Source organism: Lontra canadensis, unplaced genomic scaffold (assembly GCF_010015895.1).
Source record: "Lontra canadensis isolate GAN:19392208 unplaced genomic scaffold, GSC_riverotter_1.0 scaffold41, whole genome shotgun sequence".
NCBI classification, from domain to species: domain Eukaryota; kingdom Metazoa; phylum Chordata; class Mammalia; order Carnivora; family Mustelidae; genus Lontra; species Lontra canadensis.
In genome coordinates this window covers 4,728,335-4,783,701 of record NW_022631035.1, presented here as the reverse complement: position 1 = coordinate 4,783,701, position 55,367 = coordinate 4,728,335, and the positions used below count along the sequence as shown (strand labels likewise).

Here is a 55,367-nt window from a genome sequence, read left to right as displayed (position 1 = left end):
CAAAAGGTCTGTGGAGGAGATTTGCTCCCTCAGGCTCCACGACCCAAGGGGATGTAGAAGTGAGTGCAGAGTCTGGATCCCCCGCCCCTCCCAAGCTCCGAACACCTGGGCCCCCACCATCGGCCCAGATGTCTGGTCAGGAATGAAAAACCAAATATTAGGTGAGAGGACACGCTCTCTCTCTGAAGCTCTGGGGGGCCTTCCCGCTTCCCCCCACAGTCTCAGATCCCAGGTCCCGCCTCGACATCCTTAACCTCCCCCATTATCAGCTGCTCCTTGTATAGAGCCTTCTGGACCCCAGAGGGCCATCTGGATAATTCTTAGATCAGGGCCTGGCCAGACCAGCAGGGCCCCACAAGTGTCTGGCTTATAGGAGGAGGAGCAGGGGCGTCCCTGCTTGTTCCCTTGCTCTTTCCTCCTCTTATGGATGTAGCCAGCTAAGTGGAGGCCCCCAAATTCTCATCCGCCTGCCTTATTGAAGAAAGGGCCTTTGCTAAAGATCTCGAGATGAGATTGTCTTGGGTTTAGGCTGACACAGAGAAGGCCGTGTGGCCACAAATTGAGGGACATCCAGAGCCACCAGAAATGAGTGAGTCTGTAAGCGTTGACAAAGTAGACCCAACCAACTGGCCACCCATGGTGTTTTATCTATCGTCCGTTTTTTAAATAGAGATTTTATTAACTTTTTCCACGTGGTTCAGATTATGGGAGGATATTTTCATAAATAGGTATGGAGGCTCACGTTTTTCCTTTTTGCCTCAGGATACGTCCTTTCAAGTGAGGGAGGAAGGTGGGTCCACAGGGTAAGGGAAGGGGGAAAGGAAGGTCACTGGCAGCCTGGTCTAGAGCCTCCCGGGGAGGGTCCCAGTCGGTGGCCAGCAGGGGGCGCTGTGGGGCTGTGCGGCCGAGAAGGAGCAGCAGCCTGGGCACCCCCCCCCCACTTTCCTGACACCCCATCACTCACAGCCTGAGCAAGCAGGGGGAGCTGGCCCAGTTGGTTAGTTCTTTAGCGACAAGGCTATCCCTGAGTGTAGAGCATAAAAGCCCACCCCTTGCTCCCTGACCCTGGGGCCAGCCCCGTGGGGACACCTGGGCCCTGCCCAGCAGGCCAGGGGTGGACTTGTCCCTCCCCAACCCCACCCCTACCCAGCAGCAGCTCTAGCCCTGGTGTGGGGGGAGATGCTAATTGCCCGTGTCCCTTGCCTAGGGGGTGGGGAGCAGAGATAAACTCTCAAGGGCCACGTTCCAGAATGATTCCAGTTTTGCCAGTCAAGAGGCTCCTTCCCTACTTGAGTCCACTGAAGTGAAGGGGTGGGGGGTGTCTCTCTTCCCAGAGGCTCTCCGCACCCTGCCCACAGATGCCCCCTTTCCTCTCACAGCCCTCACAGTCCCCAGCCCTCTGGCTCCCCCTCAGCCTGAGCTCACCAGGGGCCATCAGGCCCAGGATGGGGGCACTCACCCCCTCCTTGCCCGCCACAATCTCCCTGTCCTTTGCCCTGTTTCCTGCGATCTTCCTCCTTTGTTCACTGCCTTCCTCTTTCCATCTCTGCCCCTCAAGACTGGTCTTGGCCAGCCCACACTCTCCCCTCCCTCCATTTGCTGCTTCTGATGGCCTGATAGTCAAGTCACCCGGTCCAGAGCATGCCCATGTCCCCGGTACTGTGGCTGGCTTCCAAACTCCTCCTCCTCCTCCTCCTTCACTCTTATTTTATTTTACTTACTTATTTTATTTTATTTTAATTATGTTTCACTCCTATTTTATTTATTTATTTATTTTTAAAGATTTTATTCATTTGACAGACAGAGATCACAAGTAGGCAGAGAGAGGCAGGCAGAGAGAGAGAGGAGGAAGCAGGCTCCCCGCGGAGCAGAGAGCCCGATGTGGGGCTCGATCCCAGGACACTGGGATCATGACCTGAGCCAAAGGCAGAGGCTTTAACCCACTGAGCCACCCAGGTGCCCCTCACTCCTATTTTAAATTAGAGGGGACTATGCAACTCAGAAAGGCTAAGTAACTTGCCCAAAGTCACACAGCATTAGGAGGCAGTCTGGCTCCAGAGTCCAGCTCTCCATCCTGTAGCACCGCCTCCGTGGAAAGGCCTTGCCCACTCCTGTCCTCTCCACTCTGCACTCATGCCTCATTCACACAGCTCCCTCTCGGCCCCATGCACTGGTCTTGCTCTCTACGAGCGGTGTTCATTCATTCTTTGGATTTCTTTTGAGCACCTCGGCTGTGCCAGGCCCCGGAGACAAAGGTGTACACTGCATTCTAGGAGTTCATGGTCTGAGAAACAAGACTCGTCCCGCATGTCAGCTGAATCTTCTAGGCAGCCGGGAGCCCTCCCAAGCGAGGAGGCTGCTTCCTGCTTCTCCTGCAACCCACCCGGGGGTAGAGACCTCCTGGTCTCTCCTTAGGGAGATGTTGCTCTGGCTGTTACCTCCATCGTGCGTGGGGGTGGGGCAGGCTGGCCTGAGGCTGTGGGGTGTGGGATCCAGGGCTTGGGAAGGGGGTCTGGGAGCTGAGAGCTCAGGGAAGGTGCTAGAAGTTTAAGGTGGTATACGTAAACAGACTTCCTTTCTCAAACATCCTCTGCCAAACACTTCTGGGAGCTCCCCACCCCCTTCCCCGTGTGGGATACCCATAGCAGAGCGGTGGAAGGGGTGAGGGGTGAGGGGGGTGGGCAATCCTTGACTCTCTCCCATTTTCCTGAACATCTCTCCCGGATTCCTCCCCGACTTATCCTATGCTCCCCAGGGAGGAGACTTCCAGGACTAAAGACTGAAAGCCCCTCGACTTTCAAAAACAGCACAAACGCCCTTCCCGGCAGCCCTCCACAGCCCTGCTTCTGGTCTCCAGCCCGGGCTTCCGATTACCCGGGTCAGGGCGTCTGCTCCACTTGTAAGCCCCAGCTCCAAGGAGCCACCGCTGGCCGTGGCTGAGGCACAGGTGAGGGGGCCCTTGGGGGGATCTCAAGAATAGGCCTGAGCCCTGAGCTAAGCGAGGGAGGCAGAGGCGAGCGGCAGCTGGCAAGAAAAGACAGAGCCAGTGGCACAGACGCGGGAAGAGCGAGTCTGTTTAATGACACGGTGGGTCTGGTTACAAACATCAGAAACTACAGAAGGACAGGCAGTTACACACATGGCTGCACGAGGATGGGACAGGAGGGGACACAGGCACAGAAGCCACAGTAGCCAGACATCCTTGAGGATGGCACATGTGACCAAGGGGCACACATGGGGGGCGGGGTCCCCAGCAACTCTGACCCAGATGGGTGGACGGGACCGACTGCTAACCAGCAGCCCGGGGTCAGGGACGGAAGGCCCTGGGCCTTCGGCTCACAGAGCTCCAGGATGGGAGGGAGGCATCTGGCCTGTCATGGCTGACAGCCGCGTGGAGCCCCACTCCCGCTGGGCTCCTAGCAGCCAAGGCAGATGGGGCTGGCACTCAGGGCTTCTGTACCAGGGCCGCTCCCCCAGTGCGGTCCTCCTGGCCCCCACGGCTGGCCCCTCTGTCCGCCCTTGCCCACGCTGGAGCAAGTCAGGGAGCCACATCCTTTGGGCGGGGAGCGGTGGGGAAGGCCAGATCCTTTTTACCTGGAAATGGAAAGCCGGAATGTGCAGAGCCGGTCAGAGAATGGGCTGGACTCTGCGGGCAAGCTGGGTCCACCCCTGCCCCCGCCCTGCCCACCCAGGCCCTTGGGTCCCCTGCCACCCTGGCCAAAGGTGTAGATTCTCTCTGTGCTGAGGTGGGAGCCCCATCTCAGCCAGAACATTCTGTTCTCTGCCCAGAAGCATGACCAGGACCCCTCCCTGCCCCACACGCAGATGGGCACAACCAAGGCTTCCCGTGTGCCTCTGGGCCCCGTAGATACACAGTATAGATATGTATGTGTATATATATATATATTTTATATATAGATTGTATATAGAATATATCTGTATGGTTGATGAGTGTGCGTGATGCTCTAGATAGGTGATGTGGGGACCTGCATGCTGGTCGGGCAGATAGAAATGGGGCTGGCTTACTCCTGGAGAGACTCACACCTGCCCCGGACTCCTGCCAGCTGCTCAGCTAGGTCTCTGACAGAGAGTACAAAAGCTAAGAAGAGTGGGCCCAGCTCTTGAAGGAGGAAGCGTCCCCACCCCCACAGGCCCCTGAGCTGGGGTCAGCAGACAGGCAGCCAGCACCACCTGCCGGCCGCTCCAGTGGCGACTGTGGCCACAGCAGAGGCTGCCTCTTTCTGGGAAGACGAGTCAGGGTTTCCTCCAGCTTCCTTGGCACCCAGAAATGGAGGGTCAAGGAGGGTCTTCAGAACTCGGCCTTCTGCTCAAGGTGCTGCCTGGGAGGGGGGAGGAGAGAGGGGGTCCTACGGCCCCGAAGAGGGCAGCGTGGCCGGTGGGCTGTGGACAAAATAGGAGATGGAGTTAAGAGGTTACAAGGGGCACGGAGTGGGGCCAGGGAAGGTGGGGGTCAGGGGATGACGGCAAGGCAGGGCACGATCTGCCAGGAGACCCGCCCAGCTGCAGCCCAAAGGAGCCCACCAGACCCAAGGCACACAGGAACTTGCTGCGTGACCTCAGACAAATCAAGGGGCCCACCCGAACCCCAGATTTTTCTCTCCAACCTGTGAATAACGTCTGTTTGGCCTGCCTCTACGGGAACGGAGTTTCCCGTAGGCAACAGAGTTTGTCTTTCACAAACTGCAAAGAACCTTTCAAAGGTCAGCTCTTTTTCTACTAATTCTGAGACCCGTCTCTGCTCTGGCTGGTTTGTCTGAGTCCCCTTCTTGTCACCCACAGGCATTCTCTGCACACCAGCCTCTTTGCACTCACCACCGTGCCCCCCAACTTCCCGACTCCCCAAACCACAAGAAAAATGCACATAAACCCTTAAGCAGCACAGTTCAATAAACAGCGGCATCTGGCCCGCCACTGCTTCCCTGATAAGAGAAGCTGGACGGAGGCCTTCTAGAACTCTGTTCTGAAACTCCCTCCCACCATCTGAACCCATCTGGACCTTGGCAGGAGTTTGGGTCTGCAGGCCCTGGGCCCAAGGAGACACGCCTTCTTGGGGCCCACACCCATGCCCTCAGGAGACCGGGGTGGGGGCTGAGTGTGCAAAGGGACAAGGGGACAATCCCCAGGACTTCATGGCTGGGGGCGGGTGGGGGGACCCCAAATTCGAGGTGCCCAGGCCCGGATGGATGCAGGGTTCCAGCCAGGCCCCACTACAGCCCCTCCATTCACTCCCCGAGGAGCAGAAATGGGCAGACTGAGATTCTGGTGGTTTCTTAATGTTTGGGATTTGGTGAGATGTAAGTCCCAAGGGTCCAGCTGGGGCAAGACAGGGGAGGGGACAGGGCTTCGTGTCGGGAAACACTGTCCATGTGTTTCTGATTCACTGGGACTAGTGCTGGCCAGCTCTCTCTCCTTCTCCCTCTCCAGTCCCTCTAGGCCCCTGTAAAAAAGCCCTTTTCTCTAGAAGCAGGAAGTCTTGTCTCCTAGCTGTAAACAAACTCATCTCTGGCAGCCAGAGCTGAGCTGGCCTGGGGAGAGACGTGGGAGGGCAAGCCCCTTCCCCCCACTGACCCTCCCTGGCCCCTCTGTCTGCTTCCGCCAGCTCTCTGGGCTCTGCCAGCACCTTCTCTGGCTGGTAAAGATCTTCGGCCTGCTTCCCGTCCACCCAGGGATCTGGGGCCGGCCGGGACCCAGCTGTGCACATCTGGAGTCACTGCCTGGCTACAGCCAGAAGTTCCCGAGGTTTCTACTCTCCTGGGGTGGTGCTGCGGTGGGGGAAGGGAGCCAGAGCAAGCTGGAGCCGGTGTGGTCAGCAGCAGGAAGGCCTGGAGGCCGGGCCTCGAAAGGTCGCCCTCAGGGGACCTCCTCCAGAGCTGGGCCTGGAGGCCTTGCGAGCAGGAGGTCCCGGCAGGCTCTGTGGGCCAGCTTGGAGCCCAGGGAGGAGACGCGCCTTTTCCATGGGAAACTGCTGGGAATGCTTCTCTACAACGCGTGTCCTGAGCCGCTGGCTGACCCCTGCTTCCCATTCCCGCCTACGCTCCTCTCCCTCCTTCCTACTCCAGCTCTGCCTCCGCCCCTCCATTGAGCTCCCAGAGCCGCCTGCCCCTTGGGGGCCCAGGCAGGCCAGAGTGTTCCCAGCCACCATGTCTGGGGGCCGGCCCTTCCCTCATGCTCCGAGTCAGCTGGAGCCCCTGAGGCTGGCCACCCTCCTCGAGCCCATCTCCCCGGCCCTCACCCCAGCCCCGGGAACCTGGCCTTCAGGGTCAGCCAAGAAGCAGACCCCGCTGATGGTGTGTGTGGTCGTGGTACCCACACAGGCCCCTCGTGGGCCCGGGCACATGTGTCCATGTGCGTACATCCTCGTGACTCTCCTGGCTCCGGCCCTACTGAGGCAGAGGCAGGATGGAGCACTGGCCAGCACGAGATGAGGAATGGCCCCCTGTGATTGGTACCCAGGGAGGAAATGGCCAGACTTAGCCTGGCCGGCCTCTGGCCCGATGAGCTAGCCTTCCCGGCAGGAACATTTTAGAGCCTCTCTGCCCTGGGTGGCCTCAGCCTTGAGGGCTCTGAGTGCTGTCTTGTCCTAGAGAAGAATTTGTTCGGGGCTCACTGCCGCCCGTAGAAGGGGCCTGGCCCTTGCCCATCGTGCCTGCTTGTCAATGTGTCAGACCCCAGACCCAGCCTCCCGGAAATGTTCCTGTGCCCCAGGAGAGACGGGAGATGAGCGGGCAGGGGGAGACACGGCAGGGAAGCCACCCGGCCCACCCTCACCCCTCCTCACGTGGTGGTGTTGGGGACCTGCTGTACCCAGCCCACTTCCTTGTAGGCAGCGGTCACGTGACTGTAGATGAGGCCACGCAGCTTGGCCCAGGCTCTCTGCGTCTCTGCTGGGAAGTCATTGGCAAATTCCTCCGCGATCACCTCGAGAATCACCCCAGAGAGGATCTGGGAGCAAAGAGAGGAGGGAAAAGTAAACGCCTGGGTACCCTGTGTCACCCCCGAAAGCCCCAGAACCCCAGCACCCCTTCCACCCAGAGTCTGGCCAAGGGGATCATTGATGACATGACAGCCCAGCGGCTTGGGGGACCAGGCACCACGGAGACCGGATCCTGCGTCCCTCCCCGTCACCGCCACGCTGCGGGAGGAGGCTGGGCTGTCTGGTGGTCACCGCTGTTGTCCCAGGGGCTCCCCGAGCGGAGCGGGGTGGGTGGTGGATTGGCCATGCCCACCCAGCCACGTACCTTGAAGTACACCGGCTCCACCTTGTGCTTGAGGGCGTGCGCTTTGCCCACAAGGGCGAGCACAGACGATACCTTCTCGGGGTCGTGTAGGTTTTCCACCACAGTGTTGAGGGCCCCCATGACCCGGCAGGCGTGTTTCCGCAGCTGGGGGCTCCGCTCCATCTCCAGGGGCTCGGTCATGTGCTTGAACTGGCTGAAGTATTGCTTGGCCGATGGGAAGTTCACAAAGAACCTGGCGGGGAGGGGTTGCTGAAGCGGGGGCCGCCGCGGCCCCACCCCGAGATGGCCCGGATGATGAGGTTGCAGGGTAGGAGGGGCAGGACCCCTTAACTGTTTTCACCACCACGGGTAGCTGTTCCTCAGACGCAGACCCTCTCTCTGGCCAAGCTGGCTTACAGGCAGCCGCCCCCCCACCGCCGGGTCCTGCCCATTTCCGTCTGCCAGGCTTGCAGACTGTCAGCTGTGTCTCCTAGGCCTCTGCCTTTCTTGGTCTGGCCTCATTTCCAAATCCTACACACCCTTCAAGGCCTGCTGTAGTCCCAGCAGAGAGGGTAAGAGCTCTAGTTCTGGAATCTCAGGCCAGTGTCACCTTGGGCAAGGGACTTTACTTCTCTGAGGCTCAGTGTCCTCCTCCAAGCAATGGGCATCGTTGTCCCCAGCTTGCTGTGGGGACGAACAGAGCCACGGGGGGATGGGGTCCTCCGCACAGTGTGAACACGGGGTGCTCAGTAAATGCCAGACTTCATCACGGTCAGGTTAGAGCCTCTTTGCAAACAAAGTAAAGCCCGAGTGACCTAGCTCAGGTCACCCAGCGCACCAGGGAAGGTATGCAACTCAATCGTCCTGCCAGCTCTCTGTTTCCTCCTCATGCCGTGCTTCCCACCTCACCCCGTAGGGCACGTTTTGACTGGCTGACTTAATTAGAACTACAGACTGGTCTTACCCTCCTATTACTTCCCATCTCCACATCTTGCTTCTCCAAGAAGCCCGTGCCCATCCCAGGGCAGACCCCAGGTCTTCTAAGCTCTCCTTCCCCTCTCCAGCTTACCTGAGATTGTCTAATTTCCCTCCAAATATTACTCTCATTAGGTCACTTTCATGCTCAAAAACATTCAGCGGCTCCCCATTGCCTACCGGACAAAGTAAAAATCCTTAATCTGGGATTCCAGGCTTCCTACAAACTCTCAACTCAGCCACCTTCTTCCAGCCCAGTCCATTCACTGCTGGTAAAACACCCCTGGGGCCGGCCAGCCTTTCTTTCCGCACAGTGGGAGGGATGTCTTCCTCACTCTTTCTCAGGTTGAACTTGCCTCCCGGGAGACTGCTTTCCCCTTAAGGCCATGAGAGGTTCCCCTGCCACCTTTTACCGCTGCTTCCCTTTCTGCCTGTTGGACTGGGTCCTACCACCCAAGGGCAGGACGTGGCTCTCACACATCCTCTGACCCAGTATCTCCACCCAGGGCCCTGTGGTCTGCAGGATGACGTTGACGAGGATGACCTTTGCATTCCCTCTCCCTGACAGAGCTGGCTGTTGGGTGAGGTACACGCGGAGAGACTGGGTCAGAACTCCAGGACGTGTCGGGAATGTCTCGGGACAACCTGTTTTGTCAGGTGGTGTCACAGCTCCGAAGTGTCCCCCTTTGTGATCAGAGAAAGCTGATAATATACCAAATCAGCCCTTTGGCCAGAGAGCTGGAACAGCTGTAGAAAGAGCATCTGGCCGGGGCCGACCCTCCGGCCGACAAAGCTGCAGCTGGCAGGGAGGGAGTGACTGAGACATGGCCCATGTGGAGACCAAGGGCGCCCTTGGGCAAACCACTTCACAACCCCCTGTCTGCTCAAGTGTGAGAGGAGTTCCTCCCGCTCCAGAGTTCACAGATACGATGGTGAGGACAAATAAGGCAATGAGTCTGAAAATACATTGGATTTTTCTAGAGAGGCACTGTATGAAGGACAAATATGAAAAACCCAATCTGGACTTAGATGAGTATCTTGGGCTCTGGGCATTTCACATTGCCGTAAAAATAATGATCGCTGTTCGCCCTGTGTGTCGCCGTGTGCAAAACATCTCCACTGGCTCCTTCATTTAATTGCCACAACCAAGCAGGCATTGTCTCTGTTCTACTGATGAGGAGACTTACTGAGCACTTACTAGATTGTCTCATTAATCCTGTAAGAGCCTCCTGAGGCTGGCACTGTTTTTATCCCCATGTTCTGTTTTAGGAATTGATGGCCAAGGTTGCCCAGCGAAGCGGGGTCAGGAAGAAGAGACTCTACTTGCCCCATCCTGCCTCATAGGGACGGGGAGATGCGGGGCCAGGGACCCAGGGAGTCTCCTGCCCCAACACCCCAGGGCCAGGTGATGGTTTTGAGGAGTGACAGTCCCAGGGAGCCCCACGGCTATGCCGGGGGAGTCCGGGCGCCCTGTGCTCTGCTCCTTCATGCTGGGCCTCTGTCCCTGGCCCCTCCACGGACACTCTCGACCCTCCTGGTCCAGGCCTGTGCTGCCTGCCGGGGAGAAGCCTCAGCAGCCAGCCTTGGTGGGTTTCTCCACTCCTAGAGGCATCTGGGCTTCCAGCAGAGCCTGAAATAGGCTCGTCTGAGTGTGAGGGGGGAAGGCGGCAGAGTTACAACCCGGAGGAGAGAGGCTTCCCGGAGCAGGGGTGTTCCCTCTTGGTTGGAGTGCAGGTGTGGGGTCTGGTTCAGACTGGAAGATGGCTTCTCCACCACCACCGGCTGCCTGGCCACCCTCCTGGGGTAGAGCTGGGGCGGGGGGTGCAGCTGGTCTTAGCCCAGTGGGAGGGAGGACCCAAAGAGCAATGGGCCAGGGGACTAGTGTTTCAGTCTCTCACTGGGGCCTGTGCTTGTGGGCCAGGACTGAGGAGGGCAGGATCTGGGGAGGGGCCTTTGGGACATCAGAGAAGCTTATCGATCTTTTCCTTTCCCCCTTTTTAACCAAGCCTGCACCCCCGCCCCCGCAACAACCTGGCAGCTCAGGGGGGACAGGGGGCAGGAAGAGACCCAGGAGGGGTAGGCTGGTGGGGCTTGGATCTGGCAGGGAGGAGCTGAGCCAGCGAGGGGCTCCCATCCGTCAACACAGAGGTGGGTCAGGTGGAGTGTGGCCTGGGCTAACTGGCAAGCCAGACCTAATCACTATCTCAGGCCTTCTCGGGTTAACTGTGGCCCTCTCACTGAGCACGGAGCACATGGGGAAATGGCCCCTGCCACCTGCCCAACCCCAGCCTCCCTGAGAGTCAGGAATGGGGAACTGTAGGGGCACAGAGAAAGATCTTGTCAAGATGTCAGACCCCAGAAACAGCCCTGGCCGTCTTCCATTCCTTCCTCTGCACCCCTCATTCCCGGGGAGGCTGGACGGTACCTCAGGAGCTGGATCTTGGACACATCCCCTCCCCGTCCTCCCTGGCAAATGGCAGGATGTTGGTGTCGGGACAGCGGATCCCCAAGGCCCGAAGATGCCACCTCCTTTCCTCTTCGTGACCTATGTGTGTGCACCGGGGGTACATCCTGAGGCTTGGTGGTCTCACGTGTGCCGACAAACACGGCTGAGAGCCGCCCTCTGGGGCTGCAGGCCAGTGCATCTGGGACTCCACTACCGTGAGCTTGTGTGGGTGGTCCCACTTGCAGGTCTGTGTCTCAGAATGTCTGATGGCTTCAGGATCTGAAACTCTCTCTTAACCTCCCCACCATTGCGCCCCCGCACCCATGTTTCTGGGTTTCGGGGCTGCCCAGGAATCCTACTTCAACTCAAGAGTACTTCTTGCTCTTTTTCCTCCAAAATCTGTTTCCAAGTTGGAATCAGGGGATATAGATATGGAGCTGGACTGGTCCTCGGTTTGGGGGGAGGCAGAAGGGAGAAAGAATCAGGGAGACAGAGAAGCCAGAGCCAGGGGTCAGGACTGGGAGACAGGCATACATTTCACCTCTCCCTTCCACAAGCAAGGGCTCGCCCCATCTCCAAAGAATAAGGCTGCCCTACTCTGTCCGTAATCTGGCTGCTTCCCTCTGCGGCTGACAGTGGGTTGAGGGTGAGTGTGTGGGTCTGGGGCCCCAGGGACCCGCATGTGTGGGAAGAGAGCGTCATCATGTGCTGTAGTCCGTTACTAGCTTGTGGGGGTTGGGGACATTAACTCTAGAGCAAAGGTATGTGTCCACCAGCGTGTGGTGTGCAAATAAGTTACTCTGGGGGGGGTTGTGGTACCTGAGGAACCCCTGAGCCCAAGACACACGGCCTTTCCTCTTTAAGGGGTGATTCCAGGGTGGAACCCTGACTCCTGCCCCTTCTTCCTTTCCCTCCTCAGCTCAGCAGGCGTTTGTACCCTAGGGACCTTCGCTTCTCCACTCACCTGTGCCTCACCTGGGAGCTCCCTGCCCGCCCACTCCCCAGGGGCAGGAAGGGGCCAGCTGGGAAAGCCGGACCCTAGTGGCCTGCTCCTTCTGACCTCTATTCTCTGGCCCTTCACTCCGTCCTTCCAAGAGGCTTTGAACCCAGAAAGCTGGACGGGGGTCTGCTCCTCTTTCTCCCCCTTTTTGGTGGAGCCTCAGTTTTCCCGCCTCTAAAATGGGGAGTCCCCAGTTGAAGCACACAAATTGAAATGTGTGCGGCTGCAGCTGGGCTGGGTCGTTGGGGTCGCTGGTGAGGAAGGCATGCCTGGCCGAGCCAGGAGTTCTGAGGCTGGGGAGAGGAGGGGGACCAGGGTGCCCTCCTTCTGCGCCTGGCTCTTCAGTTCCTAGCCCCCCGGCCCAGAGCCAGGACCCGCTGCTCGGCCAGAGCTTCGCCCATCCCAAGGCGCCCCACGCTGCCTGCACCGGGGCAGGCCCGGCCCCAATTTCAGCTGGAGAGGTGGCGCCGGAGCTCGGACCCGGGCCGAACCCGCCCCTGCCCCGAGCCGCTGCCGCCCTCCCTCCCCCGGCTCGGCGGGGCCGGAGTGACACCTACCTCACCAGGATGGCCACCCCCACGTCCTCGCAGTTGGCATAGAGCCGGGCCCACGTAGCCTGCACCGCCTTCCTCTCCGCCTCGGACAGCTCCTCGCTCCGCTCCCTGCGCTCAATCTCCATCTCGCCCGGCACTTTCTCCATGAGCAGCTCCAAGCCCAGCCCGGCTTCGCTCGGAGGCAGCGGGGCGCGGGCCGCCGGGCGCGGGGAGCCGGGGCCGGCTGCGTGCGCGGCGGGCGGGCGGGCTGGCGAGCGAGGGGTAGAGCGCGCCGGAGGGAGGGAGCGTGTCTGTCTCTGCGCGCCGGGTGTGTGTGTGTGTGTGTGTGTGTGTGTGTGTGTGTGTGCAGGGTATATGTGCGGGGGGCGGGGGACCGCGAGCGGGGGGCGGGGATGTGGTCTGCTGGAAAAATGTGAAAAAAAATAAAGCCGCTCCAAACCCCAAACCCCGCGTCGGTGAGCCAATTCCGGCAAGGTGAAGGCTGGGCGGGGTGGGGGAGACGCGGCTTGCGCCCGCCAAGCCACCACGGACCTTGACCGCGGGCGGGGCTGGGGCGTAGGTGTGGTGGGAGTGCTGGGGCGCCTCGGGGGGAGGAGGCGGTCACGCGGCGCTGGGCTGCGCGGGCCGCACAGGAGTGCGCCCCGGAGGGCGCGGTCGGGGGGCACCGTGTCCCGGCTCACGCTGCGGGCGGTGTCGGGCTGTGTGCGGGTGTGCTCCCTTCACGCGGCGGGGAACTGACTCAAAGTCAAACACTCCCAGGCGTTTGCGGCGTGGCCGTCCGCCCAAGGGGGCGGACGCAGACCCTCCGGAGGCGCGGGGGTCCCAGCTGAGCTCACGCTCCCTCCCGGCTTCTCCCAAGCCAGCCACTGGGGGCCGCGGCGCCTCTCCCGGAGCCCCGGACCCCAGGCTCCGGAGGGTTTGGGACTGGGGTCGCCTCCCTGCTCCAACTCCGTGTTGGAATCCCCTGCTGCGGGGATGAGGGACGGCTGTCGAACTTCAGCGCCGAAGCCTGCGCCCCCTTTCCTTCCGGCCAGCACCCCCCCACACACCACCCCCGCCGCGGGACGTGCGCATGGCGTCGGAAGAAAGGCCCCTGGGTGGCTTATTAATGACACGGGCCGGCAAAAAAACAGGCTCTACCCTGAATCCCGGCCCTGGTGGAGGAAAGTCCACAGGAGGGGTAGCTGGCCGGGCAGGGAGGTACTGTGGGGAAGGTGTCAAGTAATCTTGGGGAGGCCCAGGCCCTGGAGACAGCTTAGGTGCCAAAGCTGTGACTAGGCTCTGATTCCGCCGATGGAGGAGACGAATTCTCATCCCAGTGGTCCTGCTCTGCGAGGTGGGAGCACCACAGGACAAGAGGCGGCGGCTGGGCCTGGGACCCGGCGGGTCCCCACCCTGCAAATAAGCTGTTGGGAGCCAGGTCCCACCTCTGATGCCCAGCCCCAGCAGGAGGCCAGGGCCCAGTTCTCCCTAACACTCCCTGGTGACCCCACCCTTCTCAAGACTTTGTGTCCCACTTCAAGTATTAGAAGAGTTTGGCTCTCCTCTTGAGCGCTGGTTTAGGTATGTTAAAATCATATTTCCGAGTAGAGAGCCCCGGTGGAGCCCCAGCTCCGGCCCTCCCTGATGCTCAGGGTTCACGTACCTCCCTGGAATCCTGGGCAGGGGCCCCCTTGACGCTGCCTCCATCTCATTTGAGGGAAGGAGAATCTAGTGTCGTCTCCTGTGGGTTTTGGAAAGGGTTGGAAGAGTATGGATGCTTAGACCCATCTCTGCTCCCCAGGCTGCCTGGGCCAGGACAGAGCCCTCTGCACCTGGCCATCTCCCTGATAGGACGCCCGACGCCAGTGTGGTGCCCTTCCAAGCACCTGCCTGGAAGGTTTCCACCAGGAAAGCAAGCAGGAGAAATCTTATGTCTGCTTACTCTCATCTCATCCTTTGCAAATCTTACGTGTGTTCATGGTGCAGGACTATATTTGCCCCGTTGTATCGTACATAATGTCTAAGCGGATGCATATACTATTTCACGAGACACACTGAATATCAGTCGTTTAAGGAGGAGGGTAGGTCATCAGGGACATTTGGAGAGAATTGTCCAGAGGGGACAACTGAACGACTTAGCCAGCCCTTCAATCCCTGGCCTCCCTTGTCTTTCTGGCTTCATCATCTAATATTCTTCTCCCTTCCTCCCCTCCCGATGCCTTCCCATGACATCATTGTTCTGCTGACACTCAACTTCCAGTTGCCGGAACATGCCCGATGCTTTCATGTCTGCAGCCCCCAGCAGAATCTGCCAGCCAGGGGGACTCAACCTTCCTCGAGCACCTCCCAATTCCGGTACCCCCAGCTCTTCTTCCAGCTGGGCGTTCCCTAAGACTTGTAGCGCCCAAAGGGCTCTGCCCTCCATCACCTATGTCTCTCTATTGTGGTCATTTATGTAACTGGCCAGGGCATGTGTCTAAACTAGAAGTCCCTTGAGGGTCCAACCCAGGTCTGCCACATCGACATCCCGAAGGGACAGCTTGATTTACCCTGCCACCGTGGGCAACAACCTGGTCCCAGCGAGGTTAATCAGTCTGCACAAGGTCGGGTCTGCTGACCCCACTAAGCAGCTTGAGCCTCCTAATCCAGGGCCAGCAGGAACCTCAGGACAGACGGCAGTGGCTCGCGGAAGGTGACAGGGCCATCTTGGCCTTCTTCTGCGGACCCTGTCGGGGAGGGGATGGGGCAGCTGAGTCATGTGCACCACTCTTTTCGTGCTCAGCACCTTGGCCATGCTCTGGCGCCGCCGATTCGCCAACCGGGTCCAACCGTGAGAAACTGGGCGGTGGGCTTGGGTGGGTGGGGTGGGGAGAAACTACTGTGGGGGGCCAGAGCCAAGCTGCAGTTGGGCCCCAGGCTACCTGGACCTTCTGGGAGGGCGGTGGAGGATGGGGTGCGGATTTGCACGGAGTCCCTGAGAGGCTTCCACTCAGAGCAGGGGGAGTTCGCAGCTCTTCAAAAACTCTGGCTGAAGCTCCCCAGCTTCCCCAGGCCAGAGTGGCTGGGTCCTGCAGGAGAGAGGGTTCTGGGCCTGGGCACTGTCCACAGCTCCTCTTGCCTGGTCCTCCCGCCCACAGAGAGCCCAGCGGAGCAGACGGGGCACTAATGGGCAGCAGATCGGAAACAGACCTCCAGTCCTCAGGCAGGTAAGGCAGAAGAGAGTCAGGGGTGGAGGAGGGAGGGTGTGTCCAAGGAAGCTGCCGCTCTCCCGGTCCCTGTCCGTGCCTGGGGGGCGGGGAGGGCGTGTACGTGAGTGTGTGAGTGTGTGAGTGTGTGCGTACACGCTGGAGGCTGGCCCCTCGCCCCAGCCACCCTGCTCCCTGTGTGCCTGGTGGGCAGGCTGAACGTTTTCTCCAGTTGGCAGTGGGAGCCCCCAGACTGTCCTCTGGACCACAGCTGCTCTGTCTTGTTTGTCCGAATGTGGGGTGGTCCCCAGGGTCCTATCGGAAGGCGCAGGGGGATGGAGAGAGGGATGGGGCAGAAGCAGCTCCGCTGGCTCGGCTCGCCTTCCCTTCCCCCTCTCCCGCTACCCCCGCTCAGCCTCGGCTGCTCCTCTGCCCGAGCCCGGAGCCGGATTCGCCGTCCGGTGCCCAATAGGAGGCGCAGGAGGACCATGACATCATCAGCACGGAGTGCCATTGGCTGGGCAGCTCCTGCGGGCAGGACGCTGTCTCCAGTGGCCAGAAAGTTAACTCTTCCCTTGGCTGAAACCATGTGGCCTTTACAAGGGGTGAAGTTTTGGGAACTTCTGGACCGTTCCTTCCGTGGGTGACCAGGGCCCTTTGATGATCAGGGCTCCTGTGCCCAACAAAACACGGAAAAGTCGATGAATATTTATTAAGAACATACTATTTGGCACATTCTGTTGTCCCTGTGGGTCTATCTTGTGTAAGAGAGGACAGCATTCTCTCCTGCAAATTCTTCTAGCCTTTGCTCACTCCTAGTGAAACAAAGAACATGATGCCCTCGGGCTCCGGGGCCCCTGGCTGGAGGGAGTCTCCCCATAGGGCTCAGAAGGCTGAGCAAGTTAGCACACTTGCCAGGGCACCCCTGTGTCTCCATCTTGGGGTGTGGGACACGCCTGCGGTGGCCCTCAGCCACACGGAGACTGGCAAGCCATGAGAACGGGAGTCTCTGTCCGTGTGCAGCGCCTAACTCCTCCTTGGTGCTGGGATTCCTCCAGGCTCTGAATGTCAGAAGACCCACTGGGCAGCCCCGGGCACGTGCCAGAAACAGGCATTTCTTCGATGCCCTTCCTTGGCATCTGGGCCAGCTGAGATGGCCACAGAGTGCCCAAGTAGCCCTCCTGGTGAAATCGGCTGACCTAGGCGAAATGGTGAGCCCCGGGCCTCACACAGTGGGCCTCACACAGAGCAGGACCCTGTTCACCCAGGGAAGGAACATTCCAGAAGTTCCCAAAACTTCATCCCTTGTAAAGGCCACATGGTTTTAGCCTAGGGAAGAGTTAACTTTCTGGCCACTGAAGACTGGTCCTCCAGGCTGAGTTTGGGTCTGGAAGTGTATAGCCAGAGTCCATGTCCTGACTCCCCTTACTGACTGAAACTCAGAGAAAGCGACCTTTTTATTCATATATAAACTGAGATTAATAACAGTATGGCATGGGGTGTTTGTGAGGTTCAAATATAGATCATTGTAAACCACTTGGCACAAAGCAGCTATTTAATAAATGCTGGCTGTTTTCCTGCGCTCCTCTGGTTCTTGGTCAGTGTTCTAGTCATTCCCTGAGGTGTCCCATGTATTAACTCACTTGGGGGTTGTAACAGTCCCAGAGGGTTGGCAAGACAAACATTTCTATCTCTCATGAATGGTGGAGGAAACTGAGGGACTGGGAGGCATAAGTTACTTGCTCAAGGTCATCCCTCCGATTTGCGGCCAATGGGGACAGACAGGTCCCTGACTTTAGGCAGTCCTTCTCAGCCACATGAAATGGGCCCAGACCCCTTCTCAGGAGGAGAGAGCCGAATCTGAATTATCAGGCCTGGCCTTGTGTGGTTAAGCCAGAAGGAAGCAGTTTCCTGTCAGCTCCTCACGACCTAACGCATAACATCTCCAGCCTTCAAGGACCAGCCTGGGTGAAATTTCTGCTCTCTGATTACCTGGTCACAAATTCCTGCTGCTTTCCCAGCTGCTCCTACCCCTCCTCCATTGTGGGGGTGACTCGCTAGGCCTGAGGCAGAAGGAAGTGGAAGTCTGGACGCATGGGAAGGACACCCCCCTCAATCCTCTGACTCCCATCCTCATCCCCTCAATCCTCTGACTTCCATCCTTTTCTGTTTAGGGAGAAAGAGTCTCTGAAGTAAGTTCTCACGTCTTCAGGAGGAGCTTGGCCCCAGGGACTGACATCAGCCGGCAGAGACAGGTAGGGCCAGGCTTCGAGACTTGGAGGTGAGAGGGCTAGGCTGGGGCCCAGGGAGGAAGACTGTGCAAGGCCTGGCCATGTGGGAACAGGCCACCTGCAGCTCTGTGCTCCTTGGTCATAAGGGGGAGCGTGGACTCTTCTCAGCTCCTACCTTGAGCCTGTCATGGTCCCGGCCACAAGGACCATGTTTTAAGGGAATGATGTGTGATCTCAACGGCATTTTCTAAGCTAGGAGATGAGGCAGTGGTCATGCTGGGGCCATGAGGGTGGTCTCAGTGGACTTCTAAGGGAGAGGAGGAGCTCTGGAATATCCATTTTGGAATGCAAGCTTCTGTCTTGGCATGGGAGGAAGTGCTAATTTGGTCTGGTTTTCTGTTTCAGTTCAAGTCCCGGCTTGCCCCCCACCTACAAAGGATGCTGTGGTGGAAGGAGCAGCAGCACGCTGGAGAATGGGAAAAAGCAGCCATCGAGAAGGTAGACCCCTCCCCTTGAGGTCCTGGACCTGCTTGTCCTCATTTTGTCCCGGGCGCTGGTGGCCGGCAGGAGGAGCAGAGACGCTCATTGCCTTGGGACGGGCTCCCTTTGCCTGAGGTCTTGAGGATCATCCGGGGCAGGCCCAGAGAGGGACTCGGTGGAGTCTACTCTGGGGCACCCCAGCAGCCCAGGCTAGAGGAGGAGCAGGTCGGGAGCTGAGGGACTGTTGATAGGGTTTCTCACTCATTCCTTAACCTCATCCTTGAAATAACCCAAGGAGCCTGGGCATATTATTATCCACATTTTGGAAATGAGGAAACACAGAGAGGCTAACAAATTTGTCTGGTGTCATCTAGCTCGTTAATGGGGGATCCCGCCTTCCCGAGCCTCACACGGACGGTGCAGAGCTGTCCCACGCTCTTAACCACCAGGACCTAGTCGTCTCTGGAACCCCACAGCAGTTGGCAGCTGCTCTGTGAAAAAAGGGGTTCCCCTGGCCTGGCAGCCCTAAAACTTGTGGACCGAGGCTGTGTGGCATCAGTGTCCCAGAGTGGCACGCGCTTCCTGTGGTCCTTGCCTTCCCGGGTCCCCAGCATTCTCCCTGTCACGGGCCGCTTGGCTAGATCATCAGCAAGAAGTGCCCGTTGGATCTGTGACATGTCTGCCTGCAGCTGGAGCAAAGCTTCTCTCAGCCTGGGCTCCGAGCGCGTCTTCTGGGCGCGGGTGTGTGCATGCGTGCGCGGGTTCCAAAGGGGCAGTAGCGTGTGGGAAGGGAAAAAGCATGACACTTGTTTTTGTCAGTCCGCTAACTGCTCAGCACCACAGCAGGCTCCTTTGCCCCCAGCGGCTCTGCCATTTCTCTCTTCACCATCCTGCCCGACCGGGAGCAGAGATCAAAGCAGATTTCCGCTTCTGCTGCCTGGGATCCAGGCACAGACCTGCAGGCAGCTGCTCCTGACTGTCTGGAAGTCATTCATCTTGCAAAGCAGCATCCCCCCCCCACCCGCCCCCTCCTGCACGTGCATCGCCTCCCCTTCCTCACCATCCAGCCCCCAGGCAGGCTGACAGGCAGGGAAGTCTCCGCCTGGCTGGCCCCTGCCATCAGGAGGCAGGAGATGGGGAGTTCTCTAGACAGTAGTCCCTTTGCCACCGCTGTGTGACTCCACAGATGAAGGAGGGGAGGAAAGGGTGAGATGCCATAGACTGTGGGGACCCACACTGAAGCCCTGGGGGAGGGGCTGTTGATCCTGCAGGGAGCCTGGCAGGGCTGTGGAAGCCTCTAGAAGTAGGGCGGGACAGAGGCAGGGGAAGGGTCCCACCCGGCAAGGAGCTCTGGGCTGGAGTCCCAGCAGAGCCCCACTGCCCACTTGACCCAGGCCAAGAGTTCGTGACCCCTGTCTCAGCTCCTGTCAGTCCGTCTTTCCGCTGCGAGGCAGGCAGTGGCTTTCCTGGTGACAGGCTGTCACGCTGAGGGCTAGAGGACACCGTTCCTGGGGCCCCGGTCTGTGTCCCTGAGCCCGACCTGGGTATTCATCCTCTAATCTATTTGCCATGTTCCTGTCACTTCAGCCTCGGCTCTGCACTCTGCCGTTTCCAGGTGGCCTGTCTCCTTGCACGAGTCTGAGGAATTGTCAGGCCAAGGTCACCTGGCAGGACAGGGGCTGGCTGGAGGCCCAGACACACCTCCACAAAGCGACACCCCTTCCCAGCACTGTTCCAGGAGCCTCCTCAGGGGCTGGTGGCTCCTCCAGGCATCGGTCCCAGACGAAGGGATGGAAGGCGAGGGGATGGGGGATGGGGGGGGGGGGGGGGTGGGGGGGCCCGGGCGGTGCCCGGGCCCCGGGCGGCGGGGGGGCCAGGGGGGCTGGGGGGGGGGGGCCCCCTCCCCCAGGGAGCGGCTGGCTTCGGTGGGAGCAGATTGTGTTTACACCTTCCCCGCACACCCAGCCCACGCTCCCTCTTATTCCCCAGGGCTCTCCCACCCCTGGGCTCTCTGCACAACGTGCACATTTGCAGCCCCTCTCCTGCTGCAGGAAGTGGCCACCCTCAGCCGATGCTGGGCCCCAAGCGCTCCTGCCTCAGCCCACTGTCGCAGGGGGTGGACCCAGTGTCCCCAGGAGGCTGCCTCCTCCCCTCCTCCCTCGCCCCCCCCCCCCCCCCCCCGCCCGCCCCAACCCTATTTCCTTGGAAAGAGCTGCTGCTTGGGAATGGGAGCAGGAAAGCCCAGGGGCTTGGCAGACGGACCATAATAGGAGGGAAGGGATTAAGGGCAACCAGAGAGACAGCGCAGAGACTGAGAGCTGGGGCTCCCCTGGCCCCTCATGAAATATCAACACAGAATCTGAGAGTGAGGAGTCTGGGCTCAGAGCACCAGATATGAGTCCAGACTCCACCATCACTTCCCAGTTCTGTGGCCTTGGATGGGTTACTGAACGTCCCCAACCTGGGGTTTCTCCTATGAGGAGGATCATGGTAAACCTGTCTCTGAGTGGTCGTCAGAGTTAAATTAGATAACGTGTCTAAAGTGCTCAGCGCACTCAGCAAGCCTTCGATATATCTGAGCCCGGGAGGCAGTGTTAACTATGGAACAACAGGTCACTTTGCAACAACGGTGGATTCAGAACAGCTAGTTCTTTGCCTCCTTGCCCCGTGGCCCTTCCTGCCCTGTCTTTTCCACATATGCAACAGCAGGGCGATGGGCAGTTCTGAAACAAGCCAGAGCCAAGCCCAGCTCAGCCCTGGGGCACCTGGGAAGACCCAGCGACAAGGCAGACTGGACCAGGGTGCATGGCTGCTGCCTCTGTGTGCCTGGAGCCCTGTCCCAACCTCCAGCGGGGGGCCTGGCCTGGACACCCTCCCTTCTACTGGCTCTGCTTCCCTGAGTGGATCTTAGCTCCTAAGGAAGACAGGAGGTGATGGCCTTGATGTTTTTCCATTCTCCATCTGAATGCTAATCTCTCTGCTGGTTGGAGCCTGAGTGACAGGGGAAAGGCTGCTCTGAGCTGCAGGGTGGCCACGGGAAGCAGCCAGGAGCAGGGAGGTGCTGTTGTCTGCTACTTTTGTGGCTGCTGCCAGTCTCTCCTGGAGATTGGAGCATGACTGGAGAGCTAATGAGGTGGTGGAGGAGGGTGGGGAGCAGGGGAAGCAGACAGCTGTATGAGCCACTGATGTCCTGTGTCACCCTAGGGGACAGATGCTGCCACAGGGAGAGCCCTGCCCATCCCAAACCCAAACACGCAGTTGTGCAGGAGGGTCCTGGGCAAGGGCGCCCAGCAGAGGCCCTAGTTCAAGATGAAGCAGGCGCGATGGCACCAGGACTGGTCCCACAGTTTCCTAGGGACCCTTTACAGGACCTCAGTTAGGAAGAAGCCCAAGACCTTGAGCTAGAGGGAAGTCATGCTTCTTCGTGAGCCTCGAAAGAAGAGAAATGGCCAAGGTTTACAGTAAGATGATGATACTAATATTAATAATGGTTAATGTGTCTCAAACACTTCTGTGCTAGGCGCTGTCCCAAGTGCTTTATTTATACGCATTGTCTCATTTACGGGGCAGGGACTGTTGTCATCCTCATTTACCCAATAAGGAAAGTGAAGTTCGTGGAGCTTGCTCAAGGTCACGGACAGCGAGTAGTGAAGCCAGGAAGTGCGTCCTGAGCAATGTGATGCCAAGGCCTGGGGAGGTGTTGGAGCACCAAGGACTCAGTCTCGAGCTGGGGCTTGAGGACATTCTGGGTATGACCTGCCCACCAGGGCTCCGAGAATGAGAGCTGTGGAGCCCGCCCCGTGACATTCCCACGCTCCCTCGGCAGGAATGCATCATTCGAGGCTGGATTTGACTCTGGGCCCTGAAAGGGTGGTCCTGGGTTGCCGACTGAGGGGAGTGAGGAGAGCTGCCTTTCCGGGATCTGTCACGCCCCTCAGGGAGGAAGCAGTGGCCCCTAGCTGCGATGACAAGGTCATGGAACTTGTCACTCATTGTCACTGGTGTTCTGCTAGCAGCCTCCTTCAACCAGGGGCAGAGCCCTGGGGGTAGGAGGGCAGCCCGCAGCCCAGCAGGAGAGCGGGGAGATTGAGGAGGAAGGCTTTGTTGTTTGTTTTTACAGGGGGAGGGTGCAGGGTGTGAAGGAGACGGCTTCAAGAGGGACCCGGTGACTTCAGCTGGAAACCAATCCTTGTACCTAAGGACATCGGACCCTCTCTGTGGGCTACACATGCCCCCTAGTGGGGATTAAGATGAGAGGGTGGCTGAGAAAATTAAAACCAAAAAAAAAAAAAAAAAAAAAAAAAGATTTCCTGATAGATTGTGGCACCTGAGGTTGGGTAGGAATGGCCGGTCCTGTGTCCATGCGAATGCACACGCCTGCTTGCACACACACGGGCACACACACGTGTAATATCGTTTGCAGCAGTCGGGCGCACGGAACGTTCAAAGGAATGATTTCGTTTCTTCCTTGGTCATTTATTTAAGATGCACATATTGCTGTGACATACACACCCTGCGGCAGGAGCCGGAGTCAGAGTCAGACGGCGACGAAAGGGACACTGCCTGATGTGCCAGTGAGGACAACAGGAAGAGCCTGGCCGAGCCTAGTCACTTGACCTTTCCTTCTCTGGACCTCATCTCCCCTCTTAACAAGCAGTGTGGAACCCCGGTGGGCTGGTGCTGGGCGTGAGAAGGACCCCCCACTACCCTCAGAAGAACGGTCTGTTCAGATGAAGGGGATGGACCATTTCCCGATTCTCCCAGTCCAGACAGGCCACGATGGACTGTGTTTGGAGGCGCTGACGATGACTGGCTCCCTGGGCAAGTGTGGAGGAGGCCGTGTGCCAGGTCCCTTGGGTGCAGAAATAAGGTGAGACTTCCTGCCACAAAGAACCAGAAAACCCGGCAAAGTAGAAGCAACCAGTACTTGGCAGCGGGTGCCACACAGGATCGTGACCCCGTGGCTGCCTAAGGTCTGCCTCACACAGGTCCCTGCCTGTGGCGTGGGGAGGGGGAACCGCAGCAGACGGCAGTGGTCCCGTTCCAGTGAGGAGACAAGGTCAGAGCTCAGGGCAGCGTGCTGTTGCTAAGGATATCCACACAGACCCATGGGATCCCCAAAACAGACGCTATGAAAGTGATCCAAAGGAGAAAGAAAAGCGCTTTTGAGAGTATACAAAAAGCACTAACCATAAAAGAAAAACAGATAAATTGGACTTTATCGAAATTCTTGGAAAGCCTGGAAGAAAATATTTGCCAAGCAAAGGTCTGAGAAAGGACCTGTGTCCAGCATATATAAAGAACTTTTACAACTCAATAAGAAGACAGTCTGACAAAAAAGGGGGGAGGGTTTTAATAGATACTTTGCAAGAAAGTATACATATGGCCAATAAACACATAAAAAATACACAACATCATAAGTCATCAAGGAAATGCAAATTAAAACCTCAATGATATACTACCGCACACTCAATGGAATGGCTAAAAGACGGACCACAACAGGTATTGGTGAACAACCATGACCCTGTACTAATGCATTGCTGGGAAGCCAGTTTGGCAGTTTCTTAGGAAGTTATCCAAGAGGAATGAACCCGTTGGTCCACACAAAGACTTGTACAGAGAAGTTCACAGCAGTGTTATTAATAATATCTCCAAACCGGAAACAGATATTAATAATATCTCCAAACCGGAACAGATACTAATAATATCTCCAAACCGGAAACAGCCCAAATATCCACCAACAGGTGAATGGATAGAAAAGGAGGCAGTGTCGGGGCGCCCGGGTGGCTCAGTGGGTTAAAGCCTCTGCCTTCGGCTCAGGTCATGATCTCAGGGTCCTGGGATTGAGCCCCGCATTGGGCTCTCTGCTCAGCAAGAAGCCTGCTCCCCCCTCTCTCTCTGCCTACCTCTCTGCCTACTTGTGATCTCTCTCTCTGCCAAATAAATAAATAAGATCTAAAAAAAAAAAAAGAAAGAAAAGGAGGCAGTGCATTCACATGATGGAATACTACTCAGCAATAAAAAGGATATGGGTCACCAAGTAAGTCACAGCACGGGGCACTGAGAGAAACCAGACCCCAAAGAGCACCTACCGTGTGAATCCATTTATAGGAGATTCTAGAACAGGAGGAACTAATCTGGAGAGGCAGAAAGCAGATCAGCGGTTGCCTGGGGCCAGGGCTGGATATGGACGCTGTGAAATAAACAGGAAGGGGCCCTTCCGGGTGCTGGAGATGTTCTAAATCCTGACTGGGCTTGTGGTTATATGGTGTATCACTGATGGGACTATTGAATCGTACATTTTAAATGCATGCATTTTATTGTATGTATGTACATTATACCTCAATAAAGCGACTTAAAGAGTTTAAAAACAAAACAAAGTAAAAGCCAGATGTGAAAACAAATAATCATAAGACTGTGAGTATCCTAAGAAGTGTGCTCAGATAACAAGGGTCCCTCACCCCTGGCCCATGGAGGTTCTTGATGTCCTGGTGAGCAAAGAGGCTCAGACAGGAGGGGCAGCGGTTCTCAAAGGGTGACTCAGCTAGAATCAGCAGGGCTGGGGCCACGCTCAGAGCCCGCCTGGGTGTGGAGCCTGTGTTATGCCAGCCTGCTGCAAACCACCCCGAGGAGAGCTCGGGACCGCTGCAGCTTCTCAGGTGAGACTTTGCAGAGGAGGTGTTGACACAGGAGTTGGAATTTGTTTAGCAGAGGAGAGGATGAGGGGAAGGAGATTTCAAGGCAAAGGGAACAAACAAAAATAAGGACAGGCTGGGCAGCCTTTGAGAAGGCAGGACTCCTGGGGAGGGAGAGCTGTGTCCCAAAATGAGCAGAAGAGGTCAACAGGATATTGCATGTACTTCATATTCACTTATTTTTTTAAGAACCCATTAAGCAATAATTTTACGAGAGGCCACAGCTCTGCTGAGCAGGCAAAGGGATGGGTGTGCTCTTGGCTAACACAGGAAACAACCCACTGCGGTGCCAGGGTCGCCTCCTCTCAGGGAATGGGGTACGCCTTGTCATAATTCTCCTCCAGGAGGTTACAGGTTGTGTGGTCCACGTGCCCAGGTTTCCGCTGAACACCATTTGTGGCACTCTGTCGTGATCCTGAGAAATCCCAGGGTGAAAAAAAAAAACCCCTCTGGGCTTTTATGCTGGGTTTTCTAGCTGGCTGAAGTCAGGTCACTGGCGTGAAGCAAAATGTGTCCCATTGTCATCCTGTGTTCTTCCGGGAAACTCCGCACAGCCGCGGGGATCAGAAGCTTTGAGGCTGGACTGTCTGCGATCCGATCTCAAGGCTCTCACTCACTGGTCACTTTCACTTTCCTGTCCTTTGGCTCCTTTTGTTGCAAAAGGGGGAGGCGGTGATCGTTAAGAGGGCACATTGGAGAACCAGACCCATCAAGTCTGAGGCGTTAAGCGCCTACAGCTTTTTGTATGCTAGTCTGGCCTCAATACTTTGGTTTTTTAAAAAGGAAGTGCTTCGAGCAGAGCCTGGCCCAGAGCAAACACTTAATAGACAGTAGCTTTTGTGTTTTCAGAAAGGAGATGTGCACATGTCAGCTCATTCCTTTTATTTTGCCATGACCCGTTCTTTCAGAGAATTATAATGAAACGAAAAGGACGTGGCACATGTGGATCATATCATTTAGGATGATTGTGACTCAACAGAACGCCCAACTTAGGGTGGCTCAAACAGTATGGAGATTTCTTTTTTAAATCTCACATTCTGGGGCACATGGGTGGCGCAGTTCGTTGAGCTCCTGACTCTTGGTTTCCACTCAGATCACGCTCTCAGGTTCGTGAGATTGAGCCCTGCATTGTGTGTGTGTGTGGGGGGGGGGGTCTGTGCTCAATGGGGAATCTGCTTGGGATTCTCTCTCCCTTTCCTTCTGCCCCTCCCCATCTCTCAAATAACTGTTAAAAACTCTCATTCTGTGTTTCACTGAAACTAACATGCCATTGCTTGCAAAATGCTTCTCACATTCAGAAATACTAAGATGAAAAAAAAATGTGTCTGTGAGTCCAAACAAAAGGTCTGAAGGTACGGGGCTCCAGGGCTGGGATTTCGGCAGTTCGTCATGAAGACTCTGTCCTTTGTTTCTACCTTGCCACGCCAGACCTTAGATTCTGGCTTTGGAACAAGCCTCACGGACGCAAGAAGGCTGCCACAGCCTTAAGCAGCCTATCTTCACAGCCTCCCAAAGCCAGAAGGGAGGCTGTTGTTTTTAAAAACAAGAAAACGTTCCCAAACTTGGCATAATTGCATCACAAACCCTTTTCTGAATTCCTGGCAGAAGGAAGAGATTTATCATAAGGGTCTGGTGCCGACTCAGCAAGATCGGCCCTCAGGGGGGAGCTTGCCTCCAAAGAAGCGGAGAAGCTTGCCTCCAAAGGAGGAGCTTGCCTCCAAAGAAGCGCAAAGCCCACCAGTAGCTTTGTTCTGTTTGTGAGATGGAGGAGGAACGGCTGTGGGCCTCCCGTGAATCGTGAATCACCGGTCAGCTGCTCCCGACTAAGCAGCCAGCCACTTGGGATAACCAACCCACCTTCCTGTTCTTGTTAATGACAGCAGAGCTGCTTTTCCCAGTTGAGAAATTAACCTCAGATTCTAGAGATTCAGTTTCCTATTAATGTGGGTTTCAGATACCATATCTGAAATCCCATCAGTGCCAACCACCGGAACACAGCAGACCAACCGACTAGGTTGGGCCAAGGGCCAAGGCCCTTAACCCACACGGCGGACTTGGGCCCTGATCAGCCCGTGTTGAACTTCTGTCACTGACCACTCGACTGTGTGACTCTGTCCATATCAATAAATACAGATCCACACTAGCCGTGAACAACGGCTGCATAGTAATTCCACCGCACAGAAAACTCCAGCATCCCAGACCTCGGGGCGTCTGGCTGGCTTAGTGGAGCACGCCACACTTAATCTCAGGGTGGTCGGTTCAAGCCCCATGCTGGGTGTGGATCCTACTTAAAAAAAAAAAAAAAAATCACAACATTTAACGCTTTGGTGTCGGCAGCTCTGAACCCCTGCCTGCTCATTCAGTCATTTGATGCATTTTTTGTTGTCTTTCCCACTGATTTTTAAAGATTATTTATTTATTTGAGGGAAGGAGAGAGAGAGAGAGAGAGAGAGAGAAAGCAAAGGAGCAGGAGCAGAGGGGCAGAGGGAGAAGCAGACTCCTCACCAAGCAAGGAGCCCAGTCTGAGACTCCATCCCAGGACCCTGTGATCACGATCTGAGCTGAAGGCAGATGCTTAGCCGCCTGAGCTACCCAGACCCCAGACGCCCCGTCTTTCCCATGGATTTCTGGCCTGCCCAGGCAGTGTGCCCAACAGGTGTGCAGGCCCAAGCCTTCTCACTGCATTTTGCTCTGGCCTCTTGGCCACTGCCAAAATCACAGGACAGGTGCCCATCATTCCGGCTAGTAATTTCACCCCTGATCACCCCTGCAAAGGCACAAAACCCCTCTTTGCTCCTTTCTTCCACAACCAGAAGCCCTGTAATAAGGGTGTAGAGACATACACGGTGCAGTCCAACTTAGTGGTGAAAGCTTGGATTTTACAGGCTGGGCTCAAACCCCGACTCCAGCAATGGCCGGTTGCGTGAATTTGGGAAAGTTACCTCATCGCTCTACGCTTGCATTCCCTCCTCTGTGGGACGGGGGTAGTGATGGTGCCCTTCACAGGGCAGTGGTGCACGTTAAACAAATCAGTGCACGTCCAGCGCTCCAGGAGTGAACGGCACATACACATAGTAAGCGCTAAGAGGTATCCACTCTCCCTGTTTTCTCCTACAGCAGGTCGCTGGCCTGCATACCAGCCAGTTTGGGAACTTCCACCCTTAAAACTCCCTCTTCAGGGGCGCCCGGATGGCTCAGTCGGTTAAGTGTCTGCTCCCTGCTCAGGTCGTGATCCCGGGGTCTTGGGATTGAGTCCCACATCGGGTTCCCTGCTCAGCAGGGAGTCCGCTTCTGTCTCTTCCTCTCCCTGTGTGTGTGCTTGTGCTCTCACTCTCTCTCTCAAATGAATAAAGTCTTAAAAACAAAGAGAAAAACTCCCTCTCCAGGGGCGCCTGGGTGGCTCAGTCGGCTAAGCGTCTGCCTTTGGCTCAGGTCATGATCCCAGGGTCCTGGGATCGGGCTCCCCGTTCAGTGGGGACCCTGCTTCTCCCTCTCCCTTGGTGCTCTCTCTCTCTCTCAAATAAATAAATAAAATCTTAAAAAAACAAAAACCTCCCTCTCCAAGTCTGAAATGAAAGGAACTTAGTGTACACAGAGAGAACCCATTCCCCCTTTTGGTATTATACAAAACAGTGCCTTCAAGGGTAAGCTAGAGAAGCTTCAGGGTCAATTTTACAAGATAGAAGTTACTGCGAGGTGAGCCCACGAGTGTCTGTTGGGTGTGTCCTGTGAGCAGAGGCACCTGAATACCAACTACTAGACATGAGGACATTAGCGAGAAAACTAAAATAATTAAGAGAGATATTTCCTGGGGCGCCTGGGTGGCTCAGGTGGTTAAGTGAGGGCCTCTTGGTTTCCTCTGGGGTCATGATCTCAGGGCAGTGGGATGGAGCCCTGGGGCTGGCTCTGCGACGGAGTGTGCTCTCTCTCTCTCAAATCAATCAATCAACCAATCAATCCATACATCCATCAATCAATCTTTTTTTTTTTTAAGATTTTATTTATTTGACAGAGATCACAAGTAGGCAGAGAGGCAGGCAGAGAGAGAGGAGGAAGCAGGTTCCCCGCCAAGCAGAGTCGGATGCGGGGCTCGATTCCAGGATCCTGAGATCATGACCCCAGCCGAAGTCAGCGGCTTAACCCACTGAGCCACCCAGGTGCCCCGTCTGTCTCTCTTTTTAAAGATGGATTGATGGAGGAGCATCTGGGTGGCTCAGTGGGTTAAAGCCTCTGACTTCAGCTCAGGTCATGATCTTAAAATCTTAAAAAAAAAAAAAAAAAAAAAAAAGAGAGAGACAGACGTCTCCTGTCTCCCGCTTTGAAGAACTTACAAATTAAGGTAGGCAAACATAAGCAAATGTGGCAACCTCCCCTCATGAGGTCCCCTTGAACTTCCTGCGCCACCCCAGTCTCGGCCAGGGACTATCTGTGGACCCAGCAGATAAATGACTGTAGCTGAAGCCACCGCCTGTCTTCGTTTTCTTCCGAGATCAGGGCTCCCACCCCGAGCTCTCTACTGTCCCCGGTGGCGGAAACCATTTTACCCCCAGCCCCACAGTCGCGCTGAGGATGCGACGTCCCCCAGCGGCGGTTGCTTGGACTACATTTCCCATGAGCCGTTTCTCAACATCGCGAGAGCTCTCGCGAGATGTCCGAAAAGACGTTTGCGCAGGCGCGGCTCCGCCTTCTTTTTTGAGGCAGGCCGCGTGGCCAGGAAGCATGGCGGCTTCTGTCTGGGAAGAAGGGGACGAGCAGTCTCGGGCCTTTGGCTGGGGTAAGGCTGTGGAGGTGGGAAAACGAGGTTTTCGTTGAGCCGGCGCTAGTTCATTCGACTACCCCTACTCAGAGGCGGAATGGGGACGGTAGCCGGTCTCCTTCCTAGGGCGGCTGGGAGGCTTGGGTCGAGTACTGGGTCGGAAGACGCTTTCCGAGCCGCGCGTGTAGACGGAGAGCGCGGAGGCCCTCCTCTGGAGCCAGAGAGTCCCTCCTGGGCCGGGGAGAGCTGCTTCCAGCCTGTGCAGCCCCGTGCGTCGCACAACCACCGTGTGCCGCGCGTCTCCGAGGCCGGCCCACGGGGCAGGCTGCGGGGGGCGGTTCTTAATTCGCGTCCAGGGTTAGTGGCCAAGTCAGGCCCCTCGTGGAGCGCCTGGAGGACGCCCTAACCCGTAGTTCTGCTTAATCCTGCAGACCGCCGTGGATGGGACTGTCGGTTTTGGAAAGCCGCGACTCTGCAGTCCCCCCTTTCCAAGCTCATTTTTTTCTTTCCCCACAGGCTTTTCTTGGGCGTCTGCGGAGACCGTGGGCGCCAGACCTGCAGGCTGAAGCTTAAAAGTAACAGATGGATCCCTGCGGTGGGTAAGGACGGGGCCCGGCGGGACCTGCGCGGTCACCGCACGCGAGGAAGTCCGGGTGGTGGGAAGGCCTGCCTCTCACTTTCTTCGGCTGTTCAGTTCGGTTTTAGGAGCACGTGGACGCAGGAGTCTGGTTAGGGTGAGAAAACGGGACCCAGAATCCGGAAAGGAGCGGGGTCTGGGCCAGGGTGATTTGGGGCCACTAGGTGTCGCTGTGTGGAATCGGGAGGGTCACTGCACCCAGGGGTGGAGGGGAGACCGATTCAGGGAAGGGGCTCTGGTAGGCCGGGGCTTAGAGTATTTGTGGAGGATTTAAAGTTACCCTTGTCTGAAAGGACGTCTTTTGTGAGGAGTTCTGACGCTTCGAGGCTCAGATTTTTGTTTTTATTTATTTTCTTTTAACAAGTTTAGGTACTTCAATTTCTTTTCTTTTTTTTTTTTTTTTAAAGATTTTATTTATTTATTTGGCAGAGACGCAGGGAGAGAGGGAACACAAGCAGGGGGAGTGGAAGAGGGAGAAGCAGGCTTCCCATGGAGCAGGGAGCCCGATGCCGGGCTGGATCCCAAGTCCCTGGGATCATGACCCAAGCCCAAGGTAGACACTTAACGACTGAGCCACCCAGGTGTCCCCAAAGCTCAGCTGTTCAAATACCTATCTTGAGAATAACACCTTGACATTCTTTCTGTTAGAATGAAGTATGTTACCCACATTTCCCTTAGAGATTAAAAGTGTTGACTGTAGACTTTGAAAAAAGTCACGTGAAAACCATCTTAAGCTATTGAGTGTAAGGATTTTTTTTCATGAAAATTCTATAAATGGGAAGGGTTTTTTTTTTTTTTTTCCATCATTAAAAAAAAGAAATAAGCTCTTTGGCAGAATTGCAGAGATTAGGGTGTCTTTAGTGTCTGTTAGATTTCAAGGATGTGAGCCTCCTAGAATTGTTCTACCCAGATAAGGGAAGGAGTGTGGAACTCTGCTAGCCTCCTTGCCAAGCAGTCTCCCAAAAAATATTTGTTACAACAGTCTTTTTTGTTTGTTTGTTTTAAGATTTTATTTATTTATTTGATAGAGATCACAAGTAGGCGGAGAGGCAGATGGAGAGAAAAGCGGGGAGACAGGCTCTGTGCCGAGCAGGGATCCGGACGAGGGCCTCAGTGCCAGGACCTCGGGATCATGACCTGAGCTGAAGGCAGAGGCCCAACCCACTGAGTCACCCAGGCCCCTGTTACAACAATCTTAAGTGGAGTAGATACTTTGTCCTTTGCCAGTGAGTAAACAGAGGCTTAGAGTTCTACAGCTGTTTCTTGTTTTTTAAAGAACCATAAACATTTTGTGGGAGTGCTGTTGCATTTTTCAGTTTCATTGAGAAATAATTGAGTTACGATTAGCCCGGGCTTTCTCCACTAGGGTGGAGTGCGCTGTTGGTGCTGCTGAGTATCCTGCAATGCATGACAGCCCCCACCACAAAGAACCATCCAGACAGAATGTCAGAGCTGAGGCCGAAACTTTGTATTAGATGAACTTGAGAGCCCTGGGCTCCAGTCCCAGCCTGTTACCAAATAACCCCACCGGAGCCTTATTTCCTTGTAAAATAGGGTTATTGTTTTCCAGATCTGGCTGTGCATCTAAGGCTGGAGAAGTACACCTCCAGCCATGCTTGAGAATGACCCTGGAGTGAGGCCCAAGAGTTGTGTGGCCGCCCCCAAGAGCAGTCATACAGGAACAATTAGATGATCTGATCCACTTTTAGCTCGGGGAATTTTTATTACAGCAAGATTACAGCGCTGGCTATTTATAAGTAGCTCTTGGGGCAGATCTATAATCCTCTACTTAAAAAAAACTGATCTAGCTCTGTGGATCATGTTTACGCAGAGGAGAAGGAAGGAGGAGATGACCTTGAGTGGCGGTGCCTTCTGGCAGCAGGTTCCTTTGTACAGCTGGCCTTCAGAGAAGTCCCAAAGAAGTAACTGCACTTTTTTTAAAGATTTTTACTTACTTATTTGACAGAGATCACAAGCAGGCAGAGAGGCAGGCAGAGAGAGAGAGAGGGAGAAGCAGGCTCCCCGCTGAGCAGAGAGCCCGATGCGGGGCTCGATCCCAGGACCCTGAGACCATGACCTGAGCTGAAGGCTTAACTCAGTGAGCCACCTAGGCGCCCCAGTAACCGCACATTTTATTGACACTGGAATATATACCCCATACATTCGTGTGGGGTGGACTTTGTCTTTAATACATTTTTTTAAATTAAATTTTTAAAAAGATTTTATTTATTTATTTGACAAAGAGATCACAAGTAGGCAGACAGGCAGGCAGAGAGAAGGGGGGGAAGCAGGCTCCCCGCCGAGCAGAGAGCCCAATGTGGGGGCTCGATCCCAGGACCCTGAGATCATGACCTGAGCCGAAGGCAGTGGCTTAACCCACTGAGCCACCCAGGCGCCCTGGACTTTGTCTTTAAAAGGGCAGGAAGTGTCAGTCAGGTCCGGGGTGCTGGGTACATCTAGGCACTGGGTCTCAGCAGTTTTTACCTTTGAAGGGAAGTTCTTTTAATAAAGTAGACAAGATTGAGAATTTTTTTTTTTAATATTTTTTCTTTTTTTTTTTTTAAAGATTTTTATTTATTTATTTGATAGAGATCACAAGTAGGCATAGAGGCAGGCAGAGAGAGAGGGGGGAGGAAGCAGGCTCCCTGTGGAGCAGAGATCCCGATGGGGGGCTCAATCCCAGGACCCTGGGACCATGACCCAGGCCAAAGGCAGAGGCTTTAACCCACTGAGCCACCCGGGCGCCCCAAGATCGAGAATTCTTATGAGGGAAGTAAAGCCGAATTTTGTAAGGACAAAGTGGCCTGCGTGTGCTAGAAGTGTCAGCCCTGGGGGCTGGTGGATTGGCGGGAGCTGAGTCCATGATGATCTGAAGTTATCCCTGTCTGAAGGCAAAGAAAGGCCTTTCTGTGGAATATGGATGTCTGAAACTCAGTTCCCAAGTTCACTTTAAGGGAAATTTAGGCCAGATTTGAAAGTGAGCGGCTTGAGAATTACCTGTGTATATCTTGAGTAGATTTTTCTTTTGCAATTTCTCCTTGCCAGGAACAGTCCCAGCCTTGGTTTCCGAGGCTGGAAAGGATCCTGCAGAGGCAGATGGCCCAGTCCACTGCCCTGGGCCTGAAGCGGAGACTTTTGTATGTAAGTAGAGCCCTTCCAAATAGACTTGGGTGGGAGGTTTGTTTGCTGCTCCTGCCCCGGGTTTAGGATTGTGCTGGGGGCAGGGAGATTTTAACATGGGTTTGTTCCTTTGGCTGGATGTCTGCAGTATGAGAAACAGCGAAGCTGCTTTGCCTGAAGTAAGTGAAAGGACCCCTCCCCTGTTGCTTGTAGTCTCTGTTTCCATCTTCCGTGTCCCTAGGAAGCCCCACGAGCCTGTGATGTTGAGTTATCCCTGTCCGAACATCTCGGCTGAGGGGAAACCGTCTATTCTGAGGCATCGGGGTTTGGCTCTCTGCTCTTAAAGGTTCAGGCTTCATCAGGAATCAGCCTGAATGGACTCCAGAGGGAATTGTTACCTCGAGGAGACCCCAGTGGCGTGCGTCATCCCTCTGCAACTTGAAAACCAGTAGTGTGGCTGCCCTGTCACGCTCTGGGCCCTTGATCAGTGGTCCTCAGGGTACAGGCTCTGAGAGGGGGCAGACACGGGCAAGTAGCCCAGTTTCGGGTCATGTTCTTACTGTGGAATCAAAGAGTGCTTGTCCCATATTTCAAGGAAATGAATGCACTCTTTGAAACTGACGGGAATGTCGGAAGTCTGCCAGCTGTGGCAGGACTGGGACCTCCCTCAGCACCACATTGTGACATTGGGGAAAGAAGGGCTGCCGTGGCGCCAGAAGAGCTATTTGGTTTCCAGGTGCTTCGTTCACACCACCAGGGAGCTCTCCTAGGGTTAGCTCAGATCGTTTCTGGACAACGCAGTGGGCCTGGCGCTGCTCCTGGCGTGGCCCAGGGCTGAGTGGGCTGGCGTGTGACCAAAAAGTAGCCCAGTGTACTGGGCGGGGTGGTTGTCTGGCTTTGTTCCCACTTAAATGCCAGGCTTGGAGTGGGCAGATGGCCTTTGTTGTAGTTGAAATTGGGAGGTATGTATGGGCTTTTTGTATTTAAGGTCACATCATTGTTCAGTCCCCAAGGAAGCTAGATTTGGGGTGGGATTGAATAAGCCTGAAGACTGGCCCCAGCAGTTTACAGCCTGTAAGTAAAACAGTAAAAGGACGAGGTAGGGAGTCGGGAAGTCCGCTTCTTGCATTACCGTTGATGCAGAGTCCGGCGGAACTGCTCTGTGGGACTCATGCAGACCTTCAGGTTTGACTTGAAAAGTTTTACCTCCAGAAGAGGGTTGAACGAGCCGGTCTCCAGTGCTTCTTGGTGGTTTTCCCCTCGCCGGGCCTGCTCCCTTCGCACCTCAGCTGGTGAGGGCAGCCTGCTCCGAAGCGGCCCGTGCCCCGTGTTGGGTTAGCACGAGCGCTGCTGCCGTCGCCTTTCCCTCTCTAGATCGGGCTTTCGGGCCCGTACGTGACTGGCCCGCGCGCGGCTCTGCTTTGGTCTTGCAGGTCTCCTCCGCGGCGCCCGGCGGAGCCGCACTGCGTCTGTTGCCGACTGCTCATGCCCATAAACCGAGGCCCCAGAGGGAGAACAATTGGAAGGATTCTTTGGATTTTCTCTTCAAAAAGGAACCAAATAATTTGAGTGGCCGTTTACCCCGAAAAATACCTGGCGGTTAGTCAAGTCGGCGTAACTAGGAACATGCAGAGCGCCGCAGCTGAGCCGATCTGGGTGTGAGCGGGGCACTGGCAGGAGGGCGGGGACTGTGAGCGGAGAATGACGTGTACGCGCTGTGTTTTGGGGAGTCTGAGGGGGAGCAGGTGTTTCGCCTAGAAAGAGGTTTCTGAGTGGATTTCCTGTGAAGCTAATGTATCTTGGGCTTAAGATTTGAAGCATAAATAAAATTTTTTTAAAAATGTGTTTCATGTTTCATGTTGAGACCCTCATAAAGGGATTTTATTCTGAGACTCCGCAAACGTATTCTTACATAAATGAAGGTTTCTCCGAGTACTGTTTTAAGAGGGGCAGAGGGAGAGAAAGTCACAGGTAGACCCCACGCTCATTGGGGGGTTCGATCTAACCTGAGATCACCAGCTGAACTCACATCGAGTCTGATGCTTCTGGGCTCTAGGCTCAGCGGGAGTCTAATTTCTCTCCCTAAGAGTGGGGCGCTTCCCCGACTGAGCCACCAGGGTCCCCCCAAATTTCCAGAGGATGCAATCAGATGTTTTACACGTTTCCCACTAAATTTTCTACCTCTCTTAATGGGTTACCACCCACAAATGTGACGTTAGCATTTCTCAAATCTGATGGATTGACAAAGGTTCTGATAGCTACAGATGTGAGCGGAATAGGGACAAGTGAAATGTCCTGGATACAAGGGGTTCAGTCCTGACTTGGGCTACGCTGGCTGCCCTGACTTAGGGCACCTGGATTTCTTCACTAGTAACAGTCACTGTCAGATGGCGGAACGGACTGTCAATACCATGTTTCCCACATTAGACCTTTTCTTCCTGGACCAGTAGTTCTATCCAGAGAAACATACTTAGGACACTGCTGTCCCTGAGACTAAGGGACAGTTCCATGTTGCCAAGCTTAAGAGGCCATGACCTCCCGCTGGCTACTCCCCTCTAGTCCAAGCTGCTCGCCAGCCCCAGGTAGCAGTTTCAAGTAGCTGCCCTGATCGTGAAAGCCGAGGCCTTTGATCACATGAATTTCTAAAGTAGAATTTTGGTTCTGGTGACAGTTACCCTCTTGTTGAGACGCTGATAGGCTCTACTTTCCAAAACCACGGAGCCAGAGGCCAGGTCCTAGGCCTTGGTGAATTAGCCAGTGGTGATCAGTGCCACCTCGGGAAGGCTCTTGTCCCTGTAGCCAGTGTAGCGGGTCAGACTGGAGCTACTAGTCATGGGGCCAGTAAATCCCAGGGCTTAAGGGCTACATGGAGGTGACTCGGTTAGTTGAGACTTAACCCAACGGAATCCCCTGTGCTCTGTCTAAAACTGCCTATCAGCCGAGTCCGGATTTATTGAATTCGCGATGTGAGGCGGAGAGTTCTTTACCTGATCTTGTCACTTCAGTGGCCAGTGGTAATCGATCCAGTGGGACTTCCACAGGTGGGCAGCCCTCTGTGCACTTGACCCCTGTCAAATTACCACGACTGGCCCAGGGTTCTTGAGTTTTCTGAGTGATCTGCCTGCTAAACACTCCGGTGTGCCACCCCAGCCCCTTCCCCAACACACAGAAAAGACACAAGGGTCATCCTGTCATTTATGCGAGTACCTAGTTCAAATTACAGTCTGCCTTTTGCGCTCCCACTTCATCATGGAGCAGAAGGAAAGTGGTCAAGTCCTTGGGTGGTGTAGGCATGTCTTAGGGTCTGACGTCGTGGAGTTGCTGGGAGGCTGGACATGCTCGTGGGAGGGTCTGGCTGGCGAGTGTGCGAGCCTGCACTGCTGCTTGACCCTGGTCAGTGGAGATGTCAAAGTCGCCGCACCCACGTTGTCAAGTTCTCTAACAACGGCTGGCTTTGAGAGCCTCTGCTCTGAAGTGTGTTTGCCCTTCGCTGGTGAGGGTCACAGTCTCGTATTACGTTACCTTCAGTTTTCAAACACCCAGCAGAGCGGTCGTCTCCCTTTGCCCAAGGTCAGGATATCTGTCTCCAACCTCGAGGGGAGTCTTCTTGGAGAAACCAAGAACAAGATGGTGTGTCCTGCAATGAACAGGCTTCAAAAACAGTCACAAGTCCAGCTCTTATGTTCTCTAGAGAAGAAGGGGTTGGTGGAGGGGAGCTGGAGCCCTTCTCAGAGGCTGAAAAAACTGGGGGCCGCCTAGGCCATGTGAGGGGCCAGGGAGGGGGCCCACGGGTCCACAGCTCTGCAAGAACAAAGGGCTTGGGTACTTCAGGGTCAGCGCTGGTACAGTCGAAGGATGCCGGCCTTGTGCAGTTTCTTCCACAGGGTAGCTTCCAGGGACAGGTCGTGGTTCACGTAGAATATGAGTGGCTTCTTAATTCGCTCGAAATAGTGGTCTGAAAATTTCCAGTAATTGCTTGTGATGAATCCATAGGCACTAACCTGGACAAGGATAGTCACCGCATTAGCATTTACTGAGCTCTGTGCAGACAGATTTGTGAAGTGACATGAATTGGGAAAGGCACCCCCCCCCTTCCTTAGATGCCGTGTTGAAGACACGGGTGAACAGTAGTCGGAGCTCACGCTAACGGCAGGCCGTGCGCTCTTGGACACGTTCTCTCGGCCTCGGGATAACCTCAGGTGTTCTCCCCATTTCACAAATGAGGCAGCGCTCGGGGGTAAGCAGCCATGTCCTCAGTCACGAGCTAGTGAGTGGCCAGGCTGGGCTTCAAAGTCAGGTCTGTGATTCATGATCAAAGCCATGATCTCCATTGTTAAGTGTGAGGTGGAGACAAGTCCACGAGTACTTGTTCTAAGGGGAGCGCAGTCAGGGGACTGCTGCTTTAAAAAAAAATAGGAAAAGGAAGGACAGTGTCGTGGGGTGGTCCTTGGCCTCCAGCTTTTGTGCTGGCCTTAGTGGGGGTCACTGCCCTTCTTTGAAAACCACTCCTCCACCTCTGCTGGGCTCATGTGGGCGGCACTGGGAACGTCTCAGGCAGTGATTTCAAAGGCTGTGTGTGGAAGGCTAAACCTGCTGCCCAGCTCAGTTCTAGAATGTTCTCCCAAAAGGATGTCCTTTTCCACTCCTGTTGCAATTCTGCTTTCACAAGAACAGTTTGATAACATGCTCCTTAAATACCACAGGGGTGAAGGACAGAGGTCCCCGGGCAGGCGGCTGCTGGAGGAACGTGAGGCCCAGCACCTGTCCTCGGAAGGTTCCTGCCAAGCCCTCGTGGAGGTAGCTGGGGAGTAGCACTCCCTCCCGCCCCTTCTAGACACCCATTTTTGCTCCTGTGGCTGGAGAATCCCTTCCCCACAGGGGCAAATTCCTTGCCCACAGGGGCGAATCCCTTCCCCAAGGGGACAGTCCCAGGCCCCCTGGGGGTGACAGGCCTCCTGTAGGGCTTATCAGGTCAGATTAGGTTCACAGCCACACCTGCCCCCTGCTGCTGTGGGCCCCTCAAAGAGAAGGCCTCTTACCTGGTCACAGGTGTGCAAAGCCGTCAGCAGCATGAGGGCCCCAGTACTAGGCATATATAGGTCTCCAAAATTTGTGTTAATCAACTTTGATTTCAAAAACCTGGAGAGGAGAAGTGGCATCAAAACTCAAGAAAGAGGTGTAGGTCTCAGTGGATGGCTGTGCCCCTACGCTTTCCGAACCGTTCAGAACTTCCCGGCTCTTCCCCACTTAGGAGAAAACCCAAACAAAGCAAACGCAAACGTCTGGGTAACAGAATCAAGTGAGAAGAGGAGCAGGCCTGGGCAGAACCACAGGTATAATCCTTCCCTCTCCTGCTCTAGAAGCGGGACCCAGCCTGATTCCCCTTTCCTGTCTGCTACACCTTGCCTTCACCCCTGGGCTAAGTAACCACAGTGGCTAGGGGACGGGCGGCCTATTGATCTAGCCTGAAACCTGTGTTTCTTTCTTTCCAGGAGAAGTCCCTTAAGAGGCGCATGAGCAGGGCACCCAGGGCCTGGGCCCGGAGTCACTGGTGAGAGAAGTGTGCACACACTCTCAGAATCCAAGTGAGGCCACGCTACGGCGGCCACCCCGGATTCACATCTATGCTTTGCCAGACAAACCACCTAGCCTCCTGGAGAGCCTGTTTCTTCCTCTGTTGGATGGCTCGGAGTGCCGGCTCCAGTCGTCCTACCCAGAGCCACACTCGCCACCCTCCACCTGCTCTGGAGGGGGCCAGCAGGGGGCGACAGCAGGGCTTCTTGGCCATGGCGCTATTGACGTCCAAGTAATTCTTGGTTGCAGGGGCCTTCTGTGTACGGTATCCCTGTCTATGCTCGCCAGTGGCGCTTACCTAGTGACAACCAGAATGGCTCCAGAGAGAGCCATGTGACACTGCCCCCCACCATTGGAACCTCTGGTAGGGGAGAGGGACTGAGGGCGGGGAGGAGGAGTGAGAGCAGGCTGTTATTCCCGGGTTCCTCCCTGTGGTCGCCTTGGGAATGCCTGCGTTTGGGCCCAGAAGAGGTTGGCTGTCCCTGTGGGTTACTGTCCGGGGCATAAAGCCTGCAGAGATGGGTGGGTGTGCAGGGGGATGGGAGGGGGAGCTGTTCTCTGTGTACCCTCCCCACCCCAACACCTACCTCTCCCTCAGGTAGCTGATGAAGTCTGGATGTAGTAGCTTGAATTTCCTGGCAGAGGCTTCCGGTCCGAAGTAGGTCTGAGGCCTAGGACCCATGAAAGAAGTGGACAGAGCGGCCCGGGCCGTCATACGGCAGGTTGGGGAGCGAGGTGAGGGCAAAGGTGCTGGGCCTGCGGCGGTGCGTGCGGTACGGGCGGGGCTGGGTGTAGTAGCGGGAGAAGGGTGTGTAGAAGGTGGCCGGCAGCACCGTGGGCACCACGTGGGGCTTCCCGCTCACCAGAACCTCGGTGGGTGGGGTGTAGGTGAGCGAGGAGGGGGGCGTGAACAGGGATGGAGGGGTCGGGTAGGAGCAGTTGACCCGGGGGTGGTGGGGAGGAGGTGGGAGCAGGGGGAAGTAGAAAGAGTCAGGGAGAGGAGGGGGCTCCCGGGCTGGGCAGGGGAAGGAGCAGGGGAAGCACTGGTTCTGGGGCAGGGGTGCGGTGGGGGGCTGGAAGAAGGGGGGTTCCTTCAGGAAGCGGGGCACGTAGGGGGAGATGTAGGATGGGATGCCCCGAATGGGCCCGATGTAGGAGGCTGAGGTGGCGGGGCTGCGGGAAGGGGACCGGGGGATCGGCACGGGAGGAGTTTGGGAGGAGTTTCGGGAGAGGGATTTCAAGCCAGATTGGGAAGGAGATTTGGAGGTGGGTGGGGTGGGGTTTTGGGAAGACCCTCGGGGCACATGTTGGATATGAGGGCTGGGGGTTAGGGATGAAGCCCGGGAGGAGGGCTGTGAGGCAGTTGGGGTGACAGGGTGAGAGGGGGGCCGGGAGGAAGACCCCCGGGTGGGGGACGGAGAGGGGGCTGGGCCAGCAGAGCTGGAGTAGGCCTGCTGGTTGGAAGGGACGATGTGGTTGGACCGGGACTGGGAGGGGGACTGGGTAGGGGACGGATTGGGGGTATGGGAGGGGGAGCTCATTGGTGTTGGGGAGGCTTACGACCACCCGATCGATGTCTCTGAGCCAGCCCCCCCAAGGGCCCAGTCCCCCCCGTGTCACAAAGCCCACCCTCATGACCAGATGCCTCGTCAGGAGTGATTGTTGGATCGTCATGGGCGGGGTGGGGGGGGTGTTTTCAGGTGGCCAGAGCAAGCGGGCCTGGCCTTTGAGGGCTTAATCCCTAAGGATCTTAGAATCTGCTCTTTTGGGGGTGGGCGGCCTGGTCTGGGAGCACTGGGATAGGAAGGCTGGTTTTTGTGGCCACAGAGGAGGCACAGATACCTAAGGATTTGACTTTGGGACGAGAAATTGTCTCAGCACCACAGGGGGAAGGTCCAGCTGAGGCCAGGACAGGGTTCAAAGGAGCTGGACACCAGCCTGCTGCCCAGGAAGGTGCGGGAGAAAAGACAGAGTGCCCTTTGTTCTCTCTTTGCCGGACTCTGGGCCCATGTCATCTGCTCTCCAGTTCATGGGCACAGTCCTGGGAGGATGCCCATGGGGACGAGTGGCATGGATACCAGCCCCCCCCCCTTTGCTTCCAGACACCGTGTGCTCAGCCGGCCAGCAGTCAGGAGCGGACAGGCACAGCCCGTGCTGCCGGCCGGGGGGGCTGTGTGTGTTCGGGGCTACAGCCTGCCTCCTTGGGTGGGCTCCTGGGGACCGGGAGGGCTACCCGGGCTCCTCTGGGGGTAGGGAAAAGAGCATAATTCCCCAGTAGTCTGTGAATTCTTGGAGATTTTCTTGCTGTCCTCACCCACCTTCCCACCCTGACAGTGGGTCCAGCAGTGCCACACCCCACACCAGCTTGGCTGCTCACCTGTCCCCTTTATCAGGGCCCTCGGGGACATCCACACCCAGAATGGCCGATCTCAGCATCACATAGTCCCGGATGTCAGAGGGGATGAAGATGTAGTGCAGGTCCTGTCGGGGCGACAGAGACACTGATCCAGTCCCCCCAGCCCCCCGAACAGGACCATGTCCTGCTCAGCCCGCCACCTGGTCCTGCCACCTGTCCTGATGGGAGAATTTCTGCTCTCTGCCTGGAACCCCCCCCCCCCCCCCCCCCCCCCCCCCCACTGGTCTCCCTCTCCTGGTTTCAGTACTTGCTCACAAATCTTTGGGCATGCTGCAAGAGGTGCGGCTTCCTTGCCATCCCCTTGAGTGACTAATGGATGGAACGAAGCAGAAGGGATGGTGTGTGACAACCTTGACTGTGGCCTCCGTCAAGCCTTCAAGTGCCCGTAGCCCCTGTGGATCCTGGCAAACACCCAGATCCTGAGCTAAGACCACCCTGCTGAGCTGTTCCCAAATTCCCGACCCTCTGAAACTGTAAGATAATAAATGTATGTTGTTTAAAGCTTCTACTAAGTCTGGGGTGATGTTAACACCGTGGTAACTCATGCAGGTAGTGTGGCCAGAAATGTGCTCTTTTTTGTTTTGTCATGAGCTAGGAGAGGTCCTGCTCTGGCTAGGACACTCCTGAATTTCCCACTTAGAGGAGGAAGCTTCTAGAAACTCAGCCCAGTCCTACTGGGATCTCCCCCCTTTATGTGGCACCCAAACGGCTCCTGAAAGAAGAGCGGTGTTCCCGCAGCTGGGTGTGTCAAGAAGCTGGAGGCGGTAGGCGGCCTCGGATTCCGGCTCCCCCACTTCCTGGCTGGGCACGCAGCCCCGTGCCTTTGAACCTCAGCCTCCCTCACAGGCTGCTGTGGGGTCAGGAAGGCCACTCAGGGAAATGGGAGACAAGCCTCAGTGCTCATAAGATCAGGGGGCCCTGGAGGCAGCTGATTTTTTCAGTGGCCCCATCCCAGGCACCCAGCATCCTGGCACAAGCTCTCTGTCTACTGGACTGGGGCCACTTGGTTCGCCACACAGAGGGCGCTCTGGGAACAGTGGCACTGACCGTCCGCGACAGTGGCAGGCCCATCAGAAGCCTCACCTGGCCTTGTGGCACGGAGGTGAAGCCAAAATTCTGGTAGGAGATGAGGGAGTTCTTCATTGTGTTCACGGTGAAACCGTAGAAGGAGGTCTTGGTGCCCACATCCTTCTCAAAGCCTTTGATCACAGCACCATTGAGTCTGGTCCAGACAGAGGCCCATCAGCCTCCCGATGGTCACACCATGCTGTGCTGTACTTCCGCACCTGTTCCCAGGCCTCTGTGCAGACCATGTCCCTTGCCCAGGGAGGCACCAGCGCTGGTGGCCCATCCCATCCAGCCCTTCCCTATTCCTCCAGACCTCAAGGAAATGGGCACATCTGGCCCTGGTGGCTCCCTCCCCACTGGCTTGTGGCACCCACACTCCCACCTTCAGGGTCTGTCCCCCTGTATGCCTTTGTCCGGGCCCACCTGCCTATTCCGGGGCTGCCCCTGCCCATGGCCCTCCCCGAGGATGCTCCTCCAGGGGCCGGTGGGGACTAGCTCCGTTTCCCGCTCCTCCCCACCTCCTGCGCCCCATACCTGAACACGTAGTCATGGGCGTCAATGTTCAGCCCCTGGCGGGAGCCATTCAAAATGCCTCCGTTCCCCACCACCGCACACCGAATGCACTTGGAGAGCGGCTTCCCGGAGGCGGCGTACAGCCTGGAGCTCTCGGAGCCATTCAGGAGGCTCAGGGTGGAGTTGATGGCTGTGGGTGCCAGACAGGGCAGGGTGCCATGGGGGTGGGGTGCTGTCCCATGGGCCGGGGCTGTGCCGAGACTGTTTCTGGCACGCCACCTGCCAGAGGCCTGACACCAGCCCTAACCAAGGCACGGGGCGGGGGGGTGCGGAGAGCGCAATGTTGGGCTGAACCGGGGGGAGAGGATTCGACTGTACCCTCAGTCACCTCAAGAACTTGAATCACTAGTCCTCTCAAAACTGAATGTTCACAGTAAAATAATCTGAGGCTCGCGGGGGTTGGGGGGCAGAGTGAGCGTGGGGGTGGGGTCTCTGGGCAGTTTCCCACTGCGGGAACCACAGGCGGGCTGTTCTTGATCACCTTTGGACACTGGTCCCAGGAGCTGCACATCAAACCCTCCCTGACCCCTGGTGCTGGCGAGTATAGCAGGTGTCACACAGCAGCGGGGGGGCGGGGGGGCGGTGTCCGAGCCTGGAAATTTACTTGGGAGCAAAGGGGCAGGGTGGGGGTCCCCATAAGGTGCTGTGAGGGCAGGGTCGGCATGTGGGCCCAAAGCAGGAGGAAGGGATTCTCTGGGGTCAGAGGGCTGGGCAAGAAGCAGCCGCTTCCGGTTACCTTGGCGGGAGAGCCCCTGCCAGCCATAGGGGGCTTTATGCTGGCTCAGCCTGTCCCAGAGCTCCTGAGTGAAGAGGGCCCCCGAGAGCAGTACTGGAATGGAGAGATCGAACAGGGTGCGGAAGTGGGGGTGCTTCTGGATGGCCTGATAAAGTGGGTGTTGGCAGTGCGGGCTCTGTGGGGCAGGAGGCAAGAGGGCCAAGCTCCATTAGCTGAAGGCTATGGCGGGTGGGAACCTTCCTATGGGAGCCTGCAGACCCCTGCAGGATGGTTGGGTGGGGGGGGGAAGATCTGCTCTTCCCCTCCGGACTTGGTCCACCAAACCTGCCCGCTGAGCTGGCTTGTGGCCCAGCAGCGTGGTGGGGTCAGCTTTCTGGATTTACCCAAGCCCAGTCCTCTCTCTCCCTCCTGGATGCCACCCTATCCAGGGCCTGATGGCTCTGGCCTCCTATTCCTTCAGTTCACACCTAGGGAAACTGTGGCGCACCTTCCCACCAAATGTGTAAGACCTGCTGGCCCTTTGATGGAGGAATTCCAGCCTGGGCTTTGGAATCTGTCAGTCTGGACCCAAATCCTAGCTCTGGCCATCCTCACCTGCCTGCAGCCCCTAATGTCTGAATGCCTCACTGCCTCGGCCTGGCTGGGGCTCCCCTTCCCACTGAAGGGGGCTCTTTGCTAGGCCGCTGGTTTGACCAGGGCAGGAAAGAGCCGTACAGTAAGTTCTGCTAGAACGTTACCTATGGATGCCTAAAAACCAAGCGCACTAGGCAAAACAGGTACCGTCAAAACCACAGGGCTTTGGGGCCAATGGGATCAGGGGCACAACACTCAAGAGCTTGGTCTGTGGTTGACTGGACGGATGAGGGGCCTAACAAAGCTGGAGGCCCAGGCTCACTCACCCCGTGGTTAAGATCTGCCACGTTCTACTAAACACGTGGCCCTTGGCCTTGGAGGAGACCTGACGTTTGCTTGTGCGAGTGGGCGTCAGAAAGATGGGACTTGAGAGTTACTGGGGAGTGGTGAGAAGAGGGTTAGAACCCTGAAGTGCTTATCTGACGGGCACATGTGTGCACACTTCGCGTATTCTTCGTGGCTCCCTCGGGTTGGGCGTGGGTCTCTGCATTTACTCTTCGTGTTCGCAATGAGAGTCACCCAGAGGCAAACACAAAGTTTGTGTTATGCTCAAATTGTTTCCTAAGATACCAGTCTTGCTGGAACAAATTCAAATTTGAAAACAAATTTTCAAAGCAGGCTTTCTGGAAGAACTGACGACTAATATCATTACCGTTCAGTTCATCTCTGGGGTGTTTTCCAGGGCCGCCTTTAAGAGAGGCCAGGGGAAAACTCCCCGGTCTTTGTATTGGGAAAGGCTGTGCTCCAATTGGGCAGCTGGCTTGCTATTAGCTCATGGACACAATGGCAAATTTCCTTCTTCCCCGGGGCCACCAGGAAGCTCAGAGCCAGATCTATGGCCTATCCCTTACACCTTGTGGCTGATCTTCCATGCAGTTATCTACATGACATTGTTTGATTCTCCTACCTTTATTCTGCCATTTCTTCATTTTATTCTATATTTTTGACTTGTTATGTGTATCCAAAAGCCACCCAGAATCCTTTTTTTTTTTTAAACCTGGTTCAGATACGTTTGCATCAAGCAGCACAGGTGCACAGGGCTTTAGGAAACTTAAAGACGACCCATAAGCTCCCATAAGATGCTTGAGGCTTCTCTTTGGCCTTGCACGCCAAGGGTCCACCCCGCCTCTGTTCTCAAGACGGGGACCCCCCCTCACCTGCCCAGGGCTACTAGCTCCGTCTCTGTACAGCTCAGCTGTCGCTAGGTTTGACGTGCAGTGAAATCTTTTCTCCCCTAAGGCCGCACTAACAAGTCCCAGGTTAGTGTCTTGTGTCTTGGGCACAGCTCTTAAACCTGAATGAGCCAGGACCTGACCTCTCTGCCTCACTGTGTCCATCTATAAAAGCTACACGAGAGGGGTGCCGTGTGGCTTTTGCACGAGAACGTGGGTGAAGTGCTCCAGGCAACATGATTTATGACAGAGCAGGGCCCAGAAGGTTCTCAACCCCGTAGGCAGGCATGGAGCATCTTTCCAAGGTTTGTTGGTCTACTCCATGGAGATCCGTTTAAAAATTGTGTGAATTTCATAACAAGAAGGGATTTTATAGTAAGAAGGTGCCTGGCTGGCTCAGCCTGTAGAATACCTGACTCTTGATCCCCGGGTCATGAGTTCAAGCCCCGAGGTGAGTGCAAAGAGTACTTAAAAATAAAATCTTAAAAAAAAAAAGGCATTCTGAGTAGAATGTCAAATTCACGGGCCTTTTAAAGATAAATTACAAGGCTTCCCAAGAACTCTTCTCCTGGCTACACCCCTTCTCTGCTCCTGGGGTACAGGGAACCCTGGTGGCCAGGTCTGGCTGGCCACTCAGCTCGAAGCTTCATGTTTATGGGGTCCAGAGAGCTCCCCCCAGCAGTCTCACGAGAACGTTCTCATTTGCTCTCTTTGTCCCCACCTCCCCGCTAACTTGATGCTCGAAATCGCAAGGAGAGTCGGCCATTGTACCTTTCTCAGTCCAGCGTTTGATGCCTTGTGTCCAAAGAATGCTCGAGATGATGTGGCATTCCTGGGGGAGAAGCAGAAGCAAAGCAGGGCTCAGACCTGTCCCTCGGAACCTTCTGTCTGATTCTTAGCCCCGGAGGCTGTTAAAGCCTGTCAGAGTCAAAGATGGCATTCCTTTGATCTTGCCATGCTCTGATTTGTGCCCATGTCTCCCTCTTTAGGAACAAAAATATTGTCACATTAGGGGCTCCTGGGTGGCTCCATTGGTTAAGCGTCTGCCTTTGGCTCAGGTCATGGTCCCAGGGTCCTGGGATCGAGCCCCACATCAGGGTCTGTCTCCTTCTCCCTTTGCCTGCTGCTCCCCCTACTTGGCCTGTCAAATAAAATCTTTTAAAAAATATATATTGTCACATTAGTATATTTTGCTCAGCTCTCTAAACCCAGAAATCTAAGAAATCCCATGGCAAGTGGCAAAAATGTAGAGTTTACAAAACTGTGAGATCTGGTTCAAGGATGAAAACATACACTAGGCGAGCTTGCCAGACCCCTCCCGTCATCTGAGGGAGCTCCCTGCCAAGTCCCCAGAGACAGATGGTCGGTCTCAGATGATGTGGTCCCCCTTCCCCTTGGGGTCGGTCATCCTGGCTCCTGCCCTGTGGCTCCCCATAGAAGACACGTGTCTGAAGGCTCACTCCCTAGGTTTATACCCCACGGTCTAGGGAAGTTACTTCTAGAAGCCTTGGTGTCTATATCTGGGCAGCAGATATAATCAACTGATTCATTATCATTATTAATCATATCACATCTCCAGGGCGCCTGGGTGGCTCAATCATTAAGTGTCTGCCTTTGGCTCAGGTCATGATCCCGGAGTCCTGGGGATCGAGCCCCACATTGGGCTCCCTGCTCGGCGGAAAGCCTGCTTCTCCCTCTCCCACCCACACTTGTGTTCCCTCTCTGTCTCTCTCGATCAAATAAATAAATAAAATTAAAAAAAATCATATCACATCTCCAGTTGTTGGAAGGGTTCACACAGAGACTCGATATTATCTCACACAAAAAGTGTCCTCTAAATGGTAGCTATTGTTACCTAAAGGAGGAAGGGAAAGGACCTTGTTATGACAACCTCTACGACTGTGTCCCTTTGGGAGGGAGGGAAGGGGCCCATGTTACTGCTCCGCCCCTACTCCCACCTCCCAGGCGACCCCTGTATTGGGGAGATGGCAAAGAGCGTAGAAGGAATAGGGGCCTTTGTCTACTCAAACGGGTGTCCGGCTTCTCCTGGACTCCTGTCTCCCCCAGCCCCCACAGCCACAGGGAAGCAGGTGGGGAGGACTTTGGATCACCAGGCTGTTTGCAAGGAAACAGAGGCCTCTTGTTCTTGCTTCTGACCTGCTGAGCCAGCTGGGCCACAAGGGAGCCTGCCTGTGACCTGCCTCACTTCAGGTTTCCGTAGAACCCCACAGGGCAGACGGGGAGGGGCAGGGATGATCCCTTCCCCCATCTCTCCCTTTCCCCCTCGGATGGCCACCTGCCCCCCACACCCTGTAGTTCCTCTCCTCAGTACAACAGAACAGCCTCTCAAGAGGAACCGGGACCCCAGGACACAGCCTCAGGGGAGGTGACGATTCCCAGGGAGCGTCTGAAAAACACCTGCGCACAGGGCCTCACCCCTGCAGTTCTGATCTGACTGGTCTAGGCCTCCTGGACAGGTGATTCTGTGGGAGCCGGGCTTGAGAACCAGAGGAGGGAGCTGCTGGCCAGGGCAGCTTGGAGACCAGAGGGATAGAGTTGCAGGCGAGGGGTTGGGGAGCCCCCCTCCCAGTTCTGTTTTGCTGCCCTGAACATCCCAGTCTAGGGAGGCCTTCTTATCTCCAGAACCCCCCTCTGTGCTCTGACTTCTCCCAGCCCTCCTTAGGAATTCAAGGGCTTCTAGACACACCTTCTAGATGAGCCCAGAAGAAGTGGGGAAGGGAGCCAGCCCCCCTATGCCCCTCCCGCAGATTTCACTGGCCTGAGGAGAAATAAGGACCTTGTACAGTAGTCCTCCCCTACCCTGGGGGTAAGCTCCAAGACCCCCAGTGGATGCTGTGACCGTGGACAGTACGGAACTCTGCGCATGCTATGTTTTTTCCTCCTTTTCATGCAAAGGAATGCTAAAGTTTACTTTATAAATGAGGCACAGTAAGAGAAAAACAACAATTGATAAAATAGGACGATCATAACAATATAACGTGAGTGTGGTCTCTGTCAATATCTGACTCTGTGAATATCACCCTTCTTGCACCGGTGGGGCATGACAAAATCGGAGGGGGAGGGAAGTGATGGCCGCACGGTGACTTACCATTCTTTCAGGCTCCTACTGACCTGTCTGTGGGGGGGGGGAGGCTGATCTGCTTCCAGACCTGACTGGGGGTGAGTGACTGACACAGAGGAAAAGCCAAACTGCATATAAGGAGGGAGCCCTGCGGTACATTTCCCATAAAACAAAGTCTACTCAATTTGGATCTACTCTTAGGAATTCTAGGCCCCTGGATGTCCTTTCTTTTATAAAATAATGTTGACAACAGACAGTGTCAGATAACCAGGGCAGCCTATATCTATCCTTACCACCACCACCCCACCCTTAAAAAGGATTTTTTTTTAATTATTACTTTTTTCTCTCTTATTTATTTGGCAGAGAGAGAGAGAGATATCACAAGTAGGCAGAGAGGCAGGCAGAGAGAGAGAGGGGGAGGGGAGCAGGCTCCCCACTGAGCAGAGAGACCCGATGCTGGGCTCGATCCCAGGACCCTGAGATCATCACCTGAGCTGAAGGCAGAGGCTTAACCCACTGAGCCACCCAGGTGCCCCCCAAATTACTATTATGTTTTAAAGATTTTATTTATTGGGGTGCCTGGGTGGCTCAGTCGGTTGGGTGTCTGCCTTGGGCTCGGGTCGTGATCTCTGGGTCCTGGGATCAAGCCCCGTGTTGGGCTCTCTGCTCGGCAGGGAGTCTGCTTCTCCCTCTCCCTCTGCGCCTCCCACTGCTCTCTCTCTCTGTGTCAAATAAATATATAAAATATTTAAGCGGGAAAAAAAAAGATTTTACCTATTTATTTGACAGAGAGAGACAGTGAGAGAGGGAACACAAGCAGGGGGAGTGGGAGAAGCAGGCTTCCAGCGAAGAAGGGAGCCTGATACAGGGCTCCATCCCACGACCTTGGGATCATGACCTGATCCAAAGGCAGAAGCTTAACAACTGAGCCACCCGGGCACCCCCCTTTTTTTTTTTTTTTTTTTTTTTTTTAAAGACAAGTCTAGATATCCCAATGCCTGGAAACTCCTGACCCAGATTGTTCTGCCACAGGTGAATTCCCGGGCTGGCTTCCCCTGTCCAGCCTGCAATGACAGCCCTCAGGTGCGGAAAGACCAGGCCCCAAGGCACTCCAGTTCCTTCCCAAGCTCTCCAGGTGGCCAGGCCATCTGCTTTCCCACCCCAGGGCGGGGGGGGGGGTGTCACACAGCCTGCTCCCCACCCACTCTCTGGGGTACTCAATACCCACCCCCTACAGCGGGGCCCTCCTGGCCAGCCCCTGGGGCTCAGCCAAATCGCAAACCTTAGGGGAACAGCAAGAAAACGGACACGTTCTTGGCTGGTATGAGCTTTTTAAAAAGAGGAAAGACCTTTCTAAACTTCCGTGGAGGCATAGTGGATGTCCCACACCCTCACATTTGAAGTTTATTAGATACTTTCAAAGGATGTTCAAATGTGTTTTAAAACATTTTTACGTAAAATTCACAAAGGATTCTTTCTTAAACCACACCTTCCACCTTCCAGGCCCTCGCCTTCTGCAACTCCTGACTACCCGCAGGTGTAGTGGCTCCAGGTCCCCGCAGCCGGCACCTCTCTGTTCTAGAGCCACTGGGCTCCTAAGGATTTGCAGGTGTTCTCGTGCTGTTTTGCAACTTTAGATGCCTTCGGACCGCGTTTCCTGAGAACGGATAACTAACTTGCCTTCCATCCCGTCGGTTCGGTGAGGAGCGCGCAGATGGGGAGGCGCTCCGACGGCAGAGCCCGGCCTCGCGGGTGGGCGAGCCTGTGGGGGGGGCCCTGGCGGCCCCCTAAATCCAGACTCCTGCACAGCTCGATTCGCCTCCGGACGGAAAACCAAATTCTTCAGTACCTGGCACCATCACCTACCGACGCAGGCTCGGAGCTTCGTCCTTGCCCGGCACACATGCAAGGAAGGTGCGCGCTGGGCGAGCGGAGGGAGGGGAGCCCGGAGGCGGGTGTTGGGGGGGCTTGGACGGAGCCCGGGATCGGCCCCTGGTCCCGGGGGGTTGGCCGCCGCTTCGCCAGAGCGCGCGCAGACGGCGCTTTATCAAAATAAACGCAGCGAACGGCGCGCGGGCCAGAGCCGCGACCCGGCGCGGGGAGGGCGCAGACGGAACCGGGAGTCTTGGGTCCCTCCCCCAAAAGTAGAGTCGGAGAAATGTGACGTTAGCGAGGAACGGTTCTTGACAAAAACGGGGCTGTTTTGTCCGACCCCGACGACCCAGCCAGATCTGGACAAAGTGGAATCACGGCCGGAGGGATGAACCCACAAGGCCCCGCGGAGCGAGTAGCCAGTGCGCAAAGGGGCGAGATTCCCCTCGGGCCCCGGCAGAGGCTGTGGGGCCCGGGTGGCGCAGGTTGGTGGCCCCGGTGGAGGCTCTGGGGACAAAGGGCCGCGGCCCGAGTCCCCGCCGCGAGCCACCCCAGGGAGGCCGACGCGGCGGGCAGACTGAGAGGCCTCGGCTGGGCGCCCCGCGCCACCCCCACACCCCCTGGTCGGACGGCGCTGCAGCCCCTACCTGGCTCCGGACCGGGGCCCCGGGTACGGCCCCACTGCCGAGGAGTACAGAGTGAAGAGGATCCCCGAGCAGGCAGCCGCGAGCAGGAGCAGCAGCCAGAAGAGCTGGCCGCGCGGGAGCCCCATGCAGCCCCGGCCCGCGGGCGCCCCGTCCGCCGCCGTCCCGGGCCGAAGGGAGAGGCCGGGGCGGGCCGGGTCGGCCTCCCGGAGGCGGCCGCCCAGCCCCACGGGCCCTGCCCTCCTCCAGCCCCCGCGGCGCCTCCCCGCCCAGCAGCTCTCCTCCTGCCCGGGCTCGCCGCACCCTCGGGGGGTGCGTTGGCGGGTCCCGGGGGCGGGCGTGTCGCCCCCTCCCCCACCCGCTCGCGGAGCTGCTCGAGCCCCTCTGGCGCTCTCCTCGTTCCCGGGCACTTGGGCTGCCGGCACCTGCGCGAGCCGGGGTTTGGCCCGGGCGTTGTCCGGCCGCGGTCAGGGGCAGGCGCGCGCGGGCCGGGGGTGGGGTGGGTGCCCGCGAGAGGGGCGGGGCGCGGGGAGACGCCGCCACCTGCCGGGTGGGCCGAGCACTGCTGGCTCCCGGCCAGCTCCCGCGGCTTCCGGACGTCTGACGCCGGGCAAGCCGCGGCGGGGGCGCTCCCCTCGGAGGGACCCTCGGGACCTATCGGTCCGGCCCTGGCACCTCGGCCCCGTCCAGAAGTGCGGGAGAAAGGACGGGCCGGGGAGGATGGAGAAGCCGACCCTGGGTCGGAGGTGGAAGGGACAGGGGAGGCAGGGCTCCCAGAGGCGTAGGATGGGTGGCCGTCCCGGGCCGCCGGGACCCTCAGTCCCTTTGCATTCCGTTTCCAAACCCCGGCCAGCCTGGAGCTCTCCGCGGCAGAGAGACGGCCTGAAAGGTCCCGCAGGGCCTCTGGTGTCACCAGATTGGGCGTCACCTGGAAGGGCAGGGCAGCTCTGCACCCCCCCCCCCCCCCCCCCCCCCCCCCGCCCCAGACCCCGCTCTCAAAGAGCCCTCCACGGGCGCGAGCGGCAGGTGGGACGGTATATTCGCCGGCAGACAGCATCCAGGGTCTTCGCCTTCCAAAGCCTGGGAGAGCCCCCAGCCCCCAGCTGTCTGGAACTTCAAGGATGAGAGGCGCCCGTCCCTTCCAGGAACGTTCTGCCCTCACCTGTTCTCCACCTGTGCGAGCAAGTCTGGGCGAAGCAACAGGTATCCATCCTCTGCAAGGCTTCCCGGGAAGCTGGGGCCGGCGCCTGGGGCGGTCAAGGGTCATTCAGGCTCCGCTCTCTCACCTCCTCTTATGGGGCCAAGTCACGGTCACGGGCGGGCACTCACAAGGGGACCGTTGTTCCCTTCATTCCAAGACTGTCCGCACATGGAGCTGCTCCTTGCTACCGTCTTGACAGGCACGACTCAATCAATGGTTTCATCTGTTTCATTTCCATCTTTGTGGGTTTTAGTCATCAAAATCCCTGTAGATGTTACTTATCCCTTGATCAGCACCTTATCCCCTTTCTTCAGTGGTTAATAAAACACGGGACCCTCTCTCTGAGCCCGAAAATCCCACGCCCACTCTTGCTCTAAATGCCTCCTACTTCATGGAGAAAGGGAATCCTGTTAATTTCTCCTTCTCCCTCTCCTTCTTTTCAGACTTACTGAGACTTGTTTTGTGGCCTAATGGTTGATCCATCCTGGAGAATGTTCCATGTGCACTTGAAGAGAATGTGTCTTCCACTGTTTTGGGTGGGATGTTCTGTATATATCCGTTAGGTCCATCTGGTCTAAAGTGTCCTTCAATGCCAACTATTCATTTCCTCAACTTTGCATCATTAAACCTATAAACTTGGCCCCACCCCAGCCCAGCCTTCACCCGTTTGGACTCCAGCTTAAGATGTGTGTGTGTGTGGGGGGGGCTTCTGTGCTCCTGTGTGGGAGTTGGCCCCCCACCACCTGTGTTAACGACTGGAGTCTACTTTCATTGCCTTTAATACCCCACTCAGACCAAGGCCTCCCGTCTGTCCGTCCCCCCAGCATTCTCATTCTTCGTCTTCTATAACCTTATCCAGCCTCCATCTCTCTGCCCCTGTGTGCCTCCCAGCGTGTCAGCCCCGAAGCTTTCTTTCGTGTCCAGGCAGGAAAAGCTTATGACCCCTGGGGGTCATCATCCAAACTACTCTTTCATCATAACCCGAATCCCCTGTGTTCCTGGCTTTCTGCCCAGCCAAACCCTCACCTGGATTCATGCTGAGATCTGCCGCCCACGCCCTGGCCTGGCTAGCAGGTGCTGGGAGTAACATTCAGCTTCAGCCGGGCTTTCTACACCTGCCGTTTTCTAGTCCTTGGTTAGCTCCAGCCACCCCCCTGTACCTCTCTGGCTAGGGGAAGTCCATGTGTCTCTGTGGTTACCTGCGGCACGCCTGAAACTGTCTCCCTCCCGGCCCCCCGTTGATGCCACCAAGGGCCTTCATCATTCCCAGGAGAGCAGATGTTTTCCATTCTAACGCTGCTACATCTGCCTGCTGCTGCCCCTCAGAACAATTTGTTACTTAAACTGTAATAACCCCTGGAGGATTTTACTAGTTGCCAAGCACATTTAGGTATGGCCTTAAGAAAAACATATACTGGCAACAGGTCTTTGGGGAGAAGGACGATACACGACCGTGAAGCTGGGCAGCCGGGAACGCCCAGGGCGGAACGCCGCCTGCTTCGGGGAAGCCGAGCACCCGGAACGCCGGGTCAGCTCAGGGAGGAACGAAAACCGCCTGCTTCCCTTTTCCGTGATCGCTCCTTTCTCTTCCCAGAAGCAGCCGTTGTTAGTTAGATGAGTCCTTTGAATGTGCTTGGTTAACAATAAACGTTGTCCTCCTCCTCGCTTGTCCGCAAGACGTGACTAACGTTTGACCTTCATCGGTCCTTCTGTTGGCTATTGTTTCTATCTAATAAAAGTGAGACTGTGGAGGTGCTCGTGGCAGCCGTCCTCTTCGACTGTCGTCCCCTGCTCCCAATCTCTTGCAGCTGACTTGTTTGTGTGCCTAATTCTTCTCCCGTCGCCGACTGGAAGCGGCATCTGCCTCTGAATTTGAACTTGACAGTGTCCTCGTGGTTACTTTAGGTCTTTGTCCGTTAAAGCCAGTATCTGGCCACGATCACAGGCAGTTCCTGCAGTTGCCTTTTTCCAGTGTGAGAGCAGAGTCCTGCTTTCCTGCTTCTTTGCTTGTCTCCTACGTCTTTGTTGGAAACTGAACACCTTAGGTAATCTATTGTAACAACTCTGGGTACTGGATCCCCAGTCCCCATCTCAGGCCTGTTCTCTGCTTGTTTAATGACTGGGTGGCTTATTTTAGTGAAGTCTCCCACCCCCGAGTCCCGTGAAGTGTTAAACCTTTGATGTTGCCCTGCAGGAAAGTGTGGTTTGGGGTGTACGTCACCCTAGGTTGGCAACGACTTGGCCTGGGCTCGCTACACCTCTTCCCTGACCATATCCAGCTGTTCAGCTCCATTAATTGCTAGCTGATTGCTTTACGGTTTGTAATAATGTCCTGGGGCAGAAATTGCTTGATAAGACTCCCACTCCTCTTCAGGAGTGGCACCTGAAGTTAGGGTCTCTACTAGCTGTCGCTTTCCCTGGTTCTCTCCTGCAAACCAGCTGGCCCACACTTGAACCTGTATCTTCATCAAATCTACCAATCTGCTCCCAGTTCCCTCTCACCACAACCACCACTGTTTTCGGGAGCACCCCTAGGGGTGAACTTCTCCACTCTCTTTGCAAATAAAGTCAATTCCTTTGGGAAGAGATTAGGACCTATGTAGGGTATAGCCTGCTTCTGTCCCCCGGCCAAATCTCTGAGCCAGGGCTCTGGAACTGGGGTGGGGACCATGGTGTGCTTCTCTCTGAGTGATACATTTCGGTGTTGAGCACCTGAAGGATGGGAGGCAGCTTGCCTCTCCTGGCATGAAACCACTGCCTTAACGAGCCAGGGGAGGGATGACCATACTCGACGTGACATCACACTCCACACAGTCTCCATTCCGTGAGTGGGAGCTGAACAGAAGAAGGGAGTCCCCCCGCCCCCCCTTGGCCACACTTGCCCAGAACTCTGTCTCAACAACAGGGAGCTGGTGTAGGATGACAGATGCTGATGTCCTGTTCCTTCCTGGAGGAAACCCTCTGACACGGAGCTGAGGGGAGAGGGGGCCCTGTGTTCTCAGCTACACCCATCTGGAGCAGAGGTAAGGAGAGAGGGAACAGTTTGGGTTCAAATACCACACTTCTAAAATTGTAGTGGATTTTCTTGAATAGATGT

General features: G+C 56.2%; 3 protein-coding genes, 1 long non-coding RNA gene and 1 other non-coding gene across 6 annotated transcripts; 3 read left to right on the top strand and 2 right to left on the bottom strand.

Moving 5' to 3' along the window:
• Nucleotides 1-3,044: 3,044 nt before the first annotated feature.
• Nucleotides 3,045-12,541, bottom strand: CYGB (cytoglobin). Of its 2 annotated transcripts, none has more exons than XM_032870533.1 (4): nt 12,217-12,541; nt 7,260-7,491; nt 6,790-6,963; nt 3,045-4,401 (listed from the first exon to the last, which is right to left on the bottom strand). In XM_032870533.1, exons 1-3 carry the CDS (start codon nt 12,357-12,359, stop codon nt 6,796-6,798), a joined length of 543 nt encoding a protein of 180 aa, XP_032726424.1. In that variant the 5' UTR covers nt 12,360-12,541; the 3' UTR covers nt 3,045-4,401; nt 6,790-6,795. The 2 variants fall into 2 exon arrangements, with proteins under 2 accessions (XP_032726424.1, XP_032726423.1); XM_032870532.1 differs by having other exon boundaries at nt 6,800-6,963; nt 12,217-12,539.
• Nucleotides 12,542-14,951: 2,410 nt separating this feature from the next.
• PRCD (photoreceptor disc component) lies at nt 14,952-28,819 on the top strand. Its single transcript, XM_032870534.1, has 5 exons — nt 14,952-15,025; nt 15,333-15,401; nt 17,555-17,635; nt 18,017-18,109; nt 28,781-28,819. Exons 1-3 carry the CDS (start codon nt 14,952-14,954, stop codon nt 17,574-17,576), a joined length of 165 nt encoding a protein of 54 aa, XP_032726425.1. The 3' UTR covers nt 17,577-17,635; nt 18,017-18,109; nt 28,781-28,819.
• Nucleotides 28,820-29,489: 670 nt separating this feature from the next.
• On the top strand, nt 29,490-33,453 carry LOC116875247. The gene is made up of 3 exons (XR_004384168.1): nt 29,490-29,560; nt 30,059-30,141; nt 33,225-33,453. It is a non-coding gene; the product is annotated as an uncharacterized LOC116875247 (long non-coding RNA).
• On the top strand, nt 33,033-33,114 carry LOC116875525. The gene has a single exon (XR_004384208.1). It is a non-coding gene; the product is annotated as a small nucleolar RNA R38 (small nucleolar RNA).
• A 3,533-nt stretch (nt 33,454-36,986) lies between the features above and the next one.
• ST6GALNAC2 (ST6 N-acetylgalactosaminide alpha-2,6-sialyltransferase 2) lies at nt 36,987-51,278 on the bottom strand. The gene is made up of 9 exons (XM_032870530.1): nt 51,073-51,278; nt 46,243-46,303; nt 43,667-43,841; nt 42,892-43,060; nt 42,373-42,511; nt 41,251-41,354; nt 39,461-39,544; nt 38,339-38,438; nt 36,987-37,300 (listed from the first exon to the last, which is right to left on the bottom strand). The coding sequence occupies exons 1-9, from the start codon at nt 51,195-51,197 to the stop codon at nt 37,133-37,135; spliced, it is 1,125 nt and encodes a 374-aa protein (XP_032726421.1). The 5' UTR covers nt 51,198-51,278; the 3' UTR covers nt 36,987-37,132.
• Nucleotides 51,279-55,367: the final 4,089 nt, after the last annotated feature.

Excerpts from the sequence above, each read along its gene's own strand:
- CYGB (XM_032870532.1), bottom strand. The coding sequence starts at position 12,359 with ATGGAGAAAGTGCCGGGCGAGATGGAGATTGAGCGCAGGGAGCGGAGC. Across the intron at positions 6,964-7,259 it reads TGGAGCCGGTGTACTTCAAG|ATCCTCTCTGGGGTGATTCT; the intron begins GTACGTGGCTGG and ends CTTTGCTCCCAG. Across the intron at positions 4,402-6,799 it reads CAGGTCCCCAACACCACCAC|CCCACCGGCCACGCTGCCCT; the intron begins GTGAGGAGGGGT and ends TTTTGTCCACAG.
- PRCD (XM_032870534.1), top strand. The coding sequence starts at position 14,952 with ATGTGCACCACTCTTTTCGTGCTCAGCACCTTGGCCATGCTCTGGCGC. Across the intron at positions 15,026-15,332 it reads TTCGCCAACCGGGTCCAACC|AGAGCCCAGCGGAGCAGACG; the intron begins GTGAGAAACTGG and ends TCCCGCCCACAG. Across the intron at positions 15,402-17,554 it reads GACCTCCAGTCCTCAGGCAG|GGAGAAAGAGTCTCTGAAGT; the intron begins GTAAGGCAGAAG and ends TTTTCTGTTTAG.
- ST6GALNAC2 (XM_032870530.1), bottom strand. The coding sequence starts at position 51,197 with ATGGGGCTCCCGCGCGGCCAGCTCTTCTGGCTGCTGCTCCTGCTCGCG. Across the intron at positions 43,061-43,666 it reads GCAGGGGCTCTCCCGCCAAG|CCATCAACTCCACCCTGAGC; the intron begins GTAACCGGAAGC and ends TGGCACCCACAG. Across the intron at positions 37,301-38,338 it reads CTTTGCACACCTGTGACCAG|GTTAGTGCCTATGGATTCAT; the intron begins GTAAGAGGCCTT and ends ATCCTTGTCCAG.